Below are 72,089 nucleotides of genomic sequence, written 5' to 3'. Positions count from 1 at the left end.
CCATAGCAGTAAACAATGTTAAACAGTGTTGAAGAAAGGTTTGAACCCAGGGCCGTCGCTCCCAGTGCGAGAATTCCAAGCCCCCCCCCCAGTATATTATGAGAAACAACCAGAGTTTATGTTGTACTCCTAGATTTAATTATGGAATGTAAGATCATAATGTAACGTAAAAGAAATCAGTATTATGTCATTTTTTTTAAAAGTGAATGACTATTGTAGTTAAAACTTAGAAGTTAATTAAAACAGGTTTTGAATTATTGACATCAAGTGCTATTCTTGTTTATTTTGAACATAGTAATAGCATAGAATATACAAATAACAGTACAGATATTAAATTCCAAGATTAAAAAAAAAACTCACAGAGGGCTGGAGAGTGTTCCAGTTGCATAATCCTAGAAGATATTTTACACTAGGGTCTACTAATAATTTTCAAGTTAAATACTCTATCGGGAGTTCATCAAGATCTAATCTATGTCCCCTGTTGTTTCTCCTTGTTATTAACACTTTCAGCCCCATGTGTATCTTTTTGATACACAGTGAGGGTTTACTGATGGACCACGTGTATCAAATAGACACACATTGGCTGACAGTGTTCATAGCAAACTGTAGTCTGGTCCCGGGGTGAAATTTACTCAAACAGGGTTGGGGCTGAAAGTGTTAATGATAATGATATTCCCCTGCGTTTTAAAACTTCTCAAATTCCTCAAATTGCCGACAATCTCAAATTATACTCCAAAATAAGTTCAAATGATGACTACGTGAAACTTCAATCGGATTTACAAAGAGATCAAGTATGGTGTGATAAGAATAAATTAATCCTGAGTGTGTCCAAATGTAAATCTGTATTTTTCACGAGTAAAGACAATCCAATTAACTTTACCTACACAATAAGTGACACTTCCTTGTCTACCCCAAATACCATCAAAGATCTAGGAGTTATATTTGATACCAAATTAATCTTTGTTCAACACATTCACGCAATAACGAGTAGTGCATATAGTAACCTAGGTTTAATTTATAGGATAGGACAGGATTTCTACAAAGAATCAACATTTATAAGGTTATATTTTTCGTATGTGAGGTCAAAATTAGAATACTGGTTGTCAAATATTAAAAAAAGGAGATTGGGTGTTTGCTGTATTGTTCTTATATAAATTATTAAACGGTAAAGCTGATTGTGCAGAATTAGTTTCAGACAATGACTGCCGGTGAATTGTGGTTTCGGGTGTTGCAGTACGAACGATCGGAGACTGAAGATATAAACTAGACTCGTTGACTAATCAGCATAACTTTAGGTGCAAATGCTGTGTAATATGTGAAATTAAATAAAATTTTGTTTTTTTTTTTAAAAAATAAAATAATACTGCAGAACATTTTATCTGATTAGTCACCTTATTTAATTAGCAAATTCACTTTCCTCTCTTTGACTGGAGCAAATCTGTCTAATACATGCTGGTTGAGTTCTGGTATTCTTATTGTTAGGTCTTTCTCGATGGAAAGCATAACCAATGGTGATAACCTTTCTTGGGATATTCTATTCCTTGAAAGTGTCAATTCTTTTCGACCTGGAGAAACACCTTTTTCCTTTTGCTAACGTCATAGGTACAGTTAATATTAATTTCAGAAGCTTTGTAAATTCACTAAATAATTTTTCTAAATTATTGCGAACAATTCATTCTAGCAAACCCAGTCCCTGACAGATCCAAATTCCTCTGCAGCGTAGACTGAAAACAGTTTGTGGCACAGATTAATGTTATAAAAATGTAAATTGAACACACTTTATTCACAACTTATCTAGAAAAAATTAACATAAATCGTGGAAATATATCTAGTGCAAACAACATTGCTGCCATAAGATATCCTGTGAATTTAAACAAAATTTTTTTCGAACATTCTCCTGAACTGCTCTTTGCTTGTTTTCCTCAGTGGAGAGCTCGGCAAATTGCTTTTCTTTCTTTTTTCTTTTTTTGGTAAGTTATTTACAGAAGTTATGGTATATAATTCATTCAGAATTTGTAGGTTATTTACAGTGTTGGGTAAGTTACTTGTAAAAATGTAACGCGTTACAAGTTACTTTACTTTCTCTTAAAATGTAACGCGTTAGTAACGCGTTACTTGCCCCCAAAAAGTAACTATTACTTTACTTCGAAAGTAACGCGTTACTAACGCGTTACTTTTAGGTCCGAAACTTTAAAAATGTGAAAAAAATATGACTTCAATTTTCCGTACAGCTATTACTACCACTAATAATAATAATAATAATAATAATAATAATAATAATAATAATAATAATAATAATAATAATTATTATTATTATTATTATTATTATTATTATTATTATTATTATTATTATTATTATTATTATTATTATTATTATTATTATTATTATTGCACGTTCTGAATCGCTTTATGTAAATGCAAGGACAAATTTTTACTTGATATATGAACATTTTCATACAATGTAACATTGATAAAATGCCATACTGCGTTACTCGTAGGGATGGACACGAGTGAGTTCTATCGAGTTTTCTTTCACACTCGATTCGACTAGAAACAGACATCTTTGAGCTCGACCCGAGAACTCGACTCGAAAAATTTTCTCCAACTCAACTCGAATTGGGGTCAAGTTTCGAGTCGACTCGAGCCAAATCCGGTGTGTAGTTTCGAGCACATTCTTCAAGTATATTACATAGACAGTATAATTATTATCAATGAGACTACTACTACTACATATAACTACTAATATAACTTATATTATTATTATTATTATTATTATTATTATTATTATTATTATTATTATTATTATTATAACAACATTGTATATAAAAATGAAAGATAGGCGGTTTGTATTTGAATACTAAAAAAACTAATTGATTGCCATCCTCGGCAGTCGTGAAGTCTAGGATTCAAGGACATTGTTCACGAGCTTCTGAATTTAGGTTGAGTATTCGGGCTCGAGCCAAACAATGTTAAAAGTTATAGGTCACTGGCCAAATATCTTCAAAACTGCTCGACCCGGGTTTAGAATTTTCAAGGACTCGAGCAGCTCGGCTCACACCTCATTCACTATCGACCCGAACCGAGAAGTGAGCCGAGCCAACAGCTCACCCAACCGACTCGGCTACAGCCCTCGGCTCAGTTGAGCCAAACTGAGCAAATGGCTCATCCCTACCAAGCCAGCTTGAGCAGATGGTTCACCCCAACTGAGCCAGCTCGAGTCATCTTCTCAGTTGAGCCGAGCCGAGCTGAGCTTGTTATAAAAAATCTCTTGTGGTCTCGCTATCGAGACGAGACGAGATGCGAGCAGTGTCCCCTCTCGTGAGCAACAATAAAAGTATTCCATATTACTGTTTAGCTTACATTTCTCATGGTTTTCGTTTTCCAGTGTAGGCCATGATTTCAAGACGACTTAAAACGAACGAGCCATGTATCAAACTCGATTGGACTCGAAACTCGACGTGAAAAACTGAATCGGCTCGGTACTCGACTCGAGGATATTACCCTTGACTTGACTCGAAACTCGACGTGAAAAACTGAATCGGCTCGGAACTCGACTCGAGGATGTTACCCTTGACTTGACTCGAAACTCGACTTGAATGCGAGTCGAGTCGAGTTTTAGCTTGACTCGTACTCATCCCTATGCGTTAGAAAAGTGGTTGCTTATTAACATTTCTGCTAAACTAATTATATAATAATAACAATGTTGTTATGTAAAATTAAAAATAAAGAATATAGAGAAACATTATACTACTCTATAATCAACTGGACTGTAGGATAAGCAAACTGATCTGAAAGAATTCCAATATCACATACCATCAGCAAACTATTTTCTACTAATAAAGTAGTCCTGCTCATCAGAACACAGTTTATTCATATTAAACCCTTATTGTAAATCGTTAATTATGGCACCCTAGTTGTTGATAAATATTTTCTGCCGTGACACTGCAGACACTTTACTTTTAAATTCTGTCCACCATCATCCTCAGTTCTTAAGAAAAAAGTATTCTTTCAAATGTGCGAACGGTAAAATATTTTCGTTCTCCATCTTTATAAAAACAATACCAATCAAAGTAAAATAGACTACCGACACCATTTCACTCCTAGTTCATTCACTGAATGTATTGATTTGGAGCTGGCAAAAGCTACGACAAAATCTTCCAGGTGCTTGCAATCAGTACACGTGATTTCCCTAAGGCTGTCTCATCTTCAAAAAACAGCGAGTGGCACTACGAACTTATCTGTTTCTCTGTGACTGTCGGTCACTGACATACGTAGTTCACGCTCGATTGTTTCATTCTGAGAAATTCACTTACAGGAAAGAAACATTTGTTTCCGAAAAAAAAATGTACATATATTGTAGTTACTCATCCGAAATGTAACGCGAAAAAAGTAACGCAAAGTAGGTACGTTACTTAAAAATTTGTAACGCGTTACCGTTACAGTTACTTTGGAAAAAATGTAACGCGTTACTAGGGAACGTTACTTAAAAAGTAACGCGTTACTTGCGTTACGTTACTTCCCAACACTGGTTATTTACAGAATAAGAGCACACACAATGCAAGGAAATCCAATAACTAGAAACCAAAGCAGCTGATACAAAAGAGGTAGCCTATATCAATTGCGAATGTCACATATACACCAACACACACAAGTGCGTAAAAGAAAAACGACATTCCAAATTATCCGTCTTGGTTCTAAGCAAAGCACAACGAACAGAATATGCTTCCACATGAGGCGAAACAATACTTGTCAATGCCATACGTTCTGGAACGCAAACTTTGAACCCTCCAGATGTAGGGTCAGCATGTATACCTAACAGAAGCCAAAAGTCGAAGAACGTCAAAATAAACAGTATTGCAGTTCTACACTCAGAAACGTTTGACTTGAGTTGATTTTGAGTTTAACGTCCCCTTCAGCAGCGAGGCTATATGAGACAGGACCTACTGATTAACGTGGGATACGAACTACATGAGCTCCCTCCGGGAATCGAACCTGGGTCTCCCACGCAAAAGGCACGCACGCTAACCGCTTAGCCACGAAAGAACTCCAGAAATGTTGGCTGGGAGGGGTCCAATACGTCTATGTTATATCGAACCTGTCTTATTCTTAACCCGAAAAGACGAAAAGTAATTCTTAATTACTGTCATCTATATTCTTAGAAAAAATGATAGAACGATTATTTTTATATTAAAAAAATAGTACATCACAAAACGTAAAATAAAATATTTAACCTACATCAATCATTTCTCTGTTAAACAAGTATAGTTATTTAAGAAAGTCTACAATTATTAGTCGAGTTTAGAAACTTTAAGAGAAATATGTATATAAAAGAAATATGTATGTACTACAATACTATCCACAGAGATTGAGGGGTTCTACATATTAACTTACTAATACTTGGTTAACAAATTAGTGTACAAAAAGCCTTCATTATCTGTATAAGCTAAGAATCAACTTGTAAATGCGTGTTCACTCCATTTGATTTCTACCCTATTCAGTGGCGGCTCGTGCTACTTATACTTAGGAGGGCTGCATAAAATAAAACACCTTATTTAGAAATTAATTCCATACGATGGTCCTTCCTTGTAGTAAATTTTTCGATAACGCTATCATTGAAGTTAGGGATCTTTTAACCATTTCCTTTTCTATTGATAACATGGCAAGTATCGTTAAGCATTCTTCTTCCATTGTATTTCTTAGAAAAGTTTTCACTCTTTTAAGGGTAGAAGAGCATCATTCAGGTTTACTTGTAGTTAGCGGCAACGTTATGAACATTTTCGAAAGTTTTAGTACTTCAGAAAAGTGGAAGCAAGACTATTGCTTATAACATACTGGAGGAATTTCACAGCAGCACCAAGTTTCCTGATCTCTTCTCTTGCACAAACTACACTAAATTCAGTGTGAAGTTCATCGTTATCAGAAACAGGAGAGAGAGCTCTGTACATTTACTGAAGATTTAATCGAGAAAGGAAGCACTAAATTGATCAAAATTAGAGTTCTGCAGAAGTAAAGATATAGATAAGAGGTCTGTAAAATGGAAGCGCAGGATTACTTGGTTTAAAATAACGTCACACTTATTTGGCTGCGTGTGCTCTTGACTGTGTATTTGAAACAATTCTCTTTTGGGTTTGATTTTACGTTTCGGTATCAACTAGTTCTATTGATTGCCTGATTTTATTAATTTCAGTGGTGAAGGCAGATAAATATGACTGAACTTTTGCTGCATTTATATAATGACTATGTAAGTTGGTTATATAGAATATTTATATGTGGCGTAACTAAGTGAAAAAAAAATAGCCAGAAACAAAATTCTTTATTCAATAAGCATTAGGGTGTATCTCTCTCACTACAAGGCAGACGCTTCATTCATTGTTGTAGTGCTTGAAGTCTCGGATTCTGACAAAACTTGGAAGCATTCTTTTATTTCTTCCTGCTTTCCATACACTACATTAAGTCTTAGATTTAAAATTTCAGCTGGTTGGTCCACCACTGGGTATGTACTTTGCAAAACAGGAATCTAAAACTGCTGTTCTGTTATGAGAGCGAGAAAAAACCGGGATAGCAGAAAGATTAGAAAATAATATTCTGGCTTTAGTGTTTTGTCTGGTGGCTTTTTCCATTACAAAATTTAATTGATGATCGAAACAGCGCACAAAATAAGCACTAGGATACATCTATCTCACTTTGGCCTCGACTAAATTTATAGCCCCACTCACCACAGGTGCGCCATCATAGCTTTGGCCAATAAGAAGGCCACGCATAAGAAAGAAACAGATCACACTAAAAGAATTAAAAAAAAAACTAATTGTATAGTTTCATATTTCATAGATTTTTTACCTTGTCTTTGGAAACACTGATACGAGTACAGAAGATAAAAATCACAAGTAACAGCAGATCACTTGCACGACATCACGTAAATACTGAAAGAATTTTAAAAAATTAAACATAATCGCATTTTGAAAGAATTAAATATAATCGAATATTGCACAGAATAAATCAGTTGCCTACTAGAAACATTCCCCAAGCAGGCAAACAAACAAATCCCAAACAACATAAGTATACTCAGTGTTGCTAATCAAAGAAAGGGGGATTATGCCACTCGAAGCTAAAATCAAAAACTAAAGTTTTGTATAGCACTGGCCAGGGAATATTTTCCTGGAGTTGGCAAGCCTGAATATACGTACTCATCGCTGATCAGAGCAGACGAACACAAAATGAGAAGAGTGCGCTTGCGCAAACTGTCAAGCATCCGAAAGGACTGCATGTAAAGCAGTCCACATGTTACCAGTAAAGACATGCTAAAAAGAGGAGGAAATCGAATCATAGCATCGTAAGAACGGCCAGGCGAGATTGTACTGACAGTCCCAGGGGATGAAGTGGAACAACAAATTTGCTTCAAGGAGGTGAAAAATTGAAAAACAAAACGCGCGTAAAAAAGGCATAAATATAAAGATTGATTATTAAGTCTCGAATTGGAAATATGGAATTACGTTGGGGGGCTGCAGTCCTGCAGCCTTCCCCCATGGGCCGCCGCTGGCCCTAGTACATATTTTTTTATTTTGTAATTCTGCAATCATTTTTTTGTTCATTCTATAGGTTTTCTTCAGTATAGGCCCGTAATTTAAAAATATGAATGCATAAAATATTTTTCATTTGTTAATTGGTGGTGAAATAAAATTCAGAAATCTTATTCAGCGCTAAAAACCTTCTCGTTTACTGAAAACCGTGCCGTGTTGCAGAAGCACTGCAACGACCAGAGCCTTTAACTTCTGAGATAGGGGAAAGGAGACTTAACATTAGCTCCAATTGCCGCACTGTAGAAATCTGGTCGCTATATGCTCGCTGCAACACAATGTATATTAGAAACACTCTGGCGGATTGTTTTTCGGTTTTTGAAACGGATTAATGGATTTTACAGTTAGAGAAGAAAAAATATGTTATTTAAAGTATATGGGAGTATTAGAAAGCATTTTTTTATCTTCTTTACTACTACTACTAATAATAATATTTTTTCTTGTAATATTTTGGACGTTGCGCAACATTTACTTTAGCCGCCACTGGTTTCAGAAGTATTATTATGTGTCCGAATAGGTAAGACTAGGACAGCAAACACTGGGACATTGTATTGTAGCAAGGCAAGAAGAAACGTATCACATAAGTCTCCTCTGTGGAGAATGTGTGCTTCTTGTAACGAAATGATTAAATTTCGTAGTAGACCTAGATGTATTTAGTACCGTATGTAGGCTAAGAAAACAAGCTCAAAACAATTGTTAGGCACTAACTTCTGCATAATTAAACGACGTACATTTGTGTATGATAATAGATATGTTAGATAATTATGTACACGATGCTACAACTGGGCATTAAGCCTGTTGTGTTGTCCTTATGAAAAAAAAATAAATAACTTTTACTTAGCTGTGGCCTGATCATCAGTAGCGTAGATTGTTATGAGACATTGAGACACTGTCTACCCTTTCAAATTGAAAGAACACAGTTTTAGAATCTCCTTATTAATAAGAACATACATTTCATGTTGAAGAAAAATATAGAAATAATAGGGTCAGGAATAGCTTGGTTAACAGCAATAGGCAAATTTCTAAATAATTTTATTTTTCAAAACGGGAAGAAAAGTTCTATTTCCGTCAAACAGGCTGCACAGAGACAACAAGAAAAATGTCTCAACGTGGCAGAGACAAATCGACTAGAAAGAGACGCGCGCATGTGGCTGTGGGTTTCTCCTTCGCTGAAACAACCTGGCAAAGAGACATCGGGACAGTTTTGCCACACTTGGTACAATTGTACCAAATTCAACCCTTTTTTCATTCATCGGCCGGTTGGTACCACGCTGGCATTTTGAGCCCCTTTTGTGAAAACGTTGGTACAATTCTACCCAATTCAGCGCCATTTAACAAATATTTGTAATTCCTTGTTTTATATATTTTTCATGTGTAACCACATACCGTTTTGGTTTCTTGATCACTTTGAAATAGAGGCGCGTTTGGTTTCCTTACTATATATACCGAAGGTAACTGGTTTTCCTTTTAATTTTTGGCATCTGTTATATTTCCTACATGCGAGAAAAGTTTCATCTACTTCCACGGTTGTTTAGGGTCCTCCTATTTGGATGTTTCTAAAAAGTAATTTTTAAAAATAGCACTTTCTTGACTTGGAATCTTGGAAGACTACCTTTTGTTTCATGTAATAGAGCCACGTATTACACTCGCATAATGATTTCAGCCCTTTTCGTTTCCATTTGGTACTATTTTTCGCCTACTCTATACCTAGACTGTGGCAACACTGTCTCAGCAGCAGTGATACCAGACTTAGAGCAATGATACAATTTTAAATCCAGTATACTTTTCATTCTTCCTTTTAGATATTCAATCATATTCACCTTGGTTTAAACCAGCCAACCCTTGAGGAACTAGTAATAAATATGCATCGATGCTCAGATAAAATCCGTAGCGGAGTTGCATAAGAGTACAAAAACAATTTCGGGGAGCATCAAGTGCGTTAGTTGTGCAATGGGACGGAAAACTACTGCCGAATGACTGGTAGAGAGACTGACAATAAATTATCAATAATCATTACAGGAGATGGTCATGAGAGGCTAATTGGTGTTCCCAGTTTGTCATCATCAAGAGAAGAACGAACATATTGCTTCTACTACAGTTCATTAGCTTGTAGAATTGAAATTTGTAAAGTTCGTCCAGGCAGTTCGTTGTCACACTTTTCCCTGCAACATGTGCCATGTGCACGGTGCATGCATTCTGCTAGAGCAGATGCTCCAAAATAATATTCTATACTTTCCTTTAGACACTACATTTATGAATTGGTTTTAAAATGTGTATCTGACAAGCGTTGTCTTTCGTTTGCATCTGGACCGGACGTTCCCCTATTTAAGCATTTTCAGAACGATTGGTCTAAAATAGATTGTACTAACTTTATTTGAGAATTGATGATGATGATGATGATGACGTAAGGAACAACATTTCAGATGTAAAAAAAATGAAGTATTGAATTTCGCTATCAAACGTGTAGAAGCAGGACACCACAGAGAAGATTACACAGATTTTTTTTAGAACAGACCATCATATTCTTGGATGGCATACCTCCTCGGAGAGCCTTTTCTCGTTTGCCTGGAGCAATTCACCATACAAGATGGATGGGAAAAGCAATATACTGTTTAAAAATATTTCTCTTTCGCCAACAATTTCGTTTAACGAAGCAAATAAAAACGGGTCTTCGGAGAGCATGAATATTTCTGATACGTCCAAGCTTGATTTAAGTGTGATCAAGTATCCTATTCACCATTACAAGATCTGCAATTTTTGAAAGGTTTGTACAGTTATAGACAAATAGATAATGAATTATCTGAAGTGGCTCTTTGTAATTTGTTCGGCATCTCTGGTACTTGAAGGAAGAATACGTACCATTGGAGCTTTTTGATGATGAAGTTAACATAGTGGAAAAACAAAAATTGGTTGAAAGAATTAAAACTATAAGGAGAAACCGTGAAGCAGCAAAGAGGATTGACGCAAGAGGTGATACCATAAAAATTCCTGTGAAGCAGTGATTTTATTACAATAAATAAATTTTTCTCGTGAGATTTAAAATACCCAAACGGTTTCTTGAGTGTTATCCAATTTAATGGTCAAATAACTATCTTCAAGGAAAGACAATAGTTAAATTCATCTCCGTAATAAACGATGCAGCAGAAAGGGGAGTGAAACTAACAGAAGATTACAACATCGTTTTTACGAAAAATGAGGATCAGAAACGGTTTCTTTTGCAGATAGTGAAGACTCATAGATAATCTTTTCGTAGGTGTGACAAAAGTGAACTGTGTAGCAAATAAGATTGAAAAACTATTGAAAACTTACCACAAAGCTACAGTACTACATAAATAAGGGATACTTCAATTTTTTCCAAGTTATAATTTTTCTTTTCCCTCATAATGGTCTATGAATCATCTTGATGGAAAAACTTATTTGAAGTTCATGGGAAAACAAAGATTTAACTTTCTCTAGCAGTTTGTTTCCAGTTTATGAAAAATACTTCCAAAATTTTTACATATCTGTGGTCCATAACTACCATAAAAATAGCATTACATCGAAGCATTTTGTTTTCCAAACGTAATAACTCTTACATGATTATAGGTAGCTTAAACATAATACCAGATTTGTACTTCCGGGAAAACGCCACCTCAAAATATGTCACATGGCTCTCTTCCTGTTTTAAAATTTTGACCTGAATTCATGATTGCGGACTTCAAGATGGCCGCCATTATAATGCTACACAAGGCTAGGTTGCTCTCTTCCTCTAGTTTCAATATTCAAGATATCTCCCCATTCCCTTAAGCCGTTTCTAAACTACAAGATTTTATTCCAGATTTTCCCCATATACTATCGGTTTGTATTATAATCATATTCAAAACTTCAGGTCGCTTGAGGGACTATTTAAAGTTATTCAATGGATCTAATTTTTCTCCTGGCTTAATTTGGTCCCATATGAAATTATTTTAGGGGGTTCGTCCAAGGAAATTCCTAAATTTATTTCTCCTCACATAAATAAGGACCACCCTATTATATATATATACTATTACGTTGAAAATTTCCTTTCGGAAATGATGATTAATACATTATAATTGTATTTACTGAGAAGCTTTCATCAGGAAGTAAAAACTTAAAGCTTGAATTTTATTAGGTTCTAGATATGGATGTGATATTTTGCACCATGTGTCTGCTCTTTCTAATAATATATTAAAAACGAAATGAAATCTTTGAGTTTTACGTCCCATGGTTATATCGACTAGGCTAAAGGAGACGGTGATGATTAGAAATGAATGAAATGGTAGAATGAAGAAAGTGGGAGGAAACGGTAGAACCCCGAGAAAACCCACAGACGGTATTTGTTCACCACAGAGTTCACTGGGCGCGAACTGGAATCGAGCCAGAGACCTCATGCACCAGAGGTGAACGCTCTACCACTGAGCCAACGTGGCCCCGAATAATAGACTATATAATTGATAATTTTCCTATATTTGGATATATATGGAGTATAAACATGTGGATTTCAGGTTATAAGAGACGTCAAGCTATCTAAATATTAATGAGATTTTAAATTACAAATATTTCCACAATAAATAAATAAAATGGTCACGTTAAACCCAAAAGTCTAAAGCTATTACTATTATGGGATAATATAAAAGGATATTTTTGTAATAAATATTTAATGAGAAGCCCCGGCAGCTCAGTGGCAGAGCAGTCACCTCTGACGCGTAGGGTTCCTGGTTAGATTCCAAATCCCACCAAGTTAGTTTTATAAGCGACAAATACTGTGTGTGTAGGTTTTCTAAAGGTTCTCTCCCGTTACCTTCCACTTTCGTCACTTCACCACTAACTATCATCCAACTCACCATCACTTGCCTTAGTCTCGGGGACACAATCGTGAAGCATTGAACACTATATATAATATCTACCAATTGCGAAACTTAACGCTACGCTACTGATGATCATAATTAAAATATCTGAATTAACATTGTTTTTTAAAGCTTCATTTACCAACATAATCTGCATTCCTTGAATTTTGCTGATTTGTCGTCCCGACGACTCCCTGGTCGCGCGACGGCCCTGTTTGAACCTCCTTCTGACTTACTTAACGGTTGCTAGATCCTAAATATTTCAACGAAAAAAAAAAACTTCCAGAGAACGCATTTGCAGCACTTACAACAAAGTTAAACCTCGATAACGCCCAACTTCAAAAGAATCTTTACTGTATAATTCGCAAACATGTACGAAGCTTTTTCTGCTTGGGTCGTAATCTTTAAAGAAAAGGAGACAAACTACCAAATAGAGATGCATCGAAGAAAACATCAATGATGAAGACTCCGAAGAAAAGGAAGGGCAAGAAAGTCTGAAAACTGATAGAGCTTGTGGCACTGCTTGTCTGCTTTCCTTGAATTTTGCTGATTTGTCGTCCCGACGACACCCTGGTCGCGCGACGGCCCTGTTTGAACCTCCTTCTGAATTACTTAACGGTTGCTAGATCCTAAATATTTCAACGACATAAAAAAAAAACGACTTCCAGAGAACGCATTTGCAGCACTTACAACAAAGTTAAATCTCGATAACGCCCAACTTCAAAAGAATCTTTACTGTATAATTCGCAAACATGTACGAAGCTTTTTCTGCTTGGGTCGTAATCTTTAAAGAAAAGGAGACAAACTACCAAATAGAGATGCATCGAAGAAAACATCAATGATGAAGACTCCGAAGAAAAGGAAGGGCAAGAAAGTCTGAAAAGCTTGTGGCACTGTTTGTCAAGGATGATATAAAATAGAGAATCTGCCCTTACAACAAAATCTTGAAGCCATACGTCACAGTTTCGCCACCCCTACTCTGCCCACTCCACCCAATAGGATCGCAATGTTTAGAGCCAACAATCATGGCGGAAACGAAAGTAGCCAATCAGACTTTGGCATAAACGAGAGTAGCCAATCAGACTTGCCGATTCTCGGTTGTTTTTTTGGCTTCATTGATTTAATAGGATGAAGATACATATGGCCAGAGCCTCTATTTTATAAGATCCTTGCTGCTTGTCCTGTGCAGTAATTATTCTTTTTACTTTAATATCACTGACTTTATACTACAGGCGCGTTTATTAAATGCACTCTATGTTGCCTATAAACATGCCTTAAAATTGCCACTTGTGCTGCGAACGAGTATTCTCAAACCTGAAATTAATTAAAACAAAATTACTCTCTCTCCTGTCTCAGGACATATTGGAAACGTTTATGCTAGTCATTATGGAACATGATAGGCCTTATGCAGAGTCGTTTTGACGTCTGATTAATACCATACTACGAGGTTGACTAAAGAGTGGTTATCAAAATTGTATTCAGAGTCTCTGATTAGGACGCAGTATTGGACGAAGTTAATCAAATGTGACTAAGTAATTTAGAGCATAGACTAATCTTTTACACACGGTTTAGCGTGCGACACAATATTTCCTTTTTCGTAATTCATGTATTTTCATTTTTACAGACTACGCATCTACTTTTCCGTAGTTGCCACATTTATTTCACTCACCGATGCATTAGATTCCATAAGTTAATCATACCCAAATCATCATTTTAGTTGTACTCAAAGTAGAATCTGAATACCAAAAAGTGCACCTTCCTTAGTAATGAGTTAGTATGCTTACTAACTAGTCTGTGACTAAGCTTCGATTAACTAATTCTCTCTGAATACCGCCGGATGTCTCTAGTATTATCTATGTTGGAAAGGTGTCAGAGGAGTTCTGTGAATCTTCCGTAGAACTGGAGAGGTTGTTGCGGAGTTAACTTAGAGAGTGGCTAGCTTCTTGTGTTTCCTTTAACTTCGAATCTACCAGCGGTCTCATAAAATGATTCAGTAATATGTCTTATATACATTAATATTTATAATAGACTATATGCCTGTCTTTTATAATAGGTTTTGGTTTCCTAGAGACATATTGACTACAAATAAAATATGGTATATACATTGGAAACATATGATAAAATCTTAAAATGTTTCAATATATAATTGAAGGCTTTTGTGCGTCCACTGAGAAAATATTCGTGAAGCGATCACCTCATCTTAGTGTTATGCAATCACCTCACCTTAGTGTTCATAATACTCAAAATGTAAGTATTAACCCTAATTTCAGGTTATATTGATAATGTTCCAGTTAGCATTATATCAAACCCCTACGGAAATGGAGTATCATTACAATAAGAATAATAAAAAAATAAGAAGATGAAATTTAATATACTTTGTAAGGCTCCTACATGATACATGGAAGGGAAGATGGGGCCCTCCAAGTTAGGCTCCTGCCGGAGAACTACCGGTATACTCCGAAATGAAATGAAACGAAATCTTTAAGTTTCACGTCCCACACTTATGCCGACTAGGCTAAAGGAGGCGGTGATGATGAGAGATGATTGAAATGGTGGAATGAAGAAAGTGGGAGAAAACGGGAGAACCCCGAGAAAACCCACGAGCACGGCGTTTTGTTCACCACAAAGTCCACACGGCGCGAGCTGGGATCGAACCAGGGACCCCAAGCACCGGAAGTGAACGCTCTACCACTGAGCCACCGCGAACCCCTAATCCAAGTTTTTTATATATATATATATATATATATATATATATATATATATATATATATATATATATATATATATATGTGTGTGTGTGTGTGTGTGTGTGTGTGTGCGTGTGTATGTGTGAGATATCACGTGTCGCCACGTTTTGCTTAATTCTCTTTTCGCATAACCAATTATCTGACATTTTTATAGCAATTAAATGATAAGATTTGTATCCGCCATTTTAGGCGCAAAAAGGGTCCTCGTTTTGCCTAACATGGTGGATAATGAAAAAAATCCCAAAATTTCAACTAGAGGTAAATTACAAGAGAAAATTCTTTATTGTACGAAGAATAAAGAAAAAAATTAAATCTTTGAGTTTTACGTCCCACGGTTATGCCGGTTAGGCTAAAGGAGACGGTGATGATGAGTAATGAATGAAATGGTGGAATGAAGAAAGTGGGAGGAAACGGGAGAACCCCGAGAAAATCCACGCACACGGTGTTTGTCCACCACAAAGTTCACTTGGTGGGGGCTGAAAAATAAATAAATGATATATATATATATATATATATATATATATATATATATATATATATATATATATATTAATAATAATAATAATATTGATGTTATATTACCTGCGGTCAATATTTTAGAATTACCCAAACTCTTTTATATATTTACCATGTCCACGTCTATGTACCTTGTGTTTCGAAACGCACTGACAATGTTTGGGAGGTGATTCCTGATAGCAAGATAAAACCAAAACTAGACCAACCTGCGTGCATAAATGCCTCCTTTCGGCGTTATGACAAGCCGAAAATTTGTCAGAAAAATGCAATAACAGACATAACTGCAAAACAAAATGTTGGATCGAAGTCGGGTAAAAGGTAATGTCCATTACTTTTAGTAGTAGATTCCATTAATCCACAATTCAATGTGGTTCATGGGCGGCGCAAGGGTGACCCCCAAAGAAACTGAAGAATTCATGTGGTATTTTACCAAAAATTGAGTGAGATAAATTAATTGCATTTGAATACAGTATTTGAAAGAACAAGTGTCACAGCAAGTCGTCCAAGCTAGAACAACATCCTTAGAATTCGAAAAAAAACGAGAAATGCACATATTTGATTGGTTTATCTTGTCTCACTACCGTACAGAATTGGCCATCGGAGGAATGACTGGAAAAAAAAATGAAATGAAGTCTATTACGTTTAACTATTATGCCTTCTAAGCTGATGAAAACAAATAAATCACTCCTGGCTGTGTGGGTAGTGTACGTGTCTTTGGCATAGGAGATCGGGCCTCGATTCCCGGCTGAAGCGCATGCGGTTCGGATCCCACGTTAAGCGTAGCTCCACATCTAATATAGCCACACTACCGAAGGGAAACTAAAGCCCAATCTATTCAATAATGGAGACAGATCATTGATGAAAGCAAATAACTAAGAAAGAATTCATGAAATGAAAATGTAGGAGAAAACAGGATAATCCCGAGAAAACTTACGAGTACAATGTTATCCATCACCAATTTTTATTAACTGGGATCGAATGAGGTTTCCACGCATCAAAGTAACGCCACTTGATTCCCACTCTCCACAAATTAAGAATTTTTGTTATATTCACCTATGGGACTCCACCTGACGACTACGAAATATGTTACAATTACCAGGCACCGAAACCACATAATTGCTGCAGATGGCATTAATTCATCCTCTACATATTTTTTAAAGATGAAGATTTCAAAAGAGTGATTACTGATACCTGCCTTCACGTCATACGGCCAATTTTACAATTGAATTTGGGCACCAGCCTGCCAAGAGCGATATCAATTTTACCCTCAATCTTCAAAATCTTCAACGAACTATAACTTCTATGCACTCTCTATTACAACATAAGAAAAACTCACTTCCTGATCACTTTTCGGATTTTTACTTAGCACTAACCTTCCCTTAGACACTTATTATCATAGCGGCCTTAATAATCTTATCATTAGTTGGAATTGGATATTTTCTTTATTATTTACCTATGTACATAAGCGTGTGATTAAGAACAATAGCTAATATCACGCACACGCCTTCTCTTGCAGTATGAATAATCTTCTTTCGATCATTACCCCGGTCGTCATAGTAATTCTATTCTTTGTATTCCTGTATATTTTGTACCATCGCCTCAGGACTCGGCCAGCTCTAACATCTCACCCAAACATCGAAATTTCTCTCCCAATACCAATTAACTCATTTCCTTCGACATCAGAGACAGTCCTAACATCGCAACAATGTACTACGGTCATTACTATCTGTGACCTAGTATATTAATATTAAATATAACCACCAGAGCCTCTTCTTTGAGGGAAATGAAGTACTGTTTATGGATCCTGCTTAGGCTAGAGGACAAACTGTTAGTGCTTCAACTCCAACTTTATTTGTGTGATAATGTTATATACAGTATTACATAACTGACCAGTGTTTTTAACTTTGATTTTGTGTTCAAGTGTTTCAATGGTTTTCCAGTGCATACTGTGACTAATATGCAGATTTCCAATAATGGCAAAATAATCCTGTGCCTCATTTCTTCCCACGCCACGAGGGTGTAGGGTTCCGCATGTCTTCACCTAGGCTGTAGCCATGTGTTTACTACACGTGTTTGCAGTAAATAAATACAGCCGCAGACAACAGCACCGAAGAGGAGTCGCCCACCATCGCCAACAGTCGGCAAGACGGAGATCAACGAAAGTAGCTGACATTTTAGGATAAAAGACGATAGCATACCTCGAGCAGTATCAATCTCTTCAGGTTGATCAAACCACATAAAGCCCCAAGACGCCTGGTCATTGGGTTCCTTTTCTCTCACGACGCCAGATCAAAGAGAGGCACCTAATCGACAGACTCCTATTCCCTCTCAAGACGCCTCGTCAAAGAGAGTAACCTCACCTACAAAATCCCTAAGATGCCTGGTCATTGGGTTCCTTAATTTACCTATATATTAGAGAAAACTACTTATTGTAATACACTTTTGTACTCAAGAAAATCTTTTATAATAAAAGGTGATGGGAAAGTCCAATCTCCCGTGTACGATATTTGCTCTACTATACATAGAGAAAGTTTTACAGTATATTATATATATATATATATATATATATATATATATATATATATATATGTGTGTGTGTGTGTGTGTGTGTGCTCGCGTATCCGTCTAGGAGATAAAATGATCACTACTAATTGCATATGTTCAGCAATTAGTAGCATAAGATTATCCTTCACTACTATCATTAGAATTTGCATACGTAGCATCTTTTTGTTTTCTTTTATACAATTTTATTTCCTTAACAGTTTTCCAAAAACTATATGCTAATGCTTACTCAGAATTCAAGTATATTTTTCTTCTTTCTTCCTTAGTAACACATTGAGATATTTGGATTGTGGAATTAACCATGAATAACTTGCCAGAGAAGCGATTTGTTACAAATCATTCATTTCGATAACTGTTGTCTATTATTTTAAGCAAATTTAGTGATTTTTCGTCAGATCTAGCACGAAATGTTTACAAATTTCGTATTAATTAAAATTCTATAGAAGCACAACATGATCCCTTATAATGCATGAACAGTTGAAATTGGAATGAAATCGTCTGAGGTAAGCAAACCTACAGTAAAATAATCTGTGTATTCACATAAGCATGAAACCAAGATAAATGTAAAATCCAAATGATATTTCCGTTTATATTCACACAACCTATACTTCCTTTAAGATACCGATTAGTAGAACCATTTGAGAATATCAGATTTAAAAAGAAAAAAATAAGACACTCACCTTTATAAGAAATTAATAACAGGGAATAAACTACATTTAACTTTTTTTTTCTCATAACTAACACAAGTGTCGGAACATTTTCCCAAAAGCAAATACTTCCATTAGAAATTAGTTATGCAAATAAAATATTTCCTAGTTCTTCACATAGTAGGAAATATTTCGAATTTCCTTCTTATTTTATTTATTTTTTAGTCCGCCATTTTAGGTAAAACGAGGATCCTTTTTTCGCCTAAAATGGCGGACACAAATCTTATCATTTACGTCATAAAAGTGTCAGATAAGTGGCTAGGCGAAACGAAGATTAGACCAAAAGATGCAAGATCGTATGACGAGAACTTTCTTCGTATTAAATCCGTATTTCATCTTGCTAGATGAGAGGCGCCATACTCTGTCTACACTAAGACATTCAAGATGCTGTAAATGAACTGATTTCAGAGCTGAGAACCCAACCACAAATCATCGGCCTTGATGTATATGATACTTGCTATTCTGCATTTTTTGCTGCTTGATCACCAGATTCCAAACAGAGTTACTTCAAAGATGCTCAAGTTTTCGAGAATGGCCACTTTGATTCCCTAACATTAACCCATTTTAATCCAGCGTTTCCATTTGTTAACGTAAAATATGTACATCCTTTTTAATTCTTAAAAACTACTAGGTTTTGCAACACTGAAGAAGTGCGTCTTGTGTTGTGGTGTAGGATGACAAAAAAAAAGTAGTGGTGAACAAAAGAGAATATCAAATTTATACTTGTGTGAGCTACGTCTCCTTTGTTGGTCTTTTAGACAATTAAAAAATTAGACTCCTAGAGAGGTAAGTTTGCTTATTGTTTTCTCCTATGCCTTGTTTCTTCCATTTTTCCTGCACGTTTTGATTCATAACACATTACTAATTAAGTAATGGTACAACGATTTATCAAACTTCATTTCTTTGATCTCTGTATTCGATTGTTTTTGTGTTACCATTTAGTAACGCTGGGCTTTTGCCGTATCAACAAGATCAAAGTGGCGTATTACAGAAATAATTTTACAGCGTAGGTAAAAGGTAGTTTAGAATATTTTATATGAAGTATGTAAATTCCACAATGTTATCCTACAAATAATAATTATTATAATAATAATAATAATGTGGTTTCGTTTCAACTTTCCTCACTTCTCTTTATCTTTCTACTTAGGTTTAGTTTTATTACCAACTAAGGCTATGTAGTTGATCCCGTTCATTTCCCTCTTGTTCTTGCAGAGGATTAAACCTTTCCGATTTGAGCCATTACCAATTATAGAGAATATAGAGCCGCCAGTCTCGTATTCTTTCCGATGAAGACTCCGGGGATAAAGATGGGAGCTTGCTGGGAATCATAGTTTCCGCCAACTTTCTGAAGGTGCTTAGGTATTATTTACGGATAACTCAAGATTAGGAAGTGAGTGTGAATCAAATATTATGATGGATTACCTACCTGAAGACATAAAATGAAGTTCAGAGATCAATTCTTCTCAATCTCAAAACTAGTTCTGACGATGGCATTGCGCTTACATCAAGACGTGACCCTCTTTACGCGGACCTGACAGTAGATCAGGGTAAAAGGAGAGATTCATAGATCCTAATCGGACAAAAGCGTTTCTGCGCTAATACAAATAACAACACACTGATTCTTCCATCAGATAGTTCTTGCCGATGGACCTAGCAAAAACAAATGATCTCTCCAGAAAGAAATTTTTCAAAGTACTCTGATTTCTTACTAGTTGAACTGTTCGAGCTCTTTTCCAACAATGAATTGTTTGATTTGATCGTAGAAAAGAGTCGTTGTTATACTGAACTAAAAACACTGCCATGATCGAAATATTTCAAAAGAGGAATTCAAATATATCTTATGGATTCTTGTGGTGTCTGGGTATAATCCACTTCCTGGATTTAGCTTTTACTGGAAATGAGGCTTAGATATGTGAAATAAATGTGTATATGATTCTATGAGGCACAATAGATTCCGGCAAATAATGCGTTTTCTGCATTTTACAGATAACATGGTTATTTCAGACAAAATGTATAAGCTGCGACCACTTATAAGTAAACCACAAAAGAACTTTATGGAGCATTTTGCTTCTGTTCAGCAGCTTTATTTTGATGAATCAGTGATGGCCTATTAAGGCAGACATTCCTGTAAACAGTCTTTTTTGAGAGAGACAATTACATTTGGATTCAAAGCATGGTGTCCGAATACATTCAATGCTTATCTGGTAAATTTTGATATATATCAAGGTAAATGAAATCGACTGATGACTATTACAAAATATTTGGCACGTCTTTAGCTGCCAGCTTTAGCTCGTATGTTGAACCAATTACACAATGAGAAGAAGCTTCCTTATCATTTATATTTTGACAATCTGTTCACTAGCACAAATTTATTTTCATACCTTAAAAAATGTGGGTATTCTTCTACCGGGACTATAAGAGAAAGTCGCGTTCCTAAAGACTGCATAATCATTTCTACAAAGGGAATAAAGAAGAACGAAAAGGTTCTTTCTTATTACAAAATCAGCGATGACAGTATTTTGGTAGCTCGATAGCAAGAAAACTCTACAGTTACTGTTGCATCTACTGAACATTCATTGAATCAAAAATGTAAGAAGATATTCAAAGTTGAAAAGAAGAATGGTTTCTGTGACACGTCCTTGCATTATTGGTGAATGCAATAAGTTTATTTGAGGAACAGACTTGATAGATGGAAACAAATCGTTATCGTGTTGGTATTCGAGGGAAGAAATAGCGTTGGTCTGTCTTTACTTGATGTCTAGATGTTGCAATAGGAAATGCCTGGTATCTTTACAGCATGACTCGAAATGAGAACAAAATACCCCAACTGGACTTCAAGAGAGACTTTGCAACATACTATCTAAAATCATACAGAAAATTTTCTGAAGCTGGAGGAGGACAAGCAATCAAACCGAAATCTACGCCTGCTTTCCAATGTCTACGTTTTGATGGGAAAGGCCATGGGGTAGTAAAAAACAAAGATAACAAGTGAAGATGTGCAGTGTTCGCACAAGTTGTGTAAAGTTTGGCGCTGGACTTTGAATATCTTGCATAGAGCCGTATCACAAAAAACAGAAGTGTTCTAGATGGTTCCTGTAGTTCCTTTTGCGATAATTGTTTGCTATTTATATTATTTTGCTATTTTGTCAAGTGCAAGTTTACACTTGAAATAGAGAAAGATTAAATTTTGTTTCCTATTAAAAATCTTTATGTAATATATATGTAGTAATAAGCACAAAATTCTGAGCAGGTAAATGTCTAATTAAAGGATGTCGCGCTACAACTAAATGGACTCACCATATTTAGATATAGTCCTTTCCGTTTATTTGAACGGTACAAACTTTTAGCTTGGTGGTAATGAAAGGTATATAAATAGTACAAAATTCTGAATTCGTAAAAATTCGAATTTGAAGTTGTAACACTACAACAAATAAGCCTGCAAATTTTGAATATGTTCTCCCTTCCTTTATTTGAATTATACATTTTTCTTTGTGATACAAAAAAGTTATAGGATTATGAGATAGTTGGAATTGGAAGCTGTCGTACCACATGAAAATGATCAGCGCAGTGCAGAAAATTACTTCAAACGTACACAACAAGTATTAGTTAAAATAATAGGGAACTCGAAGTGTTGCTTCAGTTAAACACTGGTATACTTACGACAATGTGAATGCTATTATGTTAAGTAAGCAGTATTTTTAGTGAGGATAAAATGTGTGACATCTAACCACATTATATGACAACTGAGCATCATAACATAAAATAGATACAATTGTCGTGAAGCATTTTCATTTATGGTTCCCAACGTCGAATTTCAGCAAACTGAAAAAGGAAAATTACTGTCGTTTATATTTTTTAAAGTGAGTTATCGCATACAAGACATTTGGAAATGCCACTCTCTATCAAAACTGTCAGTAAGAAAGTAACATATATCGTAGATAATATCAACTCTGAAAGTAAATGCATCCTTTCGAATCATACACGCTATAATTATGGAAACAGTACAAAAATATACAGTGCAGAAGGAGATCAGTCATGAATTACGCACGGAAAAAATTTAAAGAATAATGCCATTCTGAAAATTGAAATACATCGGAGCAAAATAAACTAATCTTCTTATTGAACTCATCATCCTTACTGCCGTAGTGACTCAATGGTAGATTGCTCACCTCTGGTGCGTTAAGTACCATAGTTCGATCTCGATTTCGCTGAGATTTGTTGTCCAAAGCACTGTTTTTGTGGGTTTTGTGTAATTCTCCAATTTTTCTTCACTTTCTTCATTCCATTTCGTTCATTATTTTCACCACCTTCCTTACTCTTGCAAATACACATAACATGTTAAACTAAAAGAAATACTTTTTCTACATCATGTTTGTTATATAATTTGCTAAAACAAATCGTAATAAAATAAAAGAGTTGACTGGAGAATAAGTGTGTATAAAAATGATTTCAAAAGCAAAATAAAAATACTAGGATGATACAAGAAAACAAAATAAATATATTACCTTCTAGATACAACAACTAGTAATAAATTTTAAATGGAAATATGAAACCAATACAATACCTTCTAAATAGAAACCCAATCTTCAAAGTTGTGAGAAAAATTTATCAGACCAAGAAAGTAACAAAAGTATTGATAGCCCTTACTAGTTTAGTGTCCACCGCGCCCGTAGTAGAGGTTTGAAAAATTTGAACGCATAGCCGGAGTTGGTGTCGTCGTGTTCACGACTCATCTAGTCTCAGTGCCGAAAGAGACACTACATACTCCAACTACTCAGAAATATTGATGATAGCATTACTATATGTAATGAACTAAACCAACATTAGAAAAGAGCTAAATAATAAAACGATTCAGAGAAATTAATAGAGGCCATTACAGTATGTCCTTGACTTCCACAACCTGTGAAGAGTGCTGTGGTTGTACAAATAATTAATAAACAAATGAATGTTAAAGATTTTAGCAGCTAATGAAGCGCTTTCACATGTAGTGATTTCTTGATTCCCCTAGCAGTTGAACAAAATTACAAAACAGCACGTAAATGGATTATCAATGAATGTAATATCAACAACTGCAATACAACAGCGTGAAGATATACTGAACCCATTTATAACATGGCTATTTAAGAGAGTGTTGTGCGTTCGTCATATTGTTCGCTTAAAAATAAGATTTAAGGGAAACACTACTATGTAAATATTATACCAAGTTCATTGCACTTGGATTAAAAAAAAAAAGAAAAAAGAAATTGAAAATTTACCAAATGAGAGTCGTGTTTTCTTTTCAGCATTACTGTCACTAATTGAAATTTTCAAGATGCAGATCGGAATTAAAGGGGTTCAGTTTATCAGATGCATATGAACCGAGTGTTGCTAGATAACCACCTATTAAGGCTAAAATATAGTGGACTATATTTTTCTTTTACTACTTTAGTTACATGTAAACCAAAGTATCCAGTAAGTTACTAATATTTTCCTTTTACTGATATAACACATTTTTACCTTGAATTTGTAAGCATAAACATAACCTTAATTAGCACCAGCACTTTAATCTTTTTCTCTTGCAACGAAACCACGTTGCTAGTATGTCTTGTCGACATGGTAAAAGATGTTAGGTAGAATACGTATAGATATCAGCAGATAAACGCATAGAGGTAACATCATTGTCTATTACACATCACTGCGTTTACTTGCAGAACTCCCAATAGTAAAATATGCTATGTATATGAATAAAAGTACCTTCAAACTAGATCTTCAATCACATCTCAAGGCCATAACGTCGCAGTTGTTTCTTGAAATTGAGAAAGTTGAGCATTAGACATTCTAATCTGATTACAGGAAATATAAACGTGTACTTCACAAACAATACTCGTGAATTATTAATTTTCTACCCCTACTCATTAAAGTAAACTATGTCTTAACCAAATAAGATTATTTATGTGCGGGGTTTCCTCCTCGCAACTGCAACAAATTATTTTACTTGTGTAAATTACTCAAGAGATACCACAGTAAATTCGGTACATTAGGGTTTTGAGATAAGACTTTTTTTAAATTAACATGAATTATAAAGTAAAATAGCAAGGAAACGCGTACAGATATGAACAAACTACTACTTACCTATATCATAAGAACTTTCAATTGTGACCTGTAACTAAATTCCTTTCCATATCTATGATTATAAGTAGATTCCCTAATATCTGATAGAATATGCTTTTCCAAATAGGACTTCCTTAAGCACTAACATGAATTATAGGACTTCCGTAAGTTCTAATATGATTATAGAACTTTCTTTAGTATTAACGTGAATTATAAAAAAAAATGCAAGGAAAAATATGCATATATATGAATAAACTACTAATTCCGTATATCATAAAAAACTGCAATTGTGATCTGTAGTTAAATTACTTTCGACATTTCTGATTATAGGTAGGTCATCCAATACAGAATAGAATATGCTTTTCCATTAGAACTTCCTCAAGTATCCATATCCACACAGATGGCAGTAAAATAGTTTCTTGCTTGAATGTGTTAATGTGAATCGAATTCGTGAATTCGATTGATCTAGAAACGCTTTTCCACACATCATGATTTTTCCTTAGCCGTATGTGCCAGTAAATGGCGCTGTAAATTTCCTTTCCCTTTTACCTGTTTACCACACACTTCGCAACATAAGCGTTTACCCTCTGTGTGAACTAACATGTGTGCCTTTAAAATACTTTTGTTAGCAAACCGTTTTCCACACTTGTCGCAAATATATAATTTCTCAGGTAAGTGAGTTAAGACGTGTGAAGCCAAGTTTGATTTAAGTGCGAAGCATCGACCACACTGCCAACAAGAGTAAGGTTTCTCTCCAGTATGAGATCTCAAGTGCCTTTCCAAATCACACGGCGTAGGGAATACTTTGTCGCACAATTTGCAAAAATGACGTCTTTTATGCTGAAGTGATAAGTCATCATCATAACGATATTTTTTACTGAAACCGTAAGTGCATTTATCGGACTGAAATTTCTTAGATTTATGGCTTAGTGTGTGTCGTATGAAACGATATTTGAGACCGAACCCCTTTCCACATTCGTGGCACCAGAAATTTGTTTCACCTGAATGTGTAAACATATGAGTGTTAAAATGAGATTTTTGGCTGAATCCTCTAGCACATACCTGACAAAAATATGATTTTACACCCATGTGCCTTAACAAATGCACTCTCAGTCCACACTTTTGATTGAATCCTTTACCACATTCCTCACAAAAGTGGCGTTTGTCTTTTCTGTGTGTCAACCTATGGGTTCTCATATTTTGTTTTGCATTAAACCCTCTTCCGCATTCTGGACAACAATAAGGTTTCTCATCTATATGAATTAACATATGTTCTTTCAAGTACTGTTTTGTAGTAAATGTTTTGGAGCATACTTCGCAATTGAAAGGCCTTTCACCTGTATGTGCTAACATGTGAGCTTTGAGAGTAGGCAGTTTGCTGAATCTTTTGCCACATTCTTCACAATAGTGATAATGTGTACTAGAGTGGAGTAAGACATGTTTATTCAAATTACATTTTAGACGAAACCCTTTACCACATACTGCACAGCAATGAGGTTTTTCATCTGTGTGGCATAACATATGCGATTTCAAAGCATTCTTCGTTGAAAAGATTTTGGAACATATCTGACAAGAATGTTCAGTATGTACATATGTCAAAGAGGATTCTCCATTCATAATTTTACATTTCTGACAATACTGAGATTTTCCTCCTGTATATTTTAGCATGCTGATTTTGAAATGTGATTTTTGCCTCAACTCCTTACTACATCCCTTGCAAAACCAACTCTCGCTATCTACTTCATTAAATAATCTTCTTTGTATAATATGCGTGTTTGGTTTTGATACAAGGTTATATTTTTGCAGTCTGTAATTACAAATAAAAATTAATGGAACAATAATCGAAAATACACAAATACTAGTTCATTAACATTTTGGAAGCAATAATATACAAAACTATAATAACACTAACAGAGCTGGTATTGCATTTCAGAGCTAATATACTTACGAAGATGCGTGTCCCGATGTATTTTTTAGACGAAACGCCAAAATCTAACAGACAGAAAGATTACATTTGTGTTACAGTTTACGAGCTTACGACATATACAATGGAAAATCTTACATAGCCTAGAAAATATGAAGAGGACGTTTTTTTAGAAACATTCATCATATATCTATCTCAATTTATATAAAAAATTTTCAATATCTTACCGATCTTACACTTAAAAGTTTCAATGTATCTACATTGGAAACTTCAATATTCACATGGATAATACTTTGCCTCACGTCAACCTTACGTGCTATAGTTTAGACATGTGCTGTAAATTATTGTTAGTATTTTTTTTAAATCAATGTACATTTTGTCTTTAAATCTTTTTTTATTTTATGTCGGACGTAAAACTTAGTTCTGTCACTCTTTTATTATCTCTAGTTTTTTAGATTTCTTTATAACACTTCTCATTCTTAATTCTTTAAACATTATTAACACCTCTGGAGTATATTTCATGCCGTTTATATCATATGCAAATGACCTGCTCTTTGTCTCTTAATATCACTGGATTGCTCCGTATTTCCTTTTGTAAACTGAAAAAATGAAATCTTTGAGTTTTACGTCCCACGATTTTGCCGGCTAGGCTAAAGGAGACGGCGATAATGAGTAATGAATGAAATGGTGGAATGAAGAATGTGGGAGGAAACGGGAGAACCCTGAGAAAACCCATGCACACGGTGGTTGTCAACCACAAAGTTCACTTGGCGGGGGCTGGGATCGAACCTGGGACCCCAAGCACCAGACGTGAGCGGTCTACCACTGAGCCACCGCGGCCCCTCGTTTCTAAACTGCAACATATATTTCATAATCAGTTTTATTCATTAGCTCTTTCTATTTTCTCTATATTCGTTAGCTCTTTATTTTACCTATTTTCTGTTTCTGTTATCTCTTCTAATTTAAGTTCTAGGTTCTTTGAGTAAATTGTTTTTTTTTTTTAGAATAGTTTTCTCAAAAGTACTCCGAATTCCAATTTTTTTTTACCTTGTAACTCTTCTCGCATTTCTTAGTTATCTTCCTTTGTTCAATACCTCCTTATTCCATTTTCTTTCAAGTTGATGACGTTTCATATTTCTTCGCTACGTATGTTTCTTTCATCGCCACTTATTAATAATACCGTTTTCCGTATTTCTAATGAACTTTCCTTTACTACATTCACAGGGCTCGTAGTGGTCTGGTCTCTTGTAAATAGCTGAAAATTGACAAAAAGCAGACGAAAAAGTGACCAAAAATAACCAAAACCTCATCATGTCTCTTTTTCCTTTGTCAATTTCTCCAGCATCCCTGTCTTTGTTGATTTGTTTCATGTTTTCATCTTTACTTCTTTTCGTGCTTCCTCCTTTCATCAGTTTTTTAAGTATGCTTTGTAAATACGGAAAGCGGACTTAGCAGGTGTAAAAAGCTTCTGAGTAAGTGGAACCAGTTCTGCCCTATTTCTGAATTTTATCATTTTATCATCCCAGACATTATGTTTAACTTAGTATTCGGAGTTCTCAAAGCCATGAAATATTCAAATTCATCACCTACTCTTCAGAACAACATACAAGAAGCATAACACAAGATGAACATGACGAAACACAGAAACACACGCACACGACGTTGAGCGGAGCGTTAACTATTACGAGAAAAAACTAAAATACTATTATGATAGAAGAAAGAATAGACACAGAAGGGTTCTCAACCCCACCTTGAGATCTTGACCATGCACCAACCATCCACTGTGCTTTGGAAAGAATGAAACCAGAAGTGAGAATAAGGCTGTTTCACTTGTAGCAGCAAGTAGTGAAGCTTTCAGAAGAGTAATGAGAACAAGTTTCTGCCTTTTTTTCCGTTTCCTTTTATATTTTTCTTATAGAGCTGCTAATGCAAACAAAAATCACACGAGAAAGTTACTTTACCTCCCAAAAAAGTCATTTTTAACGACACTCGCTATGAGCCCTGCATTCATCTACATGACTTTCGTCTCTCTCGTCACCACATATTATTTGTAGCGTTTTCCAAATTCTTGGTAAACATGATTTTAGTATGTTCATCTACTGACCTTTCTATGGCTGCATAAATGTGCCAAATGTTCTTTCGTATACTACTTTGTTGTAACTTTCTTCACTTATAATACAGAAATATTGCACACTTTCCTTCCATTTAAATTTCTATACTTATTTATTTATTTGTCTTCATAACTGTAAGAATCTATAATAAATTCTACCTTCTGTTAAGTTTTTCATTTCTGCATTAATTTTGGTGACTATTGAATTACCACCAACTAGATAATTACGTGATTTCTCCAAATTAGTTGACAGAATGCTGTATAGCGATTTAATTTTTAGCAAATGTAATATATCACCTATGAAATGTGACTCTGGTTTTAGAAAGTGTAGAAGTACTCGAAGAGTTATATTTTCGTACTACAAAACGCGTTGAACTAGGAAGCAGGGTATTCGATTTTAGAATTTTACTTGACCAAGCTATAATTTACTTACTAGGTAACCGTAATTATATATGTATAAGAAGTACATATTACAACTAGGCAAAATTAGACACAAAAAACAAAAATGTAGGTATGAAACATAGAAATTTGTGTATTGATACTCTAAAAACAAGCAGTTCAAAGTATATGTAAATAAATATGCACGAAAATTTTTAGCCCTTGTTTTCAGTTATTTGCTTTGTATAAAATGAGATATTTCAGTTTACGTCCAAGGATTATACCCTTAGGATTAAGAAAGGCTATGATTAAGCCAAGTGATTGATGATGCAAGAATATTGGCGTGAGAATGTGGGATGAAATGGAGGTACCCTGAGAAAACTGAGTGACACAATGTTCTTCACAGCAAACTTACTTCGTTGGGTACTGAATCAGGGACAATACGCTCCACAGGTAAACGCTTTACCGCTCACCGAAGTGTGTCTTCTGTTTGTTTCTTACATAAACATTTTATCACTGCTTTAACTGCCTTATCTACATACAACATCCTTATTTACCGCTCCATCCTACAAACCCACTATAAGATTTAAAATATTTTTAAAACGTATTCCGGAAAGAATTTTAAGCCTTTTGTATCCAGAAGTGTATAGCATATATTGTAAATATTATCTTGGTTAACTGCTCGCGTGTTGAACTGTTTCTAGTAAACAGTGACATAACCGCCTATCAAGGAATAGAAACCAAGGAAAAGTCATAAAAATCTTCGCTAACAACTTTAAAATAGAATGAATTTTCGTTGAAAATTAAAGATAGAACTTTTCATTCGTCCATGCATCCAAACTTATTTCAAAATATATGGTAAAACGTAGAAGTCAATTGTTCTTTCGTACCTCTCGCAAATGACCTCCCTATTTACGACGTACCACAGTTAACGAAAGATATGCAATGTGCATCAAAAACTAAGTACTCAACTCTGTTTTCGTTTTCGTTCCGCTTTATTGTTCGTGGTTCTTTTAGCCTAATTGAAAGTAAAGAGAAAATATTGATAACTATTGAAATACTACTAAAAATAAATTTTCAAAAATAATTAACGAAACTCAGATAAGGAGAAGAAATTGAAACATACCTATCTTCCTCGTCACCTAATGGTTGACAATCGTTATCCTCAGTGTTCTTCTCGAGCTTGTCTTCATTAATGCCAATCATATGGCTATTTGTGTCTTTAAATTTATTATCATTTAATTTCGTTCCCAAAACTTCCTTACTACTTTGTAGAGAGCTAGCATTTACAGGTAAATCAGACATTGATAAACGATTGATCAAACATATTGCTTTTGAATTTAGTTTCGCATCTGCGGTTACGATATTCTTATTACCTTTTACATCTATTTTGCATCCAGACACCAAAGGTTCTCTTAAGATGGACGGTTTAACGTCCATATATTGTTCCGATTCATATTGTACTGATAGATTAAGAGGATCCTTGTATTCCAATTCATTTTTATCCTTGTTACATAATTTATATTCGGGATCTTCAACATATTTCTTTTCTATTTTCGTTTCTACTTTCATCGGACGAATGCTGAAACAATCGAAAGCCATTTGCGTAACTCAAGGATTGCTGTCTGTGGAGACTTCAGATTTTTTTCGTTCAGCATAACAGAGGTGTAGAAAATCCTGAAAACATTATATATAAGTATATTATAATTCATCGTTACACAAATATATTGTACGAAACAAAACAACAACATCGAAAAGCTAGACATTAACTTAAATAACCTTCGATATCTTAAAGTTTTTCATTAATGGAATCAAGATAACTAAGGTAAGGATCGATTAAAAGTAAACTACTTGTATCATTCTAATACTATCCATGCCAATTTACAATTATTATTCTGTCACCTTTCGAAAATTCATTTAAGTAGTCTATAACAACTTGAACTACATTCCTTAAATATTTTTCATCGTAGTCAACTTTCGTTTACATTAAACTCCATACACACATAACTATATACGTATCACTAAACAACGAGAAATAATTAAAACAATAATTATTTATTACAGCTGGTAGCACAAGTAAATACATACTTTTCATGGCACCTCTGTAACGTAGTCCCCAAGTGACGTCTCTTTACATTTAAGCCAAAAAATATATAAAAATAACAATTATAAACATTTCTTAACGTTCACATCTTAAGTACGATCCAACACATATTTAGTTATTTAAACGTGGACCCTGTAACCCTCATTTATATCTATGAGAGACGTAATACTTGATGTTACTATGAGAAACATAATACTCATACTACTTGATGTTACAGTCTGTTCACGTATTCTGACGTATTTTTGTTGCGTTAGATAGCAGAATTCTCGATGAAACGATCAGCTCCATATCTTGCATCACATTTTGAAGCTGAAAAATTTCCGCTATTACGGAAGGTCCTACTAATGTTAATAAGACGTTCACGTAAGAAGCAAAAAGCTAATAATCCGAATAATCAGCAATGTAATTCCCGTCAATACAATTAAAATTACGTTGACGACTAACCTCCCACACAAGACACTCCTCGAACACCAAAGGAATCTCAAAAATTATGGAATAACTCGAAATGGTACTCAGTTGTTTTCGTTGTAAAAGCCAAATTACATAGCCCGTTATTGTAGAATCAATTTACGATGAATACCAGAGTAGTCACAAGGGACAGTGCTACTTGCTCTCCTTTCTTTAAGGTCCCTTTCTTTAACGAGGATGAGTTCCTGATATACGGGTTTCGTTTCAATAGACAGTCCAAAAAATATAATTAAATGGTGATAGTCAGATTAGTTGCCTTGCTGTTAATTTGGTTCTACTATGAAAGGGAGAAGACATATCATTCGCGCCTTAGAAAATATAGTATGACTACATCGTTCCCAAACTTTGATGCGCTTATGGCCATGTTGGGACACTACTGGAGACAAGTTTTTGTTACCTTCTCAGCGTACGAAAGATTCGTTGAAAGTTTTAATCCCACAAGCGGTAGTGAATACTTTAATGTAGCAAATCTCCAGTGGTGCATATTACGAATACTAACAGTAAAGCTGCTAGTTGGAACTTGTGTACGGAAAGCTGAAGAATTTGATCTTGAAAGGTTCCCGGACCACAACAGGTCCCGGATCTACTCTACATTCGAGGGGTACACCCCAACATCAGAGAAATTGGAAGAGTCAACAAAGGTGTGTGATTCTACACGAATTGCTGTCAACCCTTACCTTACTACAGAAAATAAGGAAAGGTTCTACGAGTTCATTCGGACGTTGTCAAATGAGTTCTCGTGGTTCAACATGGATATTGGAATTATCAGGGAATATGAGCATGAAATCAAGTTGTCACATGATAATCCAGTGAACAATGTAAGTTACCTGACCTCAGACAATCTCAGGATGTTGACAAAAAAAAACTAGAACTACTTTCAAGAAAATTATAACTTCGTGGACGTTCCCATAGAATCATCCCATCCCAACCCTTACTTAAAAAGAGCTTGGAATTCTCCACTGACGTTAGAAACATCACAGAGTATTAGTTTAAATGTGTTTAATATTTTAGCAGTTATTTTTGTTACCTGCGGGAAATAGGCTGATTATTCTGAATATAAATTACTAGTTTTAATTGTGAAACTTAGAATTTCGTGAAATACTAGCCAACACTAAACCGGCGTAAATAAGCAACTTAGGCAACCAACATTACGTAAACATAGATAATTGCCATGAAAACCCTCGTTTTATTGTAAAGGAAATTTGAATCAATTATTTGAAAAAAAAAATCTTGTAAACTAGCATTTGCGCTGCGAAACTTCAAAATAAACGTCTTCCGGCTGAGTTTTTTATGAATTGTATTGATTTTAAATGCAAATAATTTTTCGAATAGAAATAGCATCCAAATCTACACTAAATGGAAACACGTCTTGTTATATTCTTGAGAGACTTCGTTCCTGTGCTGGTGAAATAACAAGACGTTAATTTCATTAAATCGGGAACTCCGAACTTCCATCATTACTACCTCAAGGAATGTATACTGCAATATTTTGTGTAGATAGAGTCAATAACGGTCCTTCACCGATTTATTCATAAAAGTACAATATAAACTTTGTGTTTTGCAAAGACAATATATCAGAATCTCGCTTAAGACCAAGGGTGAAGGAAGTAGCGTTTCATTCGGGAACCCCTTCGCTCATGGCAGGCACCGGAGTGTCTTGTAGCGGCTTCAGGTAAAAGTCATAGGAAGCCTCCTCGGCTCATGGCAGCCTCGTGAGGTATAGTTTGCGTTGAGGAATCCCCTTTGCTTCAGAGTAGCCTCCAGGGACATTAGAATAGGTAGAGACCCTTAGTCCAGTGCCACCTCCATAGCTGTTGTGGGTAGGTGATCTGTGGTCAACTGATACCTCCTTCCTCTATCGTTCCTCTTTTACAGCCCTCTTCAGGTGGCTCGTCCTCTTTCGGTATCCTTCGTGTATACCGTCTGCTTGTTTCTAAACGTTAGCACGTGTCGTCCATAAAAATGTGCTCATGTTGTGATGTGGAGATCTTTACACCCACCTACACAGGAAAAAAATCTACAAGATTACTTTTAAAAAATGCATTTGTAATGAACTGAAGGGAAGTTTCACAAAAACACTTACAGATTTGGAAACACATTATACTGTAAGCACTGTTAAAGACACTGTAAAACAGTATAGAATCACTAAAATCAATTGCTTTGAAATATATACAATAAAAGTGATAATAGAATTATATGTCTCTTCCGGCTCAGCAGAATCAAGTTGTTATTATCACATCCTGAAAGCGGGGAGAAAGTGTGTAAATGTATTAGTAAACGCACATTAGTTCACTAATTGTGGGCATTGGTCGAGTTTTTTGTTCACTAAAATCGGTATCAATGTTAATGTCACACTCGGTATTTTCTGTCTGAACTGTATGATTATTAATTTGAACTGCAAGCGCCGGTAAGTTAAGTCTTTCCAATGGTAATCAGATGTCTACATGATTTCTTAAGCTTTTGTCTCTATAAAGGGACTTATTAAGGATGATGAACAAATAGATTATTATTATCATTATAAAAATTAAGAAAATAAGAATAAATGGAATCAGAATACTGAAAATTTTCTTTAAATAAGAAATAGAAAACATGAATTTTTGATCTCTGTATAAGGTTGTCAGAAGCCTGTTTTCATGAACACACTGTATAAGAAAAAGAAAAATGACGTAATAGGTAATCATGTCATTCTCATTGAAGAAGCGAAGTTAGAAACGAGAAAGTACTGTATTTCGACCTTGCATGAATAAATGACATTTGGAACGGAAAAAAGTGTTGAGTTCTCAGATTGCTGACTGAACCGAAATACTGATACAGCAAACTTAAATAACAGAATGAGACGAATTCTATAGGTGAAATAAAGAAATGCTTCATCAGAGGAGTGCATCTCTTCAGTTTTTCTTTCTGCTTCTGCGTTATATTCTGCTGGTGGTAAATCCTCGTAATTTTGCTGTACTCCTATTTGTGTCCATGTAGAGGTCCGTGCTGGCAAAATGATGATGTTGAATCAGCGTAGAATGATTTCAGATGATCTATCGAAATATTCTGTATCTGATTTGGAAGGTAACTCAACTTGGTACAAATTTGGATTAACTTGTTAATTTACTTTCGCCGGCGCTTCATATTCATTTGTGAAATTTTCGGGGATACCACGTTTTCTTAAGGAACGTACACTAGAACGAAGTCTCCTGGCTTCTGGAATACTGGATTATGGGGTTTATCATAAAATTTCTTGTTCCAGTTTGGTTTGCACCTTTTTCCTAATTGCCGTCAATTTGTTTTTGTTAATTTGTATGTTTTGTTTAGAAGAGAACGTGCATTCCATTGGAATTCTAAGCTCATATCCAAATAGTAAGAGAGCTAAATGAGAAATTGTTCAGACCTTAAATATGTGTTAATAACGAAAATAACATGTGGTAGTCATTTCTCCCAATTAGTGTGATGCTCTTGTACGAAAAATTGAGACAACTCTGTATAATTTTATTTATTTCTTCTACCAATCCAATTGAAGCGTGATTTTATGCTGGGGAGTATATGTAGGTGAAGTCGTACTACTGTGTAAGATGCTGTAAATAAGCAGCTCTGTATACGGGATGTTGGTTCAAGTATAATGTCGTAAATGCTCCAATTTTTAAAACGATTTCAAGTTTCAAAAATGTTTCTATGCTTTCGACTGTTATTCAGTCCGCTGTGCTTGTGACTACGTAACGCGTGGCTAATTCCATTGCTACTAATATATACTTATTTCGTCATTCTTCACTTGGGAATGGTCCAATTTCATCGTAAGCCCACGCTGCCGCAGTGTCTCCTACTAGATGATGCAACAGCTCAGTCTATTTCTTCTACGGTAGTCTTTTCAATTTCTCACATTCTGGGCACGTACCTATCTTGTGAGCAAGATAATTCTTAAGATCCGGCATATAGAATTTCCTTACAGCGGATTTATAAGATTTTATGAATCTGAAGTGCGGACCGTTAGGTTCCTTGTGAAAGGTTGTAAACCACAATTCGGCTAAAGATATCGGTATACATAAAATATGCAATAGTCCTTAATCTTCTCCATTTTGATTTCTGTAAAGGATGCTGTCTTTTAGACCAAAAATCTTGCCGATCGAACTGTAAAAATTGTGTTCGGTTGTTTTTATTCTAAGGCACAGATATTATTTTTATAATTATCATCTTTACGTTGTTCCTTTGCTATTAGGTAGAAGATCGTTACTTTCCGTTTGCAAATATTAAACGTGAAGGCTATTGGATGTAAATGCATGACAATCTTCGCATTTTTCTTCACTGTTGTCTTTATTCTCCTCTTTATTTAAGATGTACTTTGTTTGACAAGTCTATTACTGATGTCGGTTGGGTATTTAAAACCCTGGTAAATATTATATGTTAAAGTCATGGTCGGCTAAGAATAATTTATACATGGTATATTTCCAACCTTATTTGATTGTATATTTAGTGTAGCAAAGGATGTAGCGTTCATATAAAGATTAAATTTGCTATTGAGTAGAAAGTTACAAAATTTTCGTAAGGTATATATATATATATATATATATATATATATATATATTTGCCAAATATTAGCCTTGTGTTTAGATTTCGTCAATCTCCTGCTGCAATACCCCACTATCTTCACTGTGTCACTTTCTGGGTTATAACAGGCGAGTATACTCCTGCCTGGATCTGGCTATTATCTGTATATTGCCTTATTTATAAGGAATCGTGAAAATGGGAAGGGGGGCTAGAAGTATATTCTCCTTCAGTTGCTCAAAGAGTCATGTTCCTTTCTCCATTTAAATTTAGAATTAACAGTTGTCAGTTGTTGAAAAGGTTCAATTGTTGTCGTAAAATCTTTATTATGTGCTCTAAGATGCGAGCATAACCGAATGAAACTCTTGAAAATTCCTTTTGTAGTTGGCCTTTTAAGCTTTCTTACCTTCTTAGCTATTTTTGGTGGTATTTTGATGGATTCTCCGCTGACGAGATATCATAATAAATTAAGCTTGTGATAGCAAAACTATGTTTTCTTAGAAGAAGCAAAACTCGTGTCTTCTAAGTTTCTTGAATAGAAGTTCTAAATCCTGTAACTGCTGCTGGAAGTCTTAACTCTTGCACATAATATCAGCGAAACTGGAAATCATATTAAGTAATCCGTCCAAAATCATTCCCGTCGTGATTGACAGCGTTTGGGAACTTGTTCCATGTCCCATAACACACCTAAAAATTCGTAGGGTTTTCCGGTGTGATTGACGTCGAAAGTCATATACTTTCGGCTTTTAGGATGAAGCAAAAATTGGAAACAGTTGGCCGATAACAAAAAAGTACTTAAGAAAGTTTTTCTTTTAAAAGAGAGCTTAAAACGTCTTCTGTAGCCTGAAAAGGATCATAAATATTTGTGTAACTATTACATTTTTGCAAGTTGAGGAAAATCAGAAATTCTTGTGTACCTGGCTTACGAAGGACGAAAAGTGGAGAACTAAAGTTACTATTGTCTGCGTGTCTAATGATCTTCGCATTGAGGAATTCTTAAGTTTGTTCACCTATTTGATTTGGTATATGGATAGGAATGGGCGGTTAACGATCATTAAAATGCAGCTTACCTTGAAATTTTAATCTTGTGAACATATCCTGTAAAATACCCAATATCATCAGAAGCATATGTAAAAACGTCCCTATAATTCCACAATAAGTCATAAACGGCCTGTTTTCTGGTCTTATGTAAGTTAGGGTTGAGGTCAAAGAGCTCTTTCTAAAAAAATTCTATTTTAAACGTTCGCCACTCTCTTCTTTTGTTGTGAATTGCTATGATTTTTCTAAAGAAATTTGTGTTTCTAGATCGTTGACAGAAATTTCTTGACTTTCCTTAAGAACCACCACTGGTGTGGTTTTCTTTATAGTAATGTTATGGCTGTTGCGATTCGAGACTAAAATTCCCATTTTGTTGACGTCAATTTTCTGGTCGAGAGCACGCAATCTATATCTTCCAAGTATTCGAGAAAGCAATGACACATACAAGGATTTTTCGTCTATTTTTTCTTTGTTACAAGAGGAATGAATGTATGCGAACTTGGAGGAAGTGCTATGTTCTTACTGAGGTAAAAACAATTTTGCTGAGGTTGCATTATGACTCAAGTTGTAAGAGATAGCAATGCATCTTCCGTTTTCTCAGCTGGTAGTGTTTGCTTCCGTGGATATTTAAAGAAAGAAACAATATTTTTTTAAATCTATGGTGGCATAAGTACGTTGGAGAAAATTAATTCCAAAAATGATTGGCATTGTCTTATCTACTATACGAAAATAGTGGATGAATGCTGTTTGTCCAATTTTGAATGTTATTAGTGCTATGTGTTTCAAATATTTCTTCCTGACATTCATTTCACTACCGTTTGGAATGAAAATAAATCCGTTTCATGTGCTATAGTATCCAAGGGCCAGATTGAAATTGTGCTTCCTGTACCAATTATTGCATTTTGTGGTCCTAATTTGGTATTGATTACTAGATTTGATCTATTAGTTTCGTCTTTTAAGTGATGTTTTCACGCCGATCTATCAATTGACTGAAGCAGGAGTACCTTAATTTGTGTCTTTTGAATTATAATTGCTAATTTCTACGTTTTCTTCTTTGAAATCTGGATAATTTTGACTGTCGGTCTAAATCATGTACATCTTGTCTCAAAAAGGTTGAGCGCATTCTTTATTGGTGTTTTGAGGCAAACATTTTCTAAGTCCAGCTTCGGGTATCTTCGGGAAAAAGTAAGCCACGTTCGAATCTCCAAGCCAGCCTTTGCAATCGGGAAAAAGTTTGCAAATGTGTTTTTCTTCTTTTAAATATAATAAGACTTGTTACCAAGTGTTTAAAAAAGCAACATTGATTGAAATACTTAAGGATACAATATTTCGAAACCTTTTTTTTTTTAATGTCAGCACATGCTTGTTTGTCATTTAGCTCTCCATACGTAATGGAACATTTAAATACGTTAAAGAATCTTTCCATATATAAAAGAATGCTCAAAGTTAAGAAATAGAACATAATTATCGCCTGAGTACTAAAATGAAAGTCAAAGTAGAACAGAAACAGCGTTTGTAATGGATATGAATGTCATAATTATCTTGAGATCCGTTATACATCGCTAGAAGCATAGTTCTAGAAGTCCTTGTGTTAGCTCATTGGTAAGCTTTCGGATTTCAAATCATAAGGTTGAGAGTTCGAATCCCGTCTAGGTTAATCATTTTTTTAATTATATTTTCTGCAATGCATGAAAAATTATATAAAATAATTACATTAGAATTCATAAGTTGTGTATATATAACATAATCATTGCAGAACATAGTAATTATTATGTTTAAAATATAACATCTGAGATAACTTTCACAGTAGGTCGGTATTATATATGAGGATGTAAATACAAGTTAGGAAAATCATTTAATAGCAATAAATAAGTTATGTAGTGTATTTATTTGCATCTATTTGTCATACAGATGTAACTTCTCAATATTCTCATTACAGCATGTCATTTACATTCGTGAAATACAATATATTTCTACGGATATAGAAAGTGTATAAACAGAGTATCCAAAGTCGTATCCTGCTTCAAGACACATAACTTTTCCCGATCCCCTTAACGTCACGGGAAGAAACACAAACTCTCTTTAGAACGGAATGTCGCTACTTAGAGTCTCATTCGAATACGTTGAATATGCTTTTGTATATTCATCTCTCTCTCTCTCTCTCTTTCACTTTGTTTATGTGTGTGTGTGTGTGTGTGTTGGGGAATATCCCAAGTTGAATACAAAATTTGCCAAGTATATGAGCATCATTGTCATCGAATACCAGAAATAGAAAGTCGTGTTTCTTCAGGTTGGGTTTGCGTGTTCATGTTAGCTCACTGGTAGAGTACGGACTTGCCAATAAAGAGGTCTTGAGTTCAAAGCCTACAGCTAATTATCATTCTTTTGTTAGTAGGATTGCACAGAAATCGGATACAAGGAGTGGTTTACTTCTAGAAATATTTTCAGAAGCGTTTAGGTAGCCCTGAAAAGGGCTGTTTTCGGGAGTTAAGGCGGGGACATTAATATTGTGTCCAAGACCCTTCTGAATTTATTACACGCTCCATTCTTCTGGGCATGGAATCTATTACATGGGTGACAAATCTATCTCCTTCCCCTACCTCCAGCCATGCTTCTGAAACAAGATGTCACAGGTCATCCTGAGTTCTTGGTGGATCTGCCTCAGGCCAACTTTCCCTTAGAGTACGCTTCACTTCTGCCCACATATTTTCCATGAGATTGAGGTCCGCTCCACGAGCGGCCAGTCGATTAAATCAATCTCAGGGTGCCCTGCGAACCATTCCTGAATCACACGGGAAGTATGTATTGGCGACTGGTATTGCTGGAAGTGAATTACACCATCAGACTGAAATACTCGTACAGATAGCACCATGATATTACTGATAATGTCTAAGTACTGAGCATTGTCCAGATGTCCTTCAATTCTATGAAACTGTCCTGCTCCGCGACTGGAAATCCAACCCCAACATAAAATAGATACATGGCCACTGCGATTGCCATCAGCCACATATCCATGGTCATATCTGGTGCCTCTCGGACGATACACAAAACGGCGTCCCTCCTTTGATGTTGTGAATATGGATTCATCTGAGAAAACTACGTTTTCCCAATTGAGACCCACATTCACCTGTGCAAACGCGAGACGGTAAATTTTGTGGTCGTCTGAGAGTTTTTCCTTCACGGCAGCAACACGGCCACGTAAACCAGCATGACGAAGCCTTCGCAGAGCTGTATGCTTACTACCAGGATAGAGAGAAACTTCCCATAGCTGTCTAGACGTCCTTAGTGGGTCTAGCCGGGCTTCGTTTACTAATCTCGCATCTTGGGCTTCGGTTGACACATGCGGACGACCAGGAAATCGTAAATTATCAGTCTGACCTGTAGCACCATATTTCCGAATCCATCGCCTCCCTGTAGAGGCCGGGACACCTACTCGCCTGCTAGCTGCAGTTGCAGAATAACCTTCCAACTCCCATAAAGTAATTACTGCTGTACGTCTATCCATAGTTACCAATGTTCTGAGCTGTGAGAAGGTAGCAATAGGTAAAAGCTAGTACCTGACGTGTGATTGGTTACTTGCACGACACGCCTACTGTGGGAAACAGCGTTGCCAGATCTAGCATAATGATGCTAGATCTAGCATAATTTGCATGTCTCTAGCATCTAGCAGCTTGCTTTTAGCATCCTGCCCAAATCTAGCACAATTTCAGCAATTTTATCAAAAAGCCGTAAAACCTGGAGATGAGAAAGAAGTTGGTCGTGGGAAGAAAAAGAACGGCAGAAATGTATCCTCTTCCATTGATTCATACAGTCGGTAAACCATACAGGCAGTCTTATTTTCCGAAGTAAGTTCGAAACGTCTTTGGGCTTTTTTGTGGCTCCACCCAGGGTTTTCTAATCCTTTAACTCCGAGGCATGGGCGGAGCTATGGGGGCCATTCTCCCCCCAACTTTTTGACCACTTCACCATCTTTATTTCTGACTTCATGATCATATTTATTCCTGAAATGACAGCTCCGAGACCGACCAAAAATCTGCCGCCCCCCCCCAGCAGACGATTCCCAACTCCCCTTATGCTGCGAAGTAATTTTCTTTCAAAATATGTAAACAAAAACTTTGGATTCATTTATACGATATATACGCCATTGAGTCTGGCAACGACTGCATTAATTTAGTTGAGTTAAAATTTTGGTGCGTGAAGTATTGAGTTCTATCCATGCATTCTTGCTCTCTGTGTATTTTAAGTTACGTTATCGTATCTCAACTTCGTTTTTTTAAACTCCTGAATTATTAATTATGAGGATCTAGCATAATTTGACCGAATCTAGCATAAGTTCGATCAGGTTTTGGAATAATTCCGAGCTGTGAGTCTGGCAACGCTGGTGGGGAACGACTTGGTCAACGACTCGCGAAAGAAATCTGAAAATGGTGCGCCGTAATAATAATATCAAAAACAGTTTTTTATAAAGGAATATTAATACATACGAAAAGCTGTTTAAAGAATGAATTGTTATACTGACTTTACGCGTATAAAAACATATACCATATACCAAACAGATTGAGCGATATGATGATAGCTGTTCTGAGACAAACTCTTTCGAAGTCCAACTTCGGGTATCTTGGGAAAACAGTAAACTAAAGCTGCTGGTTCGAACCTCCAAAGCCAACCTTAGTAATCGGGAAACGATGTACAGATATGTTTTTCCTTCTGTTAAATATAATAAGACATATTGAAATGGTATTAAGTGTAGAAAAAAGTAACATTGAAATACTTAATGATACAATATTTCGAGACTATGTATTCACACTCTCGTTTCGTCATTGTGATTTCCATACGGAAAAGAGCATTTACGTATGAGCTCAGTTATATTTCAGAAGCAGCTTCCGAAAAGCGGTCATGTTAGCTCAGTGGTACACCACCGAGCGTTTAAATCGTGAGTTCGATACCCGTTCAGGTGAAATTCTTTTATGATATTCTACTTTTCCTCAATGCATGAAAATTATGTAAAATAGTTACATTACAATTCATCAGTTGTATATATCAGTTGAATATATATATTCATATCATTTCACGACATAAGTAATTCTTATCTTTAAAATATAACATCTGAGGTATTGACAGAACGTCAGTGTGTTATGTGTGAATATTGAATACAAATTTAAAAAATTGTGTAATAGCAATAAATAAGTTATGTAATGTATTTATTTGCAGCTACTTTCATCGCAGATAACTTCTCAATATTCGCATTACAGCATTTAGGGAGAGCATATCGAAAATCGGATCGTGGTCCAAGACAAAAAACTAGCTAGCCCCAAACTGTCACGTAAGAAATTCGCGAATCGCAAAAGTAAAGTGAAGAGATTGAGGGCGGTAATTCCTTAATCGCTCTCTCTCAACTCTCTCTTATCTGCATTTATACACATAAAAGTGTATGTATGTATGTTCCAACATAACTCATGTATGCCTAGAGCAGGGTTTCTCAACATAGGAGTCGCGGCCCCTAGGGGATCGCGAAGATAGGCGGAAGAGATAAATATAGTTAGAATCTAATACCAGAAATTATTTTTAAATATTATTTTTAATTTTGTTCTGATAGGCATACTTTTATTTTTTATACACACTGTAAAGAACAATTAAAAATAAGTCTACTGAACATTTTCAAAGGGTGTAGAATTCGTGTTACTATTCGGTTGAAAGTCTCTTGTCGTCGCGAATTCCGTCGAGAAATTTGAAGCTTAAAATATACAAAAGGATAATCATGCCTGTTGTTCTGTATGGTTGCGAAACATAATCGCTTACTTTGAGGGAAGAACATAGACTGAAAGTATTTGAGAACAAGATCCTTAGACGAATATTCGGACCCAAGAGGAACGGGAATGGGGAATGGCGGAAACTTCATAACGAGGAACTACATAATTTATACGGTTTACCCAACATTGTTAGGGTCGTCAAGTCTAGAAGGCTTAGGTGGGCAGGTCATGTAGCTAGAATGGAAGAAAGTAGAAACGCTTGCAAAATCTTGACTGGAAGACCAATCGGAAAACGACCATTAGGAAGAACTAGGCGCAGATGGAAGGACAATATTAAGATGGATCTCGCTGAGATACGAATACAAAGTAGAAACTGGATCCAATTGGCTAAGGATAGAAGTCAGTGTAGAGCTTTTGTGAACGCGGCATTGAACCTCCGGGTTCCATAGGCCATGGAGTTAGTTAGTTAGTAGAGTTGTTTAAAAATGAATTTAAATCAAAGAGGTATGATATAAAACTAATGAGAACTGTATATAGAAATACTAGAAAAATACACATGCAACAAAACCTGCACATTGAAATACAATTAAAATTAAAACCTAATGAGACACCTAAGCATGGTGTAATTTCACTAGTTTAGCAATGTCCGGTTCAATCTTCATGACGAACATTATCAAGCCATTTTCAACTGATAAGCGATTTCTTATCTTTGTTTTAATGTTTACCATAAAAAACACACTTTCGCACAAGTACGATATAGCAAATGGAATTATTACTTTTAAAGCAGCAATCCCCAGACCAGGATATTCTTCTCTCCTCATCAGGCAGAACTTGTCCAATTCTTCGTTACAAAAAAAACCAGTTGCAAAGACTTGTCGCATGATCGTTCTATTATTTGGTCAAGAAGTTGTGGGAAGTTGTGGGTCGCTGGCAAGATCGTGTGATAAAAGGAGATCGTGATAGGAATTAGATTGAGAACCACTGGCCTAGAGTAATTTTAACCACATTTCTTATAGTTTCGAAAAGAGTGCTGTCGGGTTACCTATGGTGAATGGGAGGGGGATACATATAAAAGATTGCTAGAAAATGATCGATATTAGATTCATAGTTTTTGGGGTCGCTTAGATAAATAGTGAGACTTTCAATTTCGCTTAACTCCGATTAAGCTCTCATTAATAGGGATGGGCACGAACGACTTTTCTTTGAAACTCGACTCGACTCGAAACAGACATCTTTGAGGTCTACTCTTGGACTCGGCGCGAAAAATATCTTCCAACTCGACTCGGATTAGAGTCAAGTCGAACCAAAACGAGCAAAATCTTGTGTGTAGCCCTACCTAGACAATACATAGACAATAATTATTCTATCATCAATTATACTACTATTACTACAAATAATAATAATAATAATAATAATAATAATACTAATTAGGCAATGGGACTAATGTGAAATGTGGACTAATGTGGACTAATGGGAAATGCTGCACTGTTAGCGGCGCTGAAAACTTACGATTCGATTCTAATATCGAAGGATTTCGATATCTTTATGTCGCTACGTAACCACCCTGGGTGCTAATGGGAGCTTAATTGGACTTGAATTGAAAGTAGAACTATTCACCTAAGCGACCACGAAACTATGGATTCGATACTAATATCGACCCGTTTCTAGCATTTTTTATATGTATCCCGACAGTACTCTTTTTCCAGACTGTAAGAAATATACTTAAAATTGCTCTAGATATATCAGAATTATGTTGAAATACACACATAAATCCACTTTTATATTCTGTATAAATAGAGAGTGAGCGAGCGAGCGAGCGAGAGAGGGCGACTCAAGGCATCACCACTTCCACATTGCAAAAGCATATATCAGAAATTGAATTGAAAATCTATGTAAAGACTTTCTGCTGTGGCATGCTTCATAAGGAAAATTCCAGTCTGCTCACGTGACCTTTGGGGTTCATGAATTTTTTTGCGAGCGTTCCGACTTTGGATTCTCTGTTTATACCTTCTGTTTATGCATCGAATAACTTTTCAAGAACATAAATGACATTCTGTATTATGAATGTTGAGAATTACCCTCTATATGACAAATAGCTGCAAATAAATACACTACATGATTTATTTATTGCTATTGAACGAGTTTCTTAACTTGTATTTACATTCTTATATATAATACCGATCTACTGTGAAAATTATCTCAGATGTTATATTTTAAACATAATAATTACTATGTTCTGCAATGATTATGTTATATATACACAACTTATGTATTCTAATGTAATTATTTTATATAATTTTTCATGCATTGCAGAAAATATAATTAAAAAAATGATTAACCTAGACGGGATTCGAACTCTCAACCTTATGATTTGAAATCCGAAAGCTTACTAATGAGCTAACACAAGGACTTCTAGAACTATGCTTCTAGCGATGTATAACGGATCTCAAGATAATTCATATCCATTCAAGACATTCATATCCATTACAAACGCTGTTTCTGTTCTACTTTGACTTTCATTTTAGTACTCAGGCGATAATTATGTTCTATTTCTTAACTTTGAGCATTCTTTTATATATGGAAAGATTCTTTAACGTATTTAAATGTTCCATTACGTATGGAGAGCTAAATGACAAAGAAGCATGTGCTGACATTAAAAAAAAAAGGTTTCGAAATATTGTATCCTTAAGTATTTCAATCAATGTTGCTTTTTTAAACACTTGGTAACAAGTCTTATTATATTTAAAAGAAGAAAAACACATCTGCAAACTTTTTCCCGATTGCAAAGGCTGGCTTGGAGGTTCGAACGTGGCTTACTTTTTCCCGAAGATACCCGAAGCTGGACTTAGAAAATTATTGCCTCAGAACACCAGTAAAGAATGCGCTCAACCTTTTTGAGACAAGGTGTACAAGCTCAATATCCGCCCTTCCAACATACGAAACAAATTAATATCTAGTCCTCCGTAGGTGTGGCTTGTTGATTCTTTTGGGACAGTCCCTGTTTTTTCTTCCTTTTATTATTATTATTATTATATTTGTTGTTCCTCTTTCTAAATCCTTGTTGCCTTCTATACCTTGATTGTGCTATTACTAATGATAACTCTGCCATTTTATTGACCAAAGTGGAGGAATCAGTTTGAGGAGGATGTTGCTCCTGGTGGGAACGTTCTTCTCTTTTTGATTAACTTTAATATGTTTTTGCGAGTTACGCGTTAATAATTGAGAGGATTTTAAAGATAGGCTAGATTGATAGCTGTTAGGTTGTTGTGGAGGAACAGAAATATAACTGCACTGAATGCATAGCATGTTGCGTTTGTACAGGAAAAGTATAATGACAAGGTTGTTGAATGGTATATGTCATTTTTGGTATGTGAGCTAATACATATGATGGATCCTGAGGTTTGGGTATAGGGTTTTGGCCATATAACGTATTTAGTATCTGCGATAATTCTCCATTACCTCGTTTTGGTAAAAGATTATTGGCGGATTCTAAGGTAACTTTGTAAATCGTCAAGTATTTCAAATCCGTCTAATGCAATTTTATTGAGAAAGTCTCGTTGAAGTCCTAGGGATAAATGGTGGATCTCCTTATCCTCCGACGTGTAGGGGAATTTATTGTCTAATTGCACGAAGTTTACGCAAGAAGTATTAATCTATAGGTTCCTCTGGTCCCTGCTGAACTAAATCCTGTGCTCCCTTATATGACGGCACCTTCGGTCTGCTTAATGCTATTAATTTAGCTTTTAAATTTTTATAGGTTAGTGTTCCGAATTACTTATGATTCTTATGTTGCAATACTAGGTCTAATGCTGTAGCATATAAATATATCGGTAAAATTCAATTTTTCTTCGCTGACGATCACGACTGCCATGTGATCAAACAACAAAAAATCTATCTGGGTCCTCGTGCATATGGCCAGAATATTTAGTAAAGTGGAACGTACTAAACGACACAAGATGCAACTTCTGCCATGTTGGTATGTGTATTGTTTTTTTCTCCTGATTTATGTTTGCCTACCAGACATTGCTTCCGGCACAAAATGGCACTCAAAAATTAAGTAAAGGAAGAAGGAGAGGAGTAAAGTGGAACTTACAAAAATTTTGATACTGGCCTATTTGAATTTTGTGCCAGATAAAAAGTTAATAAAAAAAAGCGTCCCGTACAAAACTTTCTCGTCTAGCAACATGCAATATTTTGCGTAAGTAGAGTCAATAATGGGCCATGAATCTAGTCCTTCACCGATTTATTTATAAGAATACAAAATAGTGTTTGTTGTTTACAAAGTCAATATGTCAGTATCTCCTTTGTGACCAAGGGTGAAAGAACTGACGTTTCATACGGGAATCGCTTCGCTTATGGCAGCCAAAAGGGTGTCTTGTGGGGACTTCAGGTTACGGTTCTAGGAAGCCTCATGTCAGCCACGCGAGGTATGGTTTGTGTTGAGAAATTTCCTTCGCTTCAGAGTAACCTACAGGGATATTAGGATGGTAAAGCCCCTTAGTCCAGTGGGACCTTCAGAGCTGTTGTGGGTAGGCAACTAGTGTCAACAGATATCTACTTCCTCTGTGGTTCCCCTTTTATAAGCCTCTTTATGTTTATATATCAATAATGTCGTCACTTTTCAGTTCCCATCGTGTTGACCTTCGTGTCTTCCTGTTCAGTGTATCGTCTGCTTGTTTGTAAACGTTACCACTTATTGTCCATAAACATGTGCTCATGTTGTGAAGTGGGTGTGTTTACAATACTTATTGCTACTTTAGCTCATAAATAAAAAAAAATATCAACTGTTATGCTATCAATCAATTTATACGGAAGGATGAAATCGGAAGTCTGGCAACTTTAGCATCAATTATTTTATAGTACACAACATGAAGGTCATGCTGATTTAGAATATTGTAGTAGTTTCAGTTTATTGGATACATTAAAGTTAAATCTTATGGCATGGTTCGAATAAGGTTGCAGGTCAAATGCTTACAACCTACAATTCTAATAGTAAACGGTACATGTTTGGTTCAATGCTATTTTTATTAATTTCAGCTCTTGAGCTCTTCAACTCTTGGTATGAACTAATTTAATGAACAAATAATCGCTAAGTATGTTACTGTGGTAACTGATTTGATATAATAAAAGAAAATGTCGCTTATAACGAAAAATATATAATTAATTGGAGGCTGCAATAAGCGTAGTGAGAAAAAGTATAACTAACGTGAAATTTCAACGGTACGCAAATTAGGACTAATAATTTTGAGAATGATTACGGGTTGGTGATGTTACTAATGATTTGTACCGATTTAAAACACATTCGTTGTGGAACCGACGTGTTACCAAAGAGATTCTTATCGTGATTGACTTGATGAAAAATCTGTGATGCATATCAATGGAATTTCCTTGCTATAAACTATATCGTCACTCCATAAAATTTGAAACTTGTTATGTTTATATATCAATAATGACATTCTGTTATTCATAAGGATTGTTAATAACTGGTTTTACAATAGATGATAACATTGCAAAATTTTCATTTCACTCTTCTAACAACTAATTTTATAAAAGCAATAATTTATCTGTTTTCATATTTTGTCGTGACATTTCACTTCAAAATTAGCAATTTCTTTATCTGTATCTGTAGGCTATAACGGGGCTAGAATTTACCACTATTTCCTACTGAAGTCGCCTTACAATGTATGCAATAGCTGGAATATATTACGAATAATCCGCTCCGTTGGATGTTGACCACCGCTTTTGTACTCTACCACATAATCTTCAAAGATTTACATGAGATAAGACAGCCATATTATACATCATTTGCATACGTACAAGAGCTCGGTGAAGTCACACCAAATGATGCAGCAAGATGTAGCTCTCTTTCATGTATAGAGGCGTAGGCATGTTTGATTTTATGTTGATTCTAAATAAATGTAATAGGTTACTAAAAGTAAATCATTTTTAGCTTTATATAAAATATCGAGTGGATGCGGCTAAATTATCCTCGTCCTTTAAGCAAATCGGCTCGGAAGAGATATGGAGGAAGTTTATGACTTTTTAATATATCAGACAAAGCAAAGAGAAATCATGTGTTACAAGTAGTTACTCATGCTTACGTAAGTCATTATTGAAATCAGAAGCGAAATAATGAATTAATTTGAATTGTTTCTAACATGCTGTCGTCGCAAATTACGATTTTACTTGTAGGCTGACTTTATTTTTTCATCTTTTGTGATTTTATTTTCTTTCACTTGGCTAAATTTACAAACTATACCGTTCACATCATTGCTTCCTTTTATAGTATCATGTGATTGGAGAATATACAAGGTACATGCCTCCTTTAAAGATGATTCTATGCTATTGCAAAGATTTTTTACGGAGTTTGAACGTTAGTAATTAACACCTGACACATTTCCGTCCAAAGTAGATGAATATAGTGCACAAACATGTGCTTAGAATTTGAAATATTAAGGTCAGTGGTTGTCATCTGGAGATTATTCCTCCCTCTACAATGGTTGCAACTTATGTCTCATAACGTAATCGTTATAATTCTTTTAAATAACCCTCGTATATACAAAAGGATTCCTTAGAATCAGCACGCACCGAGACAAAAGTCTTGGAAATTAAAAACTGCGAAGTTTGTTCTCACAAGTGTTTCCTTGTTTTTGTGGTTTGTCGCTCACTTCTCTCTTCGCATAGCCTAATTTGGAAGAATTCCTCACAGCTTGGCACTCTCTTTACCTCTGTCCAAGGTAAAAACCGAAGGAGTGGACTATATGCTATAATTTGCATATTTCACAACAATCCGTAGTTATTTATGTCATTCTCTGTTTAAGTATGATTAATATACTGTTAACAACGCAATAATTAACCAATCAGTTCCTATGAGAGGAGCAATTACTAAAAAACTAAATGTTTTGTAGGAAGTACCTTTTGTTATAAAAATGTATCCATACGCGTCCATTGTGTGAAAGAGAGTAGCACTCACACAAGGTGCAAAGAGAGGGGTTCCGACAGCAAGCCAGAATCGATCACTTCAGACTACTTCCCACTTAATTTTATTTTCTAGTGATTATAGTGACATGGAAATTCTCAACGTAACACATGAATTCACATCAATCCTAGTTTCTCCATACAAATAATGGCCTATGAGGAGAATGTTTTTATTATTAAAATACTACGAAAAATTACAATTGTGAATAAAATTATATGAAAGGATGGAATACAGTAACTTACGTTAACTAAAACGAATTGTGGAACCAAAACGTGTGAAGAGTGAAATGATTAGAACAAACAGTGCATAAGTTCCTCATCTCCAGTGATAAATACTTACATTTTTCGGTCAATTAACTTTCGTAATTGCAATCGCGCGTACGAGAGTCTCGTGTCTCCCTCGCCGATACACACGAAAGGCGCCAAATAAGTTTATCCACAAAAATTCATTTGTGTTATTATTGTGTGTGTTGTGATGGTTTACAGATTCAAATATTTATACCAAATATATATTGTAATTTTTAACTATTACTTAAAGTAATCACAATACAAATGTGAAAGCGTGCATGTTATACCATATTGTTTTGTGTTAAAGAATAAGTACTGTGCATGCATATATTTTATTATGTTTATAGCTTTTGCAGTGTTATCGGTTCGTATCTTCCTTCACGGAATATATGAAGAAAGAATAAATATCACACCCAACGTTCCCCGAACTTCTGACTGTAAGATTGGGAAACCACTATTGAGAACAATTAGCTGGTTCAGCTGAGGTGAACACAGGGAAATACCACGAACACGCTATAAACTTAATGTCAATAGTAATGGTTCCAATCCCGACTTTCACCATTTTTGTCCTTAGTTAGCTGATATATGTACTTGTGGGTAGGTATTGTCCAGTCCAGTATTGTTTTCTTTCATGCATTCCTGTATCCCTGAGTACAAGGATAGTCAGGGTTCAAAACCGGACAGTCTTGGGAAGTAACGTAACGGAAGTAACGTTTCCTAGTAACGCTTTATATTTTTCCCAAAGTAACTGTAACGGTAACGCGTTACAAATTTTTAAGTAATGTAACTAGTTTGCGTTACTTTTCGGATAGGTAACCACAATATATGTATATTTTTTTCGGAAACAAATGTTTTTTTCCTGTAAGTGAATTTCTTAAGATGGAACAATTGAAAAAAATGAAATCTTGGAATTTTACGTCCCACGGTTATGCCGGTTAGGCTAAAGGAGACGGTGATAATGAGCAATGAATGAAATGGTGGAATGAAGGAAGTGGGAGGAAACGGGAGAACCCCAGAAAACCCACGCACGCGGTGTTTGTCCACCACAAAGTTCACTTGGCGGGGGCTGGGATCGAACCCGGGACCCCAAGCACCAGAGGTGAACACTACCACTGAACCACCGCGGCCCCAAGATGGAACAATTGAGCATGACCTACGTATGTCAATGACCGACAGTCACCGACACACATAAAAACAGATAAGATCATTGTGTCACTTGCTGTTTTTGTTTTTTGGAAGATGAGCACAACCTGAGAGAAATCACGTGCACTAATTGCAAGCACCTGCAAGATTTTGGCAGATGTTAACAGCTTCAAATCAATACTTTCAGTGAGTGAACTACAAGTGCAAATATACCGGTAATCTTGTAAGTATTTTACTTTTATTGTTTTTTAAGATGGAGAACGAAACTTTTTAGCGTTCGAACATTTGTAAGGTGAGGAGGATGGTGGACATAATTTAAAAGTAAAGTGTCTGAGTGCCCGGCGGGAAGTATTTATAAGCAACTAGCGTGTCATAATCAACGATAATGGGGTTAATATGAATAAACTATTCTGATGAGCAGACCTACTTTATCACTGGAAAATAGTTTGTTGAAGGTATGTAATACTGGAGTTCTCTCAAATCAGTGTGCGTATCCTGGAGTCCCGTTGATTATCGAGTTTGGAACAACTAGCTTTAAAAAGCATGTATCAATTTTAGAGTGACTGGCAAGCGTTGATTCATTCCCAGTTCACGTGTTATTATTTTATTAGTTGTAGTGTAATGCATCTCTATATTCTGTATTTTCCATTTTACATAACAACATTGTTGTTATTATATAATTAGTTTAACAGAATAATAATAAGCAGCCATTTTTTCTAACGCATTGGGATAGGCACGAGTCGAGTCAAAGGTAATTCTGTCGAGTCGAGTTCCAAGCTGATTCACTGCTTTTGACGTCGAGTTTCGAGGCGAATCGATTTTCATAAATGGCTCGCTCGTTCAGCTCGTTTCGAAATCATGGCCTGATTAAACTGGGAAGCGAAAGCTATGAGAAATGTAAGCAGTAATATGAATACTTTTAGTGTCTCTCACGAGAGGGGACTGCTCGTATCTCGTCTCGTCTCGATAACTATACCACAAGAGATTTTTATGACGAGCTCAGTTCGCCTCGGCTCAACTGAGCCGATTGCTCGAGTCGGCTCGTTTGGAGTGAACCATCGGCTCGAGCTGGGTTGGTTGGGATTAGCTATCCCTTCGGTTCGGCTCAACTGAGCGAGGGCTCTAGCCGGCTCGGTTGAGTGAGCTTTTGGCTCGGCTCAATAATGAATGAGCTGTGAACCGATGTGCTCGAGTCGTTGATAATTCTAAACCCGGGCCGAGCAGTTTTGAACATATGTGGTCAGCGCTCTATAACTTTTAACAATGTTTCGCTCGAGCTCGAATATTTGTGTTTATTTATTTATTTATTTTTAGACACAACAGGCTACATAACCCAATTACGGTGTCAGTTACATGCATTAAGCGACTATAACACATTCATACATTCATATTATAATACACTTTTGATTATAATGTAACGGCAATATCATTGACGTTTTTTCATCTACAATTATTTTTTATTACATTACAAAGGATTTCCTTGAAATTAATTTAGCTGTTACTATTAATATTCAAATCCATTATGTATTTTGTGAACCTATTATAGGCTGTACTCAATCTTTATACTGGTGACCTCTTGTTTGTATTCGTGTGTAATCTGTCGCAATGAAAGAAAGTGAAATTTTCAAGACGAGTTACATTTGTAGGAGTGCGTATTTTAAATTCTCGCAGTAAATTGGCGCATGCATTATTCGTCGCCGTTCTAGACTTAACGTATTAAAGTTCAAATTTAAAGATTGACTATTATATGTTTTCGCATATACTTGTGCCTCCCTATATGTCAAGTACCTTAGATATTTATTCTGAACTTTTTCTACATTATATACCTTTGTTTTTGTGTAAGGGTTCCATATAGTGGCTGCATATTCCAGTTTTATACGTACGTAGTGTTCATATAGCTTTCGGATAGCGGTAATACTAGTAAACTCTTTAGTGATCTTGATGATGAATCCAACGTTTCTGTACGCCTGGTCAATCATGAGATTTGTATGATTATTAAATACTAAATTTCCGCCATATACCACCCGTTAAGTCCCTGACAGTATCCGAGGTTGGTAAAGTGATGTCATTCATGTTATACGAAACTTTCTGAGGGGTTTGGGGTTAGTAAAGGACATTACATAGCATTTGTTAGTGTTCATGTTTATGATGTTCTTTTTGGACCATTCCATCAGTTCATTCAAGTCATTCTGAAGCAGTCATTTAAAGTTTCTATTGCCATTCTAAATTTTATCCCTGTGGCACCCCTAATAGCTGTATATACTCCTGAGACTTACAACCTTTGCACACGACGAATGGTTTTCTGTTTTCCAAGTAAAATTTAAATAGATCGCTGCTGAAACTAAACTGTTTAAGCTTGCTGAGCAATTTATTATGGTTTACGCTGTCGAACACTTTCGCGAAATCTATGTATATTACATATACTAGTTTCTCCAAGTCTAGTGTTTTACTTAGAAAGGTAGACATTTAGATTAAAATTTGTGACCGTTGACCTACCTGTAAGAAAGCTATGTTGTGATTCTAATATAGATGGCCGCACGTGTGCTATTATAAGCTGGTATAGGACTGTTTCATAAATTTTAGCAAAGGTGCTTAAGATTGAGATGGGTCTCTAGTTTTTAATTTCTCTTATTATTATTCGATTTCGGGATAGGTGGAACTCTTGTTGTTTTCCATTCATTACGGAATTTTCCGGATTTAATTGACAGGTTAAATAGATTTTAAACGGTGTTAGGAAGTAATCTACAAAACCCTTTACAATATAGCTTGGGATTCCATCTGGACCTACTGTTCTTTTGGATTTCATCCTTTTTGTTATATTACCAATTTCCTGCATTTATATTGATGATATACGCAGGGCATCTAGACCGTTATATATCCACACTGATTGTTCTGTTGTATTGTCTTTACTTTTACTGTATACAGACTGAAAGTAATCCGCAAACTCCTTAGAGATTTCGTCGTCGTTGTTTTTTTCTTTACTATTATTCTACAAGAAATCGGCATTTAAATGCCGTGTCTTACCTTTTACAGAATTGCATAATTCGGATGGATTTTGCTCTAAGGGTGCCTTGGACATTAATACAAAATTGTTATATGCATTCCGTAATTCATTTTTAATTTCTCTCCGTAATCTACTGAATTCTTGTTGATGGAAACTTTTACTCCCCTCCTCTTTTATTTTCCTATGATGTTTTTGATTTAATTTTCTTAATTATATCCAGTGTAAACCACGTTGGATAGTTTTGCGGGGGGGTTAGTTTTCTTTGGAACACAAAGGTCAAATATGCTATATATAGTGTCGTAAAAGCACTTAGCAGCTTCGTCTAGATCACTGTATCCTGTAAGGTAGTCCCAGTTTACCCGCCAAAGTTCAGTGTAAAGTCTTTTAAAGTCTGCCTTTCTAAAATTATATCCCGTTACATTACGCTTAGATTTTGCTTGTTTTAGACGACTAAATTGTATTTCAACATTCAGAGTAGGGTGACGTTCATCTTCTTTGACAAAGGGACAAGCTTTTTTGCTAACTTTATACGTGGTCTTAATTACTTAGAACTAGATCAAAAGTTTCACCAAATTTATTATGTACATTATTAAATGACTGTAAATTGTTAAATGACATGAAATTTTTAATGCATTGTAGTCTGGCCGGAATTTCGAGATAACTATTGTAGTCATTGAAATTTCCGTCCGGTAAATTGTAGTCAACAAGTATGAGAGGGGTACAACCTGATGGACATTTTGAATTAATTATGTCGAACACTTCCTCATATTTTTCAGTTTGTGACTCCGGTACAAAATATACTAACAGAATATAGTTACTTTTCGCATTGAAATTTAACCAACAGATATTCTACATATTAATTTTATAAGCTATCAATTATTACTACTTTATTGTATTTTAAGACCGATAACAGTGCTCCCTGTCCGTTGGTTTTCCCTGTTCTTTTGTTATCTCCATCTGTCCTATGCACATAATAGCGATCGTCAAGAATCATTGAATCATAGTGTTCTTTTTGAAGCCAAGCTTCACAGGTTGCAATTAGGTCAAAGTTGGACGATAACACATTACAAAGGAACGATGACATCTTAGTCCTTAAACCTTATACAGAGTTTTGTTATAATAAGTAAATAAATAAATAAATAATAAAAATAGTAAATTGTAGTAGTATTGTTGATAATAATCATATTCTCTACATAGGATACTTGAAAAGAGTACTTGAAACTACACACAGAATTTGGCTCGAGTGGATTCGAAACTCGACCCAAATTCAAGTCGTCTTTTGAGCCGAGTTCTCGAGTCGAGCTCAAAGATGTCTGTTTCGAGCGAGTCGAGTTTCAAACAAAACTTGCTCGAACTCCAGTAACGCAGTATGAGATGTTCATATAGCTGTCAAGCAAGAATTTGTAATAAAGAGATTCAGAACGTGCAATAATAATAATAATATTTATTATTATTATTATTATTATTATTATTATCGTGTTAGTAGTAGTAGTAGTAGTACCGAAAATTGAATAAGATTTTTTCCACATATTCAAAGTTTTTGACCAAAAAGTAACGCGTTACTTTCGAAGTAGGGTAATAGTTACTTTTGGGAAGGGAAAGTAACTTGTAACGCGTTACATTTTTACAAGTAACTTACCCAATAATGAAACCACATACTTTTAAATCTGTTTACGCAAACAAGGATTCACAGGAACATGAACCAACAAATACCCTTATATCTGGTTATTCCGACCAGGCACGGACAACCGTAGAACCCTCATACTCTCATAGTCTAACAAATTACAGGAAAGAAACAAATATAACACTTTCATTGCTCAATGATAACATTCCACCTAGGTCCGTTAACAGTAAAATCCTGACTTGGTATACCCTATTTACACCTCCATGCGCTAGATCAGTGCAGTCGTGGATATTTTAAATATGAGATGTATTGCGATTCCTGGGGACAAAAAGTGAAATCTCGAAACTGAAGACACTAGTTAGGTGGTCGCTCTCTGAACAGCCACAACGGATAACGCTTTCCAAATCAGCTGTAAACGTAACTGCCAACAAGAAGCTTAAAGTTGTGCCTTTTTCGGACATGAAAGCAGTAAAACTAAATTTACACAATATACACGGATGAAAAAAAAAAAAAAGAAGCATTAATTGACGAAGTGAAACGAATCGAAAATAATGTTTCGTTACCGTAAAACTACTAAATGGAAAAGTTTACTACAGTACCCTGATTTTACTACATTACTCTGATCTTCATTTACGCACATAGCTACTGTAACTTCGCTTGTGCTTCCTTGATGCACCCAACCAATACTGACCTACCCTGAAGGGGACAAAACGCATTTCTTGCTTGTAATGACGAGTTCGCATACACGTATAAAAGTACTCATTAGAATATTATTTATAGCAAAAATAGAGATGTAAAATAATTTAATGAAGTGGATGACATTTCAAAAACTCGCATATAAATTTATAAGACGTATTATATTAACACTTTAATTTTTAGCTGTTTCACTCCTGAAATATATATAATCAATTATTCAAGTAACGTACTTCAACATATTATTTCCAATAAAAAGATACGTGAAACTATTCAAGTTACTTTTAAAACATCAGAAACCTTCTACTTTTTCTGCCTACATAGGTAAGTATTACAATGAATAAAAGAAAGGTCTTATCCTATTTAGGGGAGAAAATAAATTTGTAAAATCTACAGAAGAAACAGATTACTTGCTTTCCCAAGACCATTGTGTGAGTAATCAAAATATATGGGGATCTTACTTTTCACACATATGACAAAAAATAAAGCGAAACAAACCTTATGCATTTCAATACGTAATACTTCATAACGAAGGTAAGATGAAGTGAACTGGTGTCTCAAGGCAGTGTAGAAACTGATCAAACAAGAGTCGTAAGCTGTGACTAGTGGTGGGTAAATTCCTAGCAAGATATTTTTCGGGAATATTTCCGGGAGGATTTCCAAAAATGGGAATTTTAAGGAAATTTATGTACAATCACAAAGAAAATTGCATTCTATTACTATATTATAATTTCAAAGGTAAATTCATTTTTATATGATAGTATATTATTACAGTTGTAACAGAGGAGTCTTTAAATGTATATTCTGAACGATGGTAGGTTATTTTCTTAATATTTTTATTATATTTAGAGAGTAAGCATAAATGGATATTTATTTAAAATATATTCTATGAAAGTAAACATGTTTCAAAAATGGTATAGTAAGACCACATACTTTTAAACCGCTAAACAGTTTAAAATCACATGTAATGGATTTTCTAAACTTCACTCTACTACTGATATTATGAACTTATTAAATTTTTAAATGTTATAAACAAATTAGGTTGGGTAACTGCCAGAAGACACATGTCCCACCACTTTGTCAACATTTGCGCATAAATATGAATGTTCAAATATTTGCAAGGTACTTCCCTATCTTTATAATTTTGCATGTAACATTGCCACACACGACCTTTCTTCCTATTTCTCGAAATTTCAGGCGTTAATTCAGATGTAAAAGATATCCGAGTACTTTTCAGAAATTCGAGTCAGAGAGATGAGAAAGACCGACGTCTATTACTAATGGTGGTTCAGATTTTATTAATAGTACGTCATCTCTATTTCTACATAGTTCTATATTATGTTACATAATGGTTCCTTTTCATCATTTGTAAATTAGTACTTTGCTACTTTTGGCTATTGTTTAGCTTTGAAGGGCCAGATTTTGCACCTACCTTTTGCGATATTCTATTCCGATGCGGTTGTTTTATGGCTTCATACGTTAAATTACGTTACCAAAATTAAATTCAGACAGCCTTGCCGAGCGAGCGTAAGCGAGTGAAGGCGGGTTAGAGCACCGCAGGGTACGTTGTTTTCTATCTTCGTTACCAACAATTCACTTCTCACATAAATCACTTCTACTTACCTTTACGGTTTATACAAATTCCCTACTGCCTAAAAATATCATTGTGTTCGATACTTTCTTGACTACTTGAACACCACTATCAACTCATTTCTTCCGTAAATCATCCTATTTTTTGCTACTTTTGGCACCTCAATACTAAACAGTTGCCCTACTTCTTAGTGCAAATGAAAATGAAACAAAAAATTATACTATTAGTTATATAAAGTACAGTCAAAGTATTTTAAATTTTTTAACCTCCAAATTCTTTAAAACCTAGAAGTAAATCATAATATGTTAAAACAAAGTAATTAGTGAAACATAAACAAACTATTTGCTGAGCAAAACAATATATTCACATAAAAAACCACATGCGTGTAATATGTGAATATATTGTTTTGCTCAGCAAATAGTTTGTGTTTCAGTATATACAAAGCAAAGCTTCTACTTATGGAAAATATTAAAGTAATTAGTCATATTGTTCTTATAATTTGGAAGATAAAGTGAAGAATTGGAAATAAATTCCTTCCCGGGAATTCATATGCTAGAGAAAAAAACCGGGAATATTCCCATTTTTTAAATTCCTTCCCACCGGGAATATTCCCACTGCCCATCACTAGTATCGAACACAATGTTTTTCAGGGCAGTAGGGAATTTGTACAAGAAAGGTAAGTGAAAATGATTTATGTGAGAAGAGAAAGTGAATTGTTGGTAACGAAGATAGAAAACAACGTGCCCTGCGGTCCTCTAACCCGCCTTCGCTCGCTTGGCAATACTGTTTGAATTTAATTTCGATAACGTAATTTAACGTATGAAGCCATAAAACAACCGCATCGGAATAGAATATTGCAAAAAGTTTGTGCAAAATCTGGCCCTTCAAAGCTAAATAATAGCCAAATGTAGCAAAGTACTAATTTACAAATGATGAAAAGGAATCTATTTGTAACGTAACGTAGAATTATGTATTAATAGAGATGAATTAGTATTAATAAACCCTAAAGCACCATTAGTAATAGACGTCGGTCTGTCTCATCTCTCTGACTCGAATTTCCGAAGAGGAACTCGGACTTCTTTTACATGTGAATTAACGTATGGAATTTCAAGAAATAAGTAGAATGAAAGGTCGTGTATGACAATGTTGTGCTAAAATATAAAGATAAGTAAATATCTTGCAAATTATGTGAACATAAATATATATGCGCAAATATTGATAAATTGGTGAGACATGTATCTTCTAGCATTTACCCAATGTAATTAGTTTGTAACCTTATTTAATGTGTTTATAATATCAGCAATAGAGTCAAGTTGGGCAATTCCACTTACATATAAATTTAAACTGTTACTATATAATTTTTTCACACATATTTAATTGATAAAACATATTGTAAATAAATATATATTTATGCGTACTTCCCAAATATAATAAAGTGTTAATAAATTAACATGGTACAGTTAAGAATACACATTTTAAAGAATCCTCTATGAACAACAATAGTAATATGTTGTGATATAAAAATTAATTCAACTTTAAAATCATAATATATTAATAGAACGCAATTTTCTTTCTGATTGAACATAAATTCCCATTTTGGAAATCCTCCAGGGAATTTACCCATCACTAGCTGTGACACAAGCAAGACATGTGTTTTAATGCTATATGGTATGCTTTTCTTATCATCCTCGTTATGTGTACACAAATAGTCGCTGAAGCGCCTCCCACTTGGGACTCTCTACTACAACACCCCATAAATTTCCCTTCTGCGTTACTGCAATAAGTAGGCTGCACAGCATTCGTGCTCTTTTGGGGTCACTAGCAAAAGTTGATCTTTAAGATGGTGTGTGTTTTACGCATTGCAGTACCTATGACATTATCTCCACATGCTGCTATCATCTTTAGGACTTCTGAAGGCAATTTGCAACAATCAATGACACTCTTTACTTAAAAAAACAGTGTAAATAAGTCAGTAAGACTCTCCTTACTGCTAATAAGATTCAACATTTTATCAATTTCAATGTATCCCCATATAATAGGAAAGGGTCCATGTTCCGTTAAGGGGATCCAAAACAGCACTGGACCCCCTTAAGCTAACCTAACCTGACCTAAGCTAATCTAACCTAACCTAATATAACGTTATATTATGTAATCAAACGAAAATCAATAGAAAGAAGTGGTGTCAAAGACACTGGACCCCCTTAACGGAACATTGACCTAGGTAAGTACCGAAAAGAAAATGTTGGAATAAAGCTAAGCGATACAAAAAAAAAAAAAAAAGTTTTTAATGCGTCTCACCAAAACGATCCAAATTAAATTAGTAACACTACTAGGTTTCGATCTGATTACCAGGTAATGGTGATCTAGGAAGATTATAATTAAAAAAATGGAAAACCATTTCGAACCGTGTGTTGTAGCGTGCAGGTTTGAAAATAATTGTTGAAAAGTCGTAATTCTTTCACTAATTTCGTTCGTAATGTTCTACAAAAATATTTGTTCTGGGTGACATGACATTACTTCTTTTAGCACAGAAAAGATTCAAAGGAGACACAAGGATTAATTTCTTAAAATATTACCATTCTTATTCGATTTGTGTATAAATGCGGTATTCCGATCACTGACATAAAACAATACAAAACAAACACACACACACACACAACAAACCAACAAGTGCTACGTGACCGGCAAAACAGAACAAATACTTTCCAACAGTAACGGCGCACTAGCGACGGTGAGTATACCTACGTGTAAGTGAGGGTAATGAAAACAAGTACACTTTACCAACGATGCGAGATACAATCGCACTTTTTATGGTGTCACACTAGTAACGTTATACTTTTAAACATAAAATACAGCTCCTGCACAGGGCGCAACAATACATCTCAGGTAGAAAATATTATTTTGTAGTCATCTTTCATACTTACCCATAGTTAAGCACCTGAAACGATTTTACACTAGTAATCCCACACTTGTAAACCTAAAATACGGCTGCATTCCTTTCTATTTATTTCTGTCGAATGCAAAAAAAAAAAACAAAAAAAATTCTAGCTATAGGCCTATGTCTTCATGTAAAGTATTGAATTTTACCTGCAAACTTTCCAAAATATGGTGTGCCAAAATTAAATCAGCATCTGTTGTAGAAGTACTGGTATCTTATATCAAACGGGTTAATATTTGTCTGAGATTGTTATAAATATATACTATGCAGCATGGAAATTTGTTACTGTGAAAAATTATTACTGTTTAATTTATTGAAAACTTGAATCATGGGAGTTAATTCTGATTACCAAACACACAATTTGATCCAAGTATAAATATATGGAAAAAGGAAGTATAATTCAATCAGTGATGCCAATTCCGTCAGAGCCGTTTTCCCTTCACAAGCTTCAGAATTTCCCTTTTCCGGACAAAATTTCCCTTCATCCAAACCGTTCAAGTACTGTATTTAGTAAACGTATTTTTAATTGTTTTCACTTCCACCCCCTCACCCCAATCTTATAACCACATACAAGCAGATACCTGACAGCCTTCCTTTGAGCTTACGCAGAGTTTGAACTTGATTTGTTGTTTAGGTATCTAATGGGGCGTTTACACTTAGTCGATTTCCGTTCGATTTAGTTGAATTGACGTCACTTTCAACTTAATCGACCGTGTAAACGGGTCTTCATCTTAATCGCTTGTTGATCGAAAGCGACAAATCGACTAGCAATTGAATTGAAAGACGTTCTATTTTCTGTGGTCGATTCTGTTTTCTTCTGCTACAACACCGCAAATTGTACCAATTACTTTTTGCTAGGACATCTTTAAAATTGCCAGTCGATTTTGAATCGACCAGAGGAGAGCGAGTCGACAAGCAGCATTCAATTTCGGTTGAAACAATTGAACACATCCATCGATCTGATTCGGCCTAGTTGCTTCGATTTAGTCGCAAATGCAGTGAGTCGATTTAGCCGTGCGACTAAATCGACCAAGTGTAAACGCCGCATAAGGCGTCGCGATAGAGAAAGGGAAAGAATATGGAAAGGTGTAGGCTAGGACCTATGTTAAAGCTGCAATCTCTGCATTTGCCTGGTGTGACTGAGGAAAAACCCTATAAATATCCCGGTCAGGACGGACAACCTAAATAAATCATAAAAAATATAAAATAAATGTTATGTAAATTTAATATTTATCCTAGATATCATGATAGATTTTAATATTAATGGAAAATAAGGTACAAAGAAAATATTAAGTATATATTTGGTATGTACTTACTTAAGAACAGCACTCCCATATTTACTGAAATGAACACGAACAAAGAAAACTTTAGCTGCTACTGTCCTTGGCTGTACACAAGGAATGTTCGTAAGCACAATAAAAACTAAATCAAAGTTTAGAGATGCGGAATTCTTAAGAATTTATAATTCTGTGCGCACAGTCACCAGAAAATTTGTATACTTACACAAACACACATACACTAATGACCCAGTATTCGCCCATATATACATATTTACATTCACAATACGCAGATTTTCTTCTCTTACATCTTTTAATCCTCTTCACAATCAATTTTATGGTTGGGAAAAACAACTTCTGATTGGGAAAACCAAACTGTTATAATAGTTGGAGTGATAATTTTATTGAGAAATATTTCGTCTTATTGCATTGCATTAAATTCAATAATGGGAAAATTAATTTTGATAAAATATTTTAAATAAGCATTGTTGTAATGTTTCGAATTTAACTGAATATGTTGATCGATGTGTAATGTTGATAAATATTAACGAATGCAAAGCAAGATAACTTATGAGAATTTATGTGAAATATGTGCAACGGATTATGTTTGGAACAAATAGGATGTTGAATTTATACTGAATTTTAATGAGATTAATCTGATACGTAAATACATTCAATTATAAATGATTGAAGAGAGGTTCAAATTTCCCTGCAATATTGAGAGATTACAAGCAATTTCCCTTTTTCCCTTTTCTCCAAAATTTACTCAAAATTTCCCTGCGCCAAGGGAAATTTCCCTTCAATTGGCATCACTGAATTCAATATGCTACAATTCTGACATCTGGAATATGGGAAGCCTTAAGTTGACAAAACCAGAGCACCACACAATATGACGTCACTAAATGTGATAGTAAGTTGAGCAGTGTTTGCAACTGATTTGGTGTCACCTTATTAATTTTATACTAGAATAACAGACCGGTAAAGAAACTGTTAAAAAATGATTATGTATTAATGAAATAATATACTTAAAGAGATATTTGTATACTTGTATGAAAACATACTATCTCCACACGCGAAATTTGATGATATACTCCGCGAAAGATTTGTTGACACCAAAAATTTGGAGATCCACAATATATAATTGACATAAATTTAATGATAGGGCTACATCATATTAGTATGTGACAGGCCCGTATCCAGAGGGGCGGGCCCCTCTAAGTTTTTACTGGCCCTCTAAAATTTACACGGTAGACTTGCAAGTGAACTATAATATGATGATTAACTATAATACGTTTCGATCGGGACCCTCAAACTTCTATCGGGCTCCCCCTACATTTTTGGGCTGGCTACCGGCTTGGTATGTGATAAGTGACAGGACCGTAATTTGAGAAAGGAGGGGGCAACTGCTTCCGCAGGGAAACTCCCCGCCGTTCGAAGGGGCCCATTTTACGACAAAATTTTCTTACTCCATATACAATATAAACATGAAATTATAAACGAAGCATCGAACAGGTCCATTATAATATATAAATAAAACAACACACAAAAGGTAAATAAAACAAAAATGAGTCGTGGGCCCATTTCAGTAAAAGTAAGTCTACTATTAGAAGCCCTAGAAATAATGTTTATTCGTATGGCTTTGATATTTGTCAATATTGTCCCCTTAATTCATTTCTCATTGTATGGAACGGGCCCAGAGGTGAAACTAACGATCCCGCAGACCTTGCCGTGCGGGGAGCCCAAAGGCTCTGGGGGGGGGCATAAAGAGTAAGAGAAAGATGGAAATAGGAAGCCCAAGAATGAGAAATACAACTTTTTCTAGGAGCACCAAATACGCTTATAAATGCTTACCCCCCTGGATAAGTGGATGCAGGTATAGAATACATAAACACAAAAACTGTAATTTTATGATTAAAATAAATGACTGCGTGTGAAAAAGGACTGTACTACTAATTTTTTTTAAAAAAAATTATAACGTTTACTGTATGTAGAAAATGATGGTGCTGTCCTATTTTATGAGTTTGAATTTGCAAAATTTACGAAAGAAGTATGTAATATATTTCTCGGGTTCTCTAGGATTACGGGGGAACAAAACAGTAAAAAGCAGAATGTTTATAAGTGAAATGAGTTCAAGTTGCGGAAAGATAATTGATATTGATATGTGAGTAATTTGTGAACTGAGTAGACTGGAAATGCCGTGTGCGGAATGGAAAATTTTGCAATTACTATTTGTTATTAATTATAATGGACGAATTGCGGCGCTCTAACCCGACTTCGCTTGCTAGCGCTCGCTCGTCAATACTGATTTATTTATTTATTGATACAAGTCATGGCCATTACCGGCATCTATGGCCTTAAGCACGTCACATTGGAAGGATGACACCTTCGGCGAGCACACAATCACGGTACAGGGAGGGATATAAGGAACGGATAAGGAAATTAGCGGCCTGGGGCCTGTAAATTAGATACCATCCCGGCATTTACCTGGTGTGAATGAGGAAATCCCAGGAAAAACCTAATTTAGGATAACTGGCCTGAAAAAGCTGTTACACCTTTTCGACCTACTGACCCTGCCGGAAATCGAGCCCAGGACCAAAGGTGAGAGCATTAGCGACTATTCAAGCTCATCAATACTGTCTGAAACTCTAGTTACTGGTATGTTTAGCTTAAGGTAGATTAACCTCACAAATAAGAAAACAGCAATGATTTTCAACAAAAATTGCTTTCTCCTCGTAATTCGACATATGGCTAGTTTTCAAAGCACACACTGAGAAAAAAAAATGTAGGTAGCGTACTTAAAAAGGTAAGTTACATGTGTAATTCCTGTGGTGTTTGGACTTAACGTACAGCAGACGTATAACTGAAAACGCATGTTTTATAATACTTTCCGTATAAGTGTTCCATCTATACATAGTTTCCGTATGAAATAATATAGGCGGTCAGGATCTTACATACAAATGGACGTATATAACATATAGCTGAAGAATGTTACATAGGTTTATGCATGTGATATACGGAAAACTGTTACGTGTCATACATCCTGCAATGGCATGATGTAACATCTAAGGACAGTGCGTATGTAGCATATGGACAACTTATGCTCCATACTGATTTCTGTAGTAAGCAAGAGGATTTCGTATATTTGTACAATATACCGCTGTCCGGAGGACGGATATTTCTCAGCGTGCAGTTCATAAGAATGCATTTATGTGGGTGCTGAACCTGTGGGTTCAGTATTTCTTGATAAATCCATTAAATGTTGTGTATGTAATCCCAGAACAGAACACAGACATAGGTAGGAATTCATGTCACTTAATGACCTTCCCATTTTAAGGCAGTAGTAAATGCGAAAATTGTCGATAAGTGATTCGACTACTTTGATTTTGCGAGTAGTTGGTACTATGTGCGACGTTGTCCATGCGGCGTCTAGGATATTTTCGACGTGGATAAGCTAATAAAACGAAATACTTCAAAAGTTGAGCCAGTGGGTGCGTAAACGTAAACCTCGTGTAGCTTAGGTACAGACTGCATAATTACTTTATAATATCAGTGTTAATGTGCACCTTAAATTGGGATAGTGTAGTTTCCGCAGTTCAGATCAAGAATACGTGGACAAATTGATATTATTTTGAAACTCACATATCTTGATGAAAATAGTGATATCACGCCTTCTAGACTCTACATGTGTTGACGTGTGCCACTAATCCACCAGGAATAGGTAGGTCTAAAATTCAGGAGCGCTACAAGAGATACTCGTAATTGTTAAAGAAAAATACATTTATGGGTGCACACTTAGTAGTAGTAATAGTAGTAATGATAGTATAGTAGTAGTAAGGCTGTAGTAGTAGGGTAGTAGTTTAGTAGTAGCCAGGCCGAAACCAGAGGGACTAGGGGGCCAGGCCCAGCTAAACTTTTTGTTGCCCCTCTAGACTTCAATACAAAATTTTATTATTAATGCAAAGAACACAATTTAAGATATTTATAAGATAATTTTTAATGATTTGGCCCCCCTACTATATTCACGGCCCCCTAAACCTTTGTAGCTGGTTTCGGGCCTAATAGTTTAATAATAGGCTAGTAGCAGTAGTAGTAGTATAGTAAGGCAGTAGTGGTAGTAGTTGAGTAGTAGTAGTACAAGAGTAACAGTAGTTCGGGTTAGGTTACGGTAGGTTCAGGCAGCGAAATAATGATATGTCAAGTCCCTTGTGCATTAGTTTGCAGCCCTGCAATAATGCCCCTTATGAGAGTTTCATAGAAATGAAAGCAACATCTTATTGCTTGTTCATACATGACTTACATGTTCTGCGCCTTAATTCCTTAAACATTTGTCTTTTGTTCTGAATTAACACTTTTTACCTATAAATTGTAATTTTAAAAACGTCCACGTATTCTTAATCCCGTTTCTGCCACTCCAAAACACTTACTAAACCTACAAGAGTTCATTTGGTGCTAAAAGAAATTGATATATCATGAATGTCAGTACACTTACAAAATAAAATATAACTGAGGAAACCTAAAATTTCAATCTTGATACAAGTATTAGTGCGCAGCACGAAATGAGATTAAAAAAAAAAAAAACCGGCGTTCTTCTCGCCTTTGATAGAACAAGCTGCAATTATTTATGCATTATTCAGTGAATTGTTTGTGTATAATCTTGTTTGTTTGCTGAATGTAAAACGCAACTCACACAACGGCTGTAACAATATAATGACTTTTTTATTGTCCACCAGTACACGAACAAATTCCATGTATGTCTTAAATTATAATCCACCTTGGCATATTATCTCAGCCGTAATGCTGTTAACAGAGCTGCCTTGCTTATGGATACACTGCGCATGAAGCGCTCGAGGTTAGTGATGTCATTAAGTGACGTCACGTGCTGTTGCTCTGGTTGTGTCAACATAAGAACTCCCTCTGGAATATGCTGCAACTCTAACATCTTCTTCACCATAACCAGAGTTGCCACTGCAGAAAACTAAAATATCAATTTCCGTCTATAACACGGGAGCCCATATGCAGAGTCGTACAGAAACGTGATTAGAGCCCTACTAAAGAGTTCGACTAAAATATGTTTCCTGCAGTAGTAAGGCCTTTAGTATGACGCTAATCATACGTCAAAATGACTCTCCACACGCGGAGGGTGTCTAAGAAAATTCCAAAATTAATTTGGTTACTTTTTTTTTTTTTTTTTACCAAATCATAGAATTTTCTAATATTTTAAAGAGTGAATTTGGTGCGAATTAGGCCGAATTGCATATCATTTATTTGCCTGCTTCATGAGCTTACAATGCATGAGAAATTCTCATGTAAGCATTACAGTTGTCAGAAAAAAAAAAAACATAGGGTCTTATGCATACTCGTTCTGAAATGTGATTAAAGCCATACTAAAGAGTCCGACTAACATATTTTTCCTGCGGTAGTCGGACATTTAGTGTGATTTTAATCATACGTCCAAGCGACTCTGCATAAGGCGGATACAATATTGTCAAGTATCAGAGGTATACATCATCAGTGGCGGGCCCAGAAGGGCCGAGCACCCCCAAAGGTTTGCGACAATTTATTTTGGTGCTTCGATGTTTTTTTTTTCTCTTAAAAAGAAGCAGCAATTGCCTCTCACGTACTCTATTTCAGAACATAACATGCCACTAAACAGTTTCATTATAGTAGTGGTGTGTACAAAAACAGCAATTGAGAAGCAACGAAGGAATACCTAAAGAAGTCAGCACTTCAGAAAAAGATATACTAATGATAATAATTATTATTGTTATTTTGAAACTAAACATTCTGATGGAAGAGACGCATATATATATATATATATATTAGGGATGGCCAAAATTTTCCGGAATCCGGATTCCGGAAATTTTGTTTTCCGGAATCGGAAAATTTACTTTCCGGAATTCGGAAAAATTCCGGATTTCGGAAAAATTCCGGAATTCCGAAAAAATCCGGATTTCGGAAAAATTCCGGAATTCAGAAAAATTCCGGATTTCGGAAAAATTCCGGAATTCAGAAAAATTCCGTTTTTCGGAAAAATTCCGGAATTCAGAAAAAATCCGGATTTCGGAAAAATTCCGACATTCGGAAAAAATCCGGAATTTAGAAAAAAATCAGAATTTTTCCGAGATCCGGAATTTTCCCGATTTTACTTTCCGGATTCCGGAAAGTAAAAATTCTGGAATTGGCCATCCTTAGCTAGTAGCTGTTAAAAGAGAAACACAATAATGAATAGGCTATATATACTGTATTAATTTCTTGTAGTTGGATATGTCTTTATCATTTACGTAGACAATTGCTACTGCAGTTATTTACTACTTTATGAGAAAGGTCTTATTTTCACACACAAAAAAGTCGCCGGTATGTCTCAAACATTATCGCGTTCTCACCTGCAGCTGCTCCAAAGCACTGCAAACTACTTTTTAACCAGGCGAAAGGCAGTGAAGGAAAATAAATCTCAACAAATATTCTAATAACATTCGCTTATTGTCAACATACCTACAGTGAGCGCAGAAAGTGTTCGTACACCGTGCATACTTTATATTGAAAACAGCTAGCATGAGAATGGGAGGTGGAAAATATATATATAACCAGAATTAAGACTACACATTCATACATTTTATTTCTATATACAAGAGAAAGGGCAAACAAAGACAATCACTGTTCTGTTCAGAAGAAAAGAGAGAATTCCTTTTTTGTAAACGCAAAAAGTCACCGTACACTCATGATTGAATTAATGCTTATAAAGTATATTACGTTATTTAATATTTTGTGGGATTACCCTGTGCGTTAATGATTGTCTGTAGTCTTCGTGGCATTGATTTCACCTGTAGTAGTTCGTAGTTCTGTAGCTTCGGGACTGATTATGTCCCATTCTTCTTGAATAGCTTTTCTTAGGCCTTCTTTAGTAGACAAGCTGTGCCTTCTGATTCTTGTCTCCAGAAGAGATCATAGATGTTCTATGGGGTTCATGTCTGGGGATTGGGGAGGTGTGCGAAGCTGTTTCAAGGTATTATAGAGTCAGGGGCGGATCCAGAGGGGGGCGATCGCCCCCCCACAAGAGGAAACTCTTATTTTATATATAAATAAACCCATCCATAACAAGTTTGGAGCTCTTAAAAGTAGCAGCATTACCGCCGACCGCCCCCCCTTAGAAGTCCGTCCTGGATCCGCCCCTGGCAAACCTTGCAGACAGGCCTCGTTCAACAGTACAAACAATAATTGCGATGTATAATGTTTCTATCACTGTGCGAAACCATAAAAATAATAATAATAATAAAAATAATAATAATAATAAAAAGAACTGGAAGACCAAGAGTGTTGAGTGAACAAGTTAAACGTTACATTATTAGGGAAAGAAAAAAGGTTCCAAAAAGTAGTGCTGTGCAATTGGCAACGGATCTGGAAACACGCGGTGTTAAAGTATCAGCCAGTACAGTGCGGAATATTTGCAGGGTATCATGGTCGGATAGCCAGGAAAATGTTCTGGGTGAACAAGACAAATCGTATAGACTAAAGTTTGAAAAAGAGTATAAAGATAAGGGATCAGGCTTCTTTCTGGAATAGGGTCATATTTTCGGACGAAAGTAAATTTAATTTTATCGAGTCCAATGGGAGGCGTATGGTATGGCGCAAGGTGAATACAGAGATGAATCCTCAAAATCTCGTCCCTAAAGTAAGACACGGAGGAGGGTCCGTGCTCGTCTGGGATTGTATGAGTGCCTCATGAGTGGGTCGTCTCCACCTTATCGATGGAGTGATGATCCACAAAGTGTATATTAACATATTAAAGGAATATCTCCATACTAGTGCGCAGAAGATGGTTCTTGAAAACAATTTATTGTTCAGCAAGACAACGACTCCAAACATACAGCGGAAAATACTCGATTGTGGCTACTCTATACAGGGGCGGATCAAGGACGGACTTCTAGGGAAGGGGCGGTCGGCAGTAATACTGCTACTTTTAAGCAGTGGCGAAGGGTGTAAGTTTCAAGAGGGTAGGCCCAATGTTCTATTACTACTACCAATAATAATAACGATAATAATAATAATAATAATAATAATAATAATAATAATAATAATAATAATAATAATAATAATAATAATAATAATAATAATAATAATAATAGTAAAATGAAACAGATTAGACATAAATATTTTACTACAGAAATACAAGAAGACGAATTCACATAAATTTAATGCAATTGTAGTTCATCGACAGCACGTATTCGATCCAGATCTCAATTTTCATAATGAAATTGACGTATGTAACTCATAGATGATCTTAATTCGCCATAATGCAATTTAATTGTTTTAATTGGCGTGATCGGGAGGGGAAGATGAACTATCACATTATCTGCGCTTCACAATAAATATATGTTGTTTAGTCTACATGTACTGAAACAAACTCTGCTTGTAAAATTTTGTCTTTATATTGTTCAAAACACATGACAAGCATTAAATCAAGATATTTTGTGTGTCACTTAATTCCCCTTTAAAAACAGAATCAGACTTAAATAATCAGTCTTATATATATTGTACCAATGCTTGCAGAACTCTCTTGCCCTCTGTTTGTTCTATTTTCAACACAGGCGTTAGTCTTCGTTCCTTAATAACACATTAATTTCCAAAAGATCACTCACATAGAAGGTTCTTTAATAGGAATTATATTACGTATATTCATATTCTCCACATACTGACATTTTCTCTCATTCACTTTTGCAAATGTAAGGGAAAAAATCCTCACATCTCAAAAACACACACTCTTTCTAATGAACTCAACGAGCCTGATTTCGTACAGGTTTGCGCCAAAGCAACGGAATAAAGGAGCATTAGTTTGCAATAATAGGCGTAGCGCCTTTAGAATTTCTTGTTTTAGTTTTAGCGTTGCGTTTGAGTCCGCAAAATTAAGCAAAGTTGGAACGGAATGGAGCCCACGTTATCTTGCTCTTTATTTGTTTGATATATCGAATCAAAATCGAAGGTCTCGAGAGAAACTAGTAGGTAGAAAGTCGATAAGCGCTGAGGCCGGTCTCTTTCGCAGGTTATACGCTGGTGAAGAGAACGTCATTTCCAACACGTTCTCTCGCGGGTTTTCTGAGTAGCTTAGCGGTAGTTCTACTGCGCCTGAGACACTGCTCGGTGAGCCTCCCAGCAGTAGTGCCAACCACGATTTCTTTATCGAATCTTTTTATTTTTTTCAACTTAGAAAATATCA

At 35.4% G+C, this 72,089-nt stretch overlaps 1 protein-coding gene across 2 annotated transcripts; it reads right to left on the bottom strand.

Moving 5' to 3' along the window:
• Positions 1-22,300: 22,300 nt before the first annotated feature.
• On the bottom strand, positions 22,301-62,000 carry LOC145684244 (uncharacterized). Of its 2 annotated transcripts, none has more exons than XM_081756356.1 (3): positions 61,751-62,000; positions 30,582-31,132; positions 22,301-22,775 (listed from the first exon to the last, which is right to left on the bottom strand). In XM_081756356.1, the coding sequence occupies exons 2-3, from the start codon at positions 31,055-31,057 to the stop codon at positions 22,742-22,744; spliced, it is 510 nt and encodes a 169-aa protein (XP_081612482.1). In that variant the 5' UTR covers positions 31,058-31,132; positions 61,751-62,000; the 3' UTR covers positions 22,301-22,741. The 2 variants fall into 2 exon arrangements, with proteins under 2 accessions (XP_081612482.1, XP_081612481.1); XM_081756355.1 differs by lacking the exon at positions 22,301-22,775 and adding an exon at positions 22,928-26,850.
• Between the last annotated feature and the right edge of the window lie 10,089 nt (positions 62,001-72,089).

Source organism: Thermobia domestica, chromosome 4, assembly GCF_964235325.1.
Source record: "Thermobia domestica chromosome 4, izTheDome1.hap1.1, whole genome shotgun sequence".
Classification (NCBI taxonomy): Eukaryota; Metazoa; Arthropoda; class Insecta; order Zygentoma; family Lepismatidae; genus Thermobia; species Thermobia domestica.
Note: the sequence above shows the minus strand (reverse complement) of the source record. Positions and strands in the feature narration are given on the sequence as shown.

Bases quoted from the DNA above. Each gene is read 5' to 3' on its own strand.
- LOC145684244 (XM_081756355.1), bottom strand. From the start codon at position 31,057: ATGGCTTTCGATTGTTTCAGCATTCGTCCGATGAAAGTAGAAACGAAA. The intron at 26,851-30,581 runs GTATGTTTCAAT...TTGTAATTACAG, and splicing joins TTAGGTGACGAGGAAGATAG to ACTGCAAAAATATAACCTTG.